The sequence below is a fragment of the Patiria miniata genome, unplaced genomic scaffold, assembly GCF_015706575.1.
Source record: "Patiria miniata isolate m_02_andy unplaced genomic scaffold, ASM1570657v1 HiC_scaffold_10, whole genome shotgun sequence".
NCBI classification, from domain to species: Eukaryota; Metazoa; Echinodermata; class Asteroidea; order Valvatida; family Asterinidae; genus Patiria; species Patiria miniata.
This window is the reverse complement of record NW_024037048.1, coordinates 20,763,610-20,835,698: the sequence shown is the minus strand read 5'-3', so window position 1 is coordinate 20,835,698 and position 72,089 is coordinate 20,763,610. Positions and strand designations below refer to the sequence as shown.

The following is a 72,089-nucleotide window of genomic DNA, read 5'->3' as shown; positions in this document are numbered from 1 at the left end:
CTAAAGCAAAAAAAACCTACAAAGTAAGCCTAAATGTGAAAATCCAAATTTGGCAAAGTCGACACGATTTTTGTACATGTGGACGTGTGGCCTATGTTTACGGAGGCAGTCCAGTAAATAGGCCACATTTATGGGGCTACACCGCTCATTGCCGCTGTTGTATTTCAACATGTTCAAGTTGCAGTGAATGTTTATTGATTCATTTTATTTCATTAACAGCTTTGAAAATGGAGTTGAGGCCAGACAGACAGGGGGCATAGGACTGCATATTTGCTCTCAGGTCATTTTATCTAATGCATTTAATGTTAGACACTATTCGTTTTTGAACTTTTCTCCAAAAACCTGAAAATAGTTATTGCCAATCACCCTCTATTATTCAGGACCAATTTTGTTTTGGAATCATTCTTGACCATTCTCTTTATTTGGTGAACAATTTTGACCATCGTCTGAGTAGAGGCGTTTGCATGTTGATATTAGTGCTCAGGCATCAAATTACGTCAGGAATCGACCACTAGTCTCGCCCCAACTTGCTCATAGTTGTTTCTGTGGCATGGTTTAGCTGTATTGGCCCTTTTTGGGGGGAAGAAAGTAGTGCAGGTGGGAAAATTATCAGAAAAACTAAGATGACATTTTTGTGTGTTTACGCTTCTAGAGTTACTTCTACAACGACGATAGGTTCAACTACAACTATGCGCAGGCCAAAGCCACAGCAGGCAACTACAAGGAAGCAGAGGAGGTAGGTTGGACTCCCGGACCCAATTTTTGTTGGTGCGCCCTCAATAGTTGGTCAGTCATGGCGCAGTGACTCGTCATGGTGCCTGAACTAGTCATGGTGCCTTTCATTTGCAAACATCAAAAACCCAAACTACCAAGTTATTATGAAATACCTGACTGTTAGGGAATAATAGTCTCAAGCATCCTGTGAAATCACGGCACCTGGTGTGCTGTCATTTTCAAGAGAAGTGGAATTTTGTATCAATTTCCACCGATGGTCGGCCCTGTTTGAGAGAGAAGCCGGACTTTCTGTCTGTTCTAATCCATATACTGTTGCCGTATACCTAGATGTAGAACAAAAAGATATTCCAATAGCTTATTATCCCACGTGCTGCATCTCTTTGGAATTCCTTGCCTGGTGCTTATTTCCCTCCAACCTATGATCTGTCCTGATTCAAGAGGAGTGTGGAGTGCTGTGGCCTCGTGGTTAAGGGCGTTGGATTCGTGGTCTGCAGGTAAAGCTGCAGGTTGTGGGTTCGAGTCCAGCCTGGGGTCATGGTGCGTGTGCCCTTGGGCAAGGCACTTTGTCACTAATTGCTTCTCCCCACCCAGGAGTAATAGGCTATCAGCTTTGGTCCAAAAAATGGGCCACCGGTACCAGACGATCGAAAATAGCAATGCTCATAGCGATTTTTTGAAAGGCACATCTAGAGTTGGAGAATGTGTGATAGCTTTGCAGTGTGAGTGCTGGCAGTGTTATCACTTTTGATTTGTGTTTTCAAAATGGCCGTCAATATGCTTGAACCGGATAAATAGTATGTTGTAACAAGCATGTTTTGGCTGCCATTTAAAAAAAAAGAAAAAAAGTGATAGCACCCAAAAAGCTGCCACCGCTGCAATGCTGTCACATATTTTCTGACTAGAGGGGTGCATACCTTGCCAAAAATCACAATGAGCATTATTCCCCTCATTTGATACTGACCAAACCCCCACACTGATGGCTTATAAGTGGGTGCCTATGAGGGCAGAGATGGTGTGGTTGATTTAGCTGCTTTGCTCCGACTTGTAGCCCTGTATATCTGGAGTGGCTTTTAGCCTTGTTCAGGGTGAATAGGCATGAAAAATCAAGTCTAAAACCCGGATGGGGATCTTTCTGAGCCTCCTAGACCACTGTTTCGGTGGGGAACACTTGGTTTTACCATGATTTAATTGGAGTGGGTTTCGTTTCTCTTGTTTTCCAGATTTTTGTGCTCATTCAGAGTGAGAAGATCAAGAATGACTACACGTGTCTCTGGTTGGCAAGATGCTGTGAGTATTACCGTCAATTGTGAATGACGTTTCCTCTTCCAACTTCAGAGTTGCTATGGGAACGAATCCACCTGTTAAGCCTCAACTCATAATGTATTGACCACTCCCAATTGTGACTGCACAACCAAATGTCCAACTAAAGTCACGACACGTCGCGTGCATGCATTTCATGTACTGCTGGAAAATCCAGAGTGGCATTAGGGAGATGCACATGTTGCCCATGTGTGAGGTAGACTGAAGGGTCTCTAACAATGACATAACCAGCATGCAATCATCGCCCTGATCGTATATTAAGGACGTGACTTTGCGTTTCATTGTGTAAACGTTAAGCAAATATTTTAAGAACCGTTTTAAACGTTTAGCCATTGACAGTGGCTTTTGCCTACCCATTATTTCTGATCTGCAGACCGGCGTGATTGACATGATAAATCAACAATGGTTGACATAGTAAATAGCAGGCAGTCGTTCATAAAGTAAAAATGTAACTACGTGTTCCCCAAATGTAATCAAGTACTACGGTGCTTCTAAGGTTTTGTAAATTAAGGAAGATTTGAAAACAACGTTAATTATTGGTGCTATGTGTGGTTATCTCCAAGGAAGATCGCGTGAACGGAGGTCCCTTTTGTATAATTCGGGTTTAGTTTAAATGTTTTGAAAAATTTGTAAGCGGATTTAAAGTTTTTTTGTTTAAACGTGTAAACATCACATGTTAATCATATACTTGCCATGTTGGATTTGTTCTATCACATTTTAAGCAGATTGTACGACAGAAATTTGCTACATTGAACATCCCTCTTGGCTCCCAAATATTGTACACAGTTACACTGAGCATTGCTGGCCGAAAATTGCTGAAACGAGCATCCACTGAACCGAACCATCTTTTGTGGACCCCAATGTGTTTTCTTACAGCAGTATCCTATGTATTTATAACCTTTCTTTGTGTTGTTTTCGTTGTTCAGACATCGTGAATCGTAAGGCCAGACTAGCCTGGGAGTTGTACCTTAAGATGGAGACGTCTGGCGAATCGTTCAGCCTTCTGTAGCTCATTGCCAACGACGGCTACAAGGTAAAACATCATCCCCTATTTTTGGCCGTTGTATGTTTGGTCAAGATTTTGGCATCAGCCCCAAATTAGTATCCAGTCACTCAATCTCAACCTGCAACCGATTTCACGAAACAGATTTGTCACTTCGTGAAAACCCAAATCGTAGAGGAGACATAAATTTAGATATAACGCAAGTGTAGAAAGAATGCAGTATCCAGACACTACTTCAGCAGTTGTGTACAAAGTCTATGGAGAGTCAAGAAAACTTTCCAAGTATTTCCGAACAAAATTGGAAATGTTTCTGCAGATTCATGTTAGTGAAACATTTTTGCAATGACTGATCTTTATTGAGATGATGTGTGAAGACAAAAGCGGTGTCAGGTTGCAACATTGTTCTCACGTGTAAAATCAACGAAAATACGAATCAACATCAAAAAGAGAAAAAAATGATTCGTTGCACATTTACTACTTTGTGTCATTAGCTTGAATAATGAAGGATGCACTTTTGTGTCGCAAACTTTAGTAAGCATGTAGAAGGCATCATAAAATATTAGAATAGCCAAAAATCCCAACTGCTTAAAAAAATTGATGTGGGACAAATTCATCACTTTGTCAACACGGTGGCGATATGATCGAAAACTTCAGGCTTTTTGTTTGAACTTCTGATTTTTTGGCCTCGACCTCAAACTATAATTATCACGGAGACTCTTCTCAATTCTCATGTTTTCAACTTTTCTGTCGGTAGATGGGCCAGTTCTTCTATACAGCCAAGGCTTTCGATGTCCTGGAAAGATTGGATCCCAATCCTGAATACTGGGAAGGCAAGCGAGGGGCGTGCGTGGGCGTATTCCAGCAGATCATAGCTGGTCATGAACCAAGGTGGGTGTCATCTCTGTCAATCAGCAGTGCACACTGACCAATCAGATCTCAACCTTTGGTCAGGTGACCACATACATCGATCAAACAGTGCGTACTGACCAATTACATCTCAATTAGTATATCACTCCGGTGCTCTACCAACTGAGCTATCCAGCCCAATGTTGGCGGTTCCCTAATTGTCAATGTCTCTGTCAAAGGGGCGCTAGTCAGAAGCCCTCAACCCGCATATGCCATGCAGCCAGGGATCACGCCCAAAGTCACGATGCAGACCTGGCAAATATCAAACGGGGATCACTCAGAGAGGATACGGCTTTTTATCACTAATTTTCATGAATACTTTTCAACTTCTTAGCCCTCTAGTTCAACTTCATTGATCTTTATGGATTTTTCCTTTGTCCCCATATTCTAAAAACAGCTTTCATTTTCACTATTAGGTTTTGCCCTTCACTGACGTATAAACACTGTATACTCAGTGCGTTACCTCCCGAGTGAAATTTGGAAAAAATCACTCGGTTGGGACTCGAACCCATGACCTCCTGCTTTCTAGTGCAGACATCTTACCACTGGACCACCAATCCCGTAAGCTCGGTGGTCGAGTTGTGGGTTCGAATCCCACCCAAGTGATTATTTTTCCAACTTTCACTCGGGAGGTAACACACTGAGTATACAGTGTTTATACATCGGTGAAGGGCAAAACCTAACATTGATTTACATCACCCCGACGCAAAGTCCATCTTGTTAATAGCTTTCATTTTCATGAGCACAAAACCCAGTGAAGTTCAAGCCACTAGATTTTTGTCATTTTTTTCCTCTACAGAGAAACACTGCGAGACATCCTCCAAATCTTGCGCAACACCGGTAACCCGCAGGTGGAATACATCATCTGTGTCATGAAGAAGTGGGCCAAGGACAACAGGGCACCAGTTTCCTGAGGTGGTCCCTATCCTATAGTCTTGAGATTGTTTAAATGTGTACATTCCAAAAACCCCTGCTTCGCAAAGGGATTTTCCAGAAATAAAATAATGGAACGATACTGTTGATTAGGGGTGATTTAATTATTCTTGACGCATGGGAAATTTGCCTTGAAATATTTCTTTATTTAGCTTTGGCAAGATGGTTATGCAGGAGAAAACAACAGTTCTGGAGAGAGGCTAGTCTCTCATGGCATAAACAAAGTAGGCTTGCCTAGTTAAGCTGGACTCTGTGACTCAGTCAGTGACTTGGTCAGTGACTCAGTCAACAACTCAGTGACTCGATCAGCGACTCCGTGATTCAGTCAGTGACTCAGTCAGTGACTCAGTCAACAACTCAGTGACTCGATCAGCGACTCCATGATTCAGTCAGATTCGGTCAGTGACTCAGTCAGTGACTCAGTGAGCGACTCAGTGACTCGATCAGCGACTCAGTGATTCAGTCAGTGACTCAGTCATTGATTCGGTCAGCGACTCGGTTAAGGAATCACTCAGTGACTCATTGAGCGACTCAGTGGCTGTCATCAACTCAGTGACTTGGTCAGTGACTCATCGCGCAGTCAGTGATTCGGTCAGTGACTCGGTCAGTCAGTGATAATAGTGACTGACTCGATCAGTTAATACTCATTGACTCGGTCAGACAGTCAGTCAGGCAGCATTGAAATGTTCATCATAATTATGAATGTTCACGTCACAAATGTTGCTTACATGTAGGACAACTCTGCAAGTTTGTTTTCTTGGAGTTTCTGGGGCATGTTTAGAGACAACCCAACGGCATGAGAATGGGCCAGGAATGGTTATTCAAGGAGGGGGGTAGTCATCTGTACGTAATGTAATTATACTTATTAATGGTTTATATTGATATGAATATACATGTGCAAGTTTTCAGAGCACGTTTGTCAGGTAATTAGGGTGTAAGGTCCAGAAGGCAGGAAACAAATTGAAAATAAGTGATTTGAACCGAGCCCAATTTCATAGCGCTGCTTAGCACACAATTTCTGCCAGCAGAGCCTCTCCGTCTATATTACTGAGACTGTAAGCAGTAAACAAAAGGCATGCTAATACCTCAGAGAAACAATTTGCTTAACTTACCGTAAGCAGTAAACACAGCAATAGGGACGCTAATACCTCAGAGGAACAATTTTCTTAACTTACCGTAAGCAGTAAACACAGCAATAGGGACGCTAATACCTTAGAGAAACAATTTGCTTAACTTATCATAAGCAGTAAACACAGCAAAAGGGACGCTAATACCTCAGAGGAACAATTTGCTTAGCTTTTGACGTAACAATGTACATGTAGATCTCAATGCGTGCTGAACCGTTAGCACATCCACGCCTTGAGTGCTTAAGGATGGTACAATGTTCTGCTGTAGTAATGAGCAGTGCTTTTCTGGTAACTGTTAAGCAGCGCCATGCAATTGGGCCCAGGTTGTATTCAAGTCCCGAGTCCGCACAAATCCTTGAAAGTCAATCTTGTCGTCCATGTCCCAAGTCAGTTTCAGAAATTTCAATCCAACAGAATCTTTCTCAAAGGCAATCTATCACATTGTCAATACTATATTTTTTTTCATGTACAATATTGGGAAAGAATGTTGCAACCTGATGTTGCTTTTTCTTCATATCATCTCAATGAAGTCATCCATTGCAAAAATGATGGTGGGTCATTCCATGTCAGACCAACACACTTTTTTACCTCATGTCTTCCGATTTTGATTAAAATTGCTGTGCTTGTAGGTCCTAATGAGCAATGAATACACACCAATTTTTAGCCCGATCCGACCTACCATGTGGTCAGGGCAGAAGCCACAAAAAATGGCATTTTTAGAGTAAAATACCACCCTTTTGGTATAAATATGTCAAAACTATGGCAATTTTCATCGAATATATGTGAATTTGGTATTAAAATAATGAGGATTGCATGCTCAAAGCACTTCTTTTGTCAAAATTATATTTTGTGAAAAGTAGGTCACATGACCTTTAATATGCTATCGTGACCTTTGACCCATTTTTTGTAATAATGTTTCATTCCAAAAATCAACGAAATCAAAATAACTTGCTAGAGCATGTCTTCCTCTATCAGAATCTACTAAACATCAGTTGGGGTCTTCAAAATTTACAACTTTATGACTATTTTTGTACAGTTGGTAGGTTACAAATGAGTCAATTTATAGACTTTACATAAGAAATACACCAACACAACTTACTATTCTGTTTCTAAAGTTACTAAAATATATCTTGGTTTGTGAATTTCTCATTCTGAGGGCTGATGAGGTCTAACCAGACTCATAGTGTAGATTATCAGCAGTGGCGCACCCAGGATTTGGCTTTTGGTGGGGGGGGGGTCATAAATCGTTTTTTTGTTCAAATTTCTGTTAAAGATTGGACCAACAAAAACTAGCCTAAAATCAAACAAACAAATTGACAATGTTGGGGGTATGTTCAAGCCCCCCCCCCCCCCCCCCTCCTGGGTGCCACTGATAATTAGTTATCCCACGAACGCGCTTGGAATATGAAATAATGCAATGCTGCTGTGACCCATATGCCACTCGATGCACTACATAATTCCGTGTTCCACGAGCGCAAGTGGGATTTATAACCAATTTATCTTCAAGCAAACTTGATATCAAATGCGTACACGCGGTGAAGATGATATGTACGTGCATACATGTACTGTTTTGGTCCGTTCTGCAGGAAATAACACAACATATGTACACGTACATTTCTAATATCTGGGGTGCAATATAGCTGTGCAATATTAAAATCACACAGTTGTTGCTATAGATGGACTAATCAGGGTCTAGGATTCAAGTTTGCTTGAAGATATACTTAATATTACAATCAAAGTTACCTTTACTCATTCATCACTGTGCTTCTTGAACTTTAATGACTCTCACAGACTTGGCATTTTGTTTCTTTGAGATGAATTTCACCTGGACGTGAGTCCGCTGTACTGGGTGAAGGCCTGGTAACTGTTAGTGGTTAGCACACTTCCGAGTCCAGATATTCTGATTAGACAGTTTCTTTGGAATCAGAAGGTAGAATTTTGTTTTTCCTGGCTTTGTACTTTATACATAAAAATCTAGATTAATTTTAGTAACTTAAGAAACAGAATAGTAAGTTGTGTTGGTGTATTTCTTATGTAAAGTCTATAAATTGACTCATTTGTAACCTACCAACTGTACAAAAGTAGTCATAAAGTTGTAAATTTTGAAGACCCCAACTGATTTTTAGTAGATTCTGATAGAGGAAGACATGCTCTAGCAAGTTATTTTGATTTCGTTGATTTTCGGAATGATACATTATTACAAAAATTTGGTCAAAGGTCACGATAGCATATTAAAGGTCACATGACCTACTTTTCACAAAATATAATTTTGACAAAAGAAGTGCTTTGAGCATGCAATCCTCATTATTTTAATACCAAATCCACATATATTCGATGAAAATTGCCATAGTTTTGACATATTTATACCAAAAGGGTGGTATTTTACTCTAAAAATGCCATTTTTTGTGGCTTCTGCCCTGACCACATGGTAGGTCGGATCGGGCTAAAAATTGGTGTGTATTCATTGCTCATTAGGACCTACAAGCACAGCGATTTTTATTAAAATCGGAAGACATGAGGTAAAAAAGTGCGTTGGTCTGACATGGAATGACCCTGGTAGGACATGAATCTGGGACTGAGAAATACTTTTTTTCTTGACGCTCCATAGACTTTGCACACAACCGCTGAACTGGCGTCTGGTTGCAACATTCTTTTCCAATATTGTGTGATATTCTGACTTCATTTCTTTATTTCATCTGTAAAAACATTAAATGTTTACTGCCTTTCTTTAATGGGAAGATACAACTTTTGCAAACATCACAAAACGAAATGATCAAATTATCGCGAAATACCTTACTGGATTGTTGGGGAATGACAGTCTAAAGCATACTGTAAAATTGTGGCTCCTGATGTGCTGACATTTTAAAGAAAAATGGTACTTTTCCAACGCTGGTCAGCCGACAAGCATTGGAGAAAACTGGCTATTTTTCAAAAATTTCTCCCAATTGTTTTATAATTATTTATTCCGCATTTTCTTTGCAATTGATTACACACCTGTGAAGAGGTACAAGTCTGCTAGACTGATTCTCTGACCTTACAATTCCCCAAGTCTATTAATTGCTCCGTTTTATCTTATAAATGGGGTCACCAGACTGCAAATACATGACTGGTTTTCTTGGCTTTTTCAGCATCTACAAGCCCAAACGTGAAAAAAGTCATTTTAACAATATTTGCTAAAACATACTAATCCTCCAAATCCATTTATTTCTGAAAATTGCAGCAAAAGCAAATGTTGTACATTCCCTTCAAGTCCGATAAATCTTATCTTGCAGTGTAAATATTGTGTAGGTGAATTTTAAAAGTAAATGTGTACTTAAAAATATTGTTGAAATGCTGTGCATAGTTCTTTGAATAAAGGGATGATTAAATCATCACAATAAATAAAAGTGAAAAAAAATACCTGTTTGTTATTGTTTTGTTTGTTTTCTTGGTAGTTTGTTTGGGATTCTGAAAACAAAACTTCAGTTTATTTAAAAGATATGTTCAGTAAATTTATGTTTGGGCATGGAGCTATAAAAAGTTGGGAAGGTAAGAAAAAAAAAGTAATATAATTATGGTGGGACTCGAACCTGAGTCGCCTGATTGAGAGTCCTACGCCGGTCCACAAGACCATTAACGCACTCAAATGTTTTACTAGTTCTGCTTAATTACAATTGTAAGATAGGCTTATCGTGGCTTTTCACGTTGACGCCCATGCACGCTTAGACGTAAAACACAGTCTGACGATGTAAAACATTCGTTAGATTTTGGGTGTAGCTGTTCTAATTGATCTAAATTTAATTGGAATAGGGTAAAGGGTGTCAACTGAGCTAAAATCGTGAACTTCAATGAAATAAAACTCGTACAATCCTTGGTTTCAGTTTGAAACACACGTGTTCAACGGATGCAGAGAAGCCTATTTCTTTTGTTAAATTCCTTTGTTGAATCTGGCGTTAACAATAAAATGTTTCCATTGAGGCGAAAGGATTAAACGCCGCGATCTTTTTTCACGCTTGAGTGCATCTGAATGGGGAATATTGAAGCGGAAAATCACGAATTACAGCACTTAGGCAGCATTTTATCCCACATAATGATACTTTTTGAAGAGGAAATTGCATACTGAATACATCTATAGTTTTAAAATGCCAAAATTCGCCGTATTTAAAAAGTCGAGGTAATTTTTTTGGAAAAATTTCACCCAAACTTTCCTCATCCTGACGTAGGCGGCGCTTTATATATTTCATTCTCAGTGCGCATTGTTATCGCGCTAGCCGCCGCCCCATCTGAGTATCACCCGCTATCCACTGTACCCAATCTTATCCTAGCATCACAATTTCAATTTATCTCACCAATAAAAGTTGAATAGGTCTACAACTAAAACAATAGATAATTAAGGTCTGTGAAACAAAATGCAATCAGAATAAAAGTCAACTTTAATGGAACAAAAGAGACGCGCCTAAAAGGGCCCCGGTATACCCATGAAGCAAGAGGGGGGCAGGGATTTGTTTTGTCGTGTGAGATGGGGGGAGGGGGGAACAAGCGAAATATTTTTACTAAAAGTCGTTAATGGAAAAATGTTTTTAAAAAAGGGTTATAAACCGTACATGTATACAAAACAGGCAGCCAGCCCCGCCCCCATCCCCTTGCAATGCCATACACACACGATAATGCGCAAGCCAACTCTGGATACGGTGCACGTGCGAGAATGAAATATATATAGCGCCGCCTACGTTCGGATGAGGAAAGTTTCAGTGAAATTTTTCCAAAAAAATTACCTCGACTTTTTAAATACGGCGAATTTTTGAATTTTGAAACTACAGTTGTATTCAGTATGCAATTTCCTCTCCAAAAAGTATCATTATGTGGGATAAAATGCTGCCTAAGTGCTGTAAATCGTGATTTTCCGCTTCAATATTCCCCATTCAGATGCACTCAAGCGTGAAAAAAGATCCCGGCGTTTAATCCTTTCGCCTCAATGGAAACATTTTATTGTTAACGTAAGATTTAACAAAGGAAATTAACAAAAGAAATAGGCTTCTCTGCATCCGTTGAACACGTGTGTTTCGTACTGAAACCAAGGATTGTCGAGTTTTATTCCATGGAATTTCTGGATTTCAGTTCAGTTGACACCCTTTATCCTTTTCCAAATAAATTTAGATCAACTTGAACAGCTACACCCAAAACCAAACGAGTGATTTACATCGTCAGACTGTGTTTTACGTCTAAGCGTGCATGGGCATGTACCTGTACGTGAAAAGCCGCGATAAGTCTATCTTACAGTTATAATTAAAAAGAACTAATAGTGCATTTGAGCGCGTTAATGGTCTGCTGGATCGGCGTAAGACTCCCAATCTGGCGACTCGGGTTCGAATCCCACCATGATTATATTATTACTTAATTTTCTTCTTTTTTTCTTTCCCCAAAAATAAATTTGGTGAACTTATCATTTAAAAAAAAATGAAGTTTTGTTTTCAGAATCAAATACTTCAAAAAAATAAACACTAAAATTGTATGTTATATTCTTCTCTCTTTTTAAAAAAAAAAAATATTTTTTAATCCTCCATCCATGATGGGATCAAGAAATTGAAAACTATAGAAGAGACAAGTTTGGAATTTTTTTTCTGAAAATGATTTTCATTTTAATTCTTTCAGCGTTTAAAACTTTACACGTATATGAAACTTAACACATAGTTGTCACTGACTGTGTTATTATTGAAATAGTTGAAGAGCATTTTATTGCAAAAATGAAACATATGTTAAGGGTAGATATAACATTTGCAAGCATAAAAAAACGACATGGTCAAATTTACACGAAGTACTTCACTTGATTGTTAGGGAATGACACAAAAGCTTAGCATCCTGTAAAATCATGGCTCCTGGTGTGCTGACATTTTCAAGAAAAATTGTATTTTTCCAACACTGGTTAGCCAACCAGCAGTGGAAAAAATGGCTATAAAAACAGTTCCTAATTTTTCATATTTAGTTATTTCGCGTTATCGTTGCAATTGATTACACACTGGTGAAAGGGTTCAAGCCTTCTAGACTGATTCTCTGACCTTACAATTCCCCAAAGTCTACAAATTGCTCTGCTTCATCTTAAGACTGGTTCAGGCAACCAGACTTCAAGTACATGATTGGTTTTCTCGGTTTGCCAGCATATACAAGCCCAAAACGTGAAGCCAGTCATTTGAACAATATTTGCCATAACATACTAGGGCCTAATCCTCCAAATCGATTTATTTTTGAAAAAAATGCAGCAAAGGCAAATGTTGTACATTCCCTTTAACCAAAACATTTCACGCATGTCAGTACTGCATGCATACAGTTTTAAAAACCAATAAGGACTAGTAACATCCTCGCTGAACATAATGTAACGCATCAGCACCTGGAACAATCTTGTCTGAGACTGAGTTGCCATGATGAAACATTCACAGCATGTCCTCCATGGATCCCAGCTGAATCAACTACTGTTCCTATACTTGCACTAAGCATCTTGTTACTCAACTGTAGATACTCATCATGTGTCATTGTCGTTGTTCTTTGTCTTAGCTTGTCTTCCTCTCTGCTGTATCGGACAGCTGAGACCCCTTGTAGCGCTGCTGCTGTTCTGTCAGTGATCTGCTGCTATGGCGGCTCAGTCATCAAATGAATCCTGATGATTAAATACATCATAAAAAAAAAATTCTGAAATTGTTTTTAATACTGACCTTTTAATCTTGCAATGTGAATCTTCGTTTTGAAAAAAAAACAACTCACTGACATCTTTGCATTATTCAGACTAAGTTTTCCACAGGGACAGTAACATATATTCCAGGTTTTTAGTAAAAATACCTCCATCGAGCTTCATAAACAGCCCCAACAACTTCAACAAGCATGATGCTCAAGTTGCTAATAAGAGTTGCAATAATAGGCGTCAGCTATTTGGTTCAAATCCCATTCAAGACAGCGTACCTATTTTTTTCCTCAAAAGCTTCCTGAAAGCCCGGAACGCACCCACTCATTTGATCAACTTTTTGGAACCGAAATATACAATCTGTGTCGCCAACATACCCTGCAGTCCTATAATAAACCCACACTACTGGGACCTGGCATGGAGTGCTCTGAAACATGCAAAACACAGTATTGATGAGAGTCCCAAATTTTCGGACAAGCATAAACCTGCGAAAACAATTTTGCGACCTGACACTGCCGTTTTCTTCATATATCATCTCAATGAAGGACAGTCATTGAAAAAATGATGATAAGACATGAATCTAGGACTAAGAAACATTCCCAATTTCAATGTTAGGAAATACTTCAATTTTCTTGACTCACCATAGACTTTGTACCGCTGAAGTGGCGTCAGGTTGCAACATTCTTTCCATGTCTGCTGCCCATTGGAGATCAACCTGCTATCTGTACTGCCATCAATTGCATCATATGCTGCATTCCTCTGACTCTGTGTCTTGCATCACTGGCTGCTCATGGCATGCACGTCATCAATTTCTATTAAAAACCACAGGATACAGACAGAAAGGCACTTGTATTACATAAATAAAGCCACAGTGAGTTGCTATTTGCTGGGCGTGTTTTCTTAGTTGAACCTAGCCCGAAAATTAGGGACTGTCCATGCAAACTGAAGTCAAAGTCTAGCCCGACTGCGTCTGGCCGTACAGTACTATCGCAAGCTCTGTAGTACGGCCAGACGCTCAATGCTTCCACACACACTGAATTTTTTTTCCGCTGATGTAGCGATTTTGCTACAGATTTTGATCAAGATTATCTTTTCGTCCAGGACACAAATTTCCATCCACAAAATGTAGATGTGTTTAACGCAAAAAATAACGGGCAATTTTGAGTCAACTTTCACACTCGGTTTCCACAAGATAACTGAAGAAATATCTGTTGCATTAACTTAGAATGTATTCCGGGATCCCTTTGCAAGTTTTCCAACAACTTTGAGGCAATTTAGATTTTTTGTTTTTTCCTCAATAAAAAAATACAAGAGGTTAGGCCAAAAAAAAAGTCTCCGGTTTCTGGTATGGAGCTTGCCCAAAAAGTGGTGCGGCGGCGCGGCTTTTTTTTTTTTTTTACCTGATTTTTTTGGTTCAAATGTCGGCTGATGACTGCAAATGGTGCCCGAGTAAACTTAGTGCAAATATATGGGAGTCCAGAGAGGCCACATAAAGCTTATTCTCGACCATAACCCAATCTAAAAACACGTTAAAATTGTGCAGCAGCAGGATTCAAGTCAAACCAGTGAGTTTGGCGGTTTTGAGACATCATGTTTCATAAAAAAAAAAACTTTTTTCATTTTGCCGACGCGCATGGCTACGGCGACGCGCGCATACCAGAAACCGGAGACTTTTTTTTTTGGCCTTAGCCTCATATTTTTAATTCAATTTGGCAAACAAACAAAAACTTTTCTCCAAAACAATTATGCAAACATTCCTTGGAAAGTAGGAGAAGCTTCGATCAACATTCATCGACCCATTTTGTTTTTTAAAGGGAAAATACAACATTTGCAAATATCAAAATATAAAACTACCAAATCATTTTGAAATACCTTGCTGGACTGTTAGTGAATGACAGTGTAAAGCATCCTGTAAAATCATGGCACCTGGTATACTGTCATTTTCAAGAAAAGTGGTATTTTTGTATCAATTTCCAACGCTAATCGGCCGATCAGCGTTGGAAAAAACTGGCTTTTTTTCAAATACTGGCCCCAGTTGACCATCGCACTTGTTTGCAATCGATTACACACCTATGAACGGGTACAAGCCAGCTAGACTGGTTCCCTGATCTTACAATTCCCCAATATATGTAAACTGCTCTGTTTCTTCATAAATGGAGTCAGGGAACCAGACTACAGGAAAATGATTGTTTTTCTTGGTTTTTATAGCATTTTCGAACCCAAAACCTCAAAAAAGTCAGTGTAACTATATTTGCTATATATTTCCGACCAGCCAATTCCATCCATTTCTGAAAATTACAGCAAAAGCAAATGATGTATATTCCCTTTAAATATCAACCACATATAACCTTATATGGTAAGGAATTATTTTGTTTCCCCTTCTTTTCTTGCGCAGTTTTATCAAACGAAAAGCAACGATTTCTGATTTCGCAATCTACCTGAAACGAAAGCTGGACATTGTTCGTTGTGCAATTTTCTGAACGACATAGACACATTGGTTACGCAATGCATTCCAAACGACGCAGATACGTCTTGAGACCATGATTATGTGCACCAAGTATAAAGCATGTTATCTTCTAGAAATAAAATCAAAAATATTTTGAGTGTTATTTTTAATAAGAATGTCTTTTATTTCAAGTCATTACCACTATCTACCACTATAGCTATAGTACGCGGGTATGTATACATGCATTTTGGAACAGTGCCCTCAATAGACAGGTAGCGTCTAAGCCCAACCCCCTCCACCCCAGCTTTTCAAACTTTCCAAGTTGGTGGCTCCGCAAATATGAACAAGAGATTGCCTCTGCTGGTCAAGAGGCCTAACTGTAGCCTTTCCACAAGGTCATCCTGACAAGCGCCGGCAGTTAACCGAGGGACGAAACAGCGAGGCGTTTTGAACGGCGACTTGACACACGTCGAGTGAGCTACAAGCGAGGTTTTCCAAATCCTAGCTTCATTCCAATACCGGATCCAGCTCTATTGCCAAGCCGCATGCCCGAAACCGGTTTACGGAACGAAGCCGGAGTTTGAGAAACGCCGGTATGTCTCATGACCTCGATGACTTTCGGTCGTTTTGTAAACATAGGCTTCGTGCCCGGCTTTGGAACAAGGCCATGTAAGGCCCCTAATCAGACAAGTGGCTTTGTCATTTACTTGTATGGTATGGTCCCACTGGTATGGGGGAGGGGAGGGGGAAGGGGGGGGCTGTGATCGTTCAACTATCCCACCCCACCCCCATCGTCGCTACGTCATTGCTTCAGAGATTATTATAAATCGAGGTGGTTCGCAATACAGAATGGCAAACGCTGGTATGATTTGTCCGGATATCACCAGGGCTAGTTCAGGGTGAATCGTGCGCTTTATGCGGAGGCCACAAACTAGCAAATGTAGGAAGTCTGGTCGTTCCATACAAGCCTTTCTCGTTTAAATCACTTAACATGCTTTATTGGAACTGTGTCATTACTTTAGGTAGTGAACGTTTGCTTTTTAGGTCCATCATCACCGGTCATACATTCTAACATTTCTGGAAATGATTATTCGAACTGGGAGATATTCAAGTGTAAAAACCTTTTCCACATTTAGAAGGCCACGATTATACACGGGCCGTATATGATGCGTAAAGTTCATGGAAGTTTATTCAACTGTATTTTATTTCCTCAAAGTCCCAATCAATGAGCAAAGCCTACCTCAGGGGCAAAACTACGGGGACACGGGGCATTTACCCCACCCCCTGTGGAAGCCGGCCCCAGCCCTCCCCCGCCCCATTTTGAAAACCTGAATTAAAACATTCACTGTAAGCTGTAATAATACGTTTATTTTGCATTTAGTGCAGCCTTTGAAAAAAAAACACGCACCTCAGGTGCCCTACCCCAAGTTAAACCCAAGTTTCTCCGCTGGCTTGAGTACGATTTAATTCCTCATAATCCCGAATATATCCACACAATTTAATAGACTGAAGCGCCAACTGTACATTGAATGAATCACGGCCGGTGTATACGTCACTTGTCTATCCACCAATCACAGTTTGTCGGTGACAAGTTGGTGACGACAAGTCGGTGACCACAAGTGAGTGGTCTGTGACTGACAGATTGTGTGTGTCAATCATAAATTCCATATTTGGATGTGTCACCGACATCCATACAATATCCACCAATAAGAAGCGGCCATTTCAATCTCGGTGACTAGTTTTTATGGTGACTATATAGCCTCAACGACATTAACATTGCTTTCATATCATTAATATGAAGCGAGTCGGTGATGTGTGATTGACAGCGCACAGGAGCCATGCAATCACAATCCAGGTCCGAGTTTTTAGTCACTGCTCAGGAAATCGATGGCACTATTTAAGACATGTGGGGCCGTCCACCCTTCACATCAACCACAGGTCACCTTCGGACGACAACCAGAGAGAGAACTGACTGCAAGAACAAGATTTTGCTCGGTGAGTGTTTGAAACAATCATTTTTCCTCTGAAGAAATTTGTTGTTTTTGCACAATGTGTTTGAATCAATGCGGGATTCAGATTTTGTTGAATGTTGCTGATTCAATGATTCTCCAAACAGCGAGCGCGGTGGTAGGCTTGATATTTTCCCGTCTTTGTGTGCTTGTGAAAATGTGGTAGCTTGAGGACTGAAAAAAAAACCCAAGATTTTTATGAACAAATTGTTCTTTTTCATTTCACTATGACTCTGATACACGTCTGCTAACAGCAAAACCAGCGCGCTAATTCCGATCCAGAAGTTGTGCCTTTTCCCAACGACCACTTTGGAGTTGATAAAGTATTGCGATAATTTACAAATGTGTTTGAAATTAACTTGTTCAGACGGACTTTGTTTGTGCATAACATTCACTAAGCCCGTCTGAAAGAGTTAATTTCAAACACTTTTGTAAATTATCGAGCTATTTTATTTCAGCTCTTATAATGTAAACAGTTGGTGCGGATGCAGACCACGGTTTTGCGAGTTCAAATTTCAAGGCAATAAAAATGAGGAATTCCTGTCTGGCAATATTTCCGCTACTACTTCCATTGTGCACTCTCAAAAACAAATTGTCCAAATACTTACTGGTTTCTTTACTTCTTGAACAAAAATCATTTGGATTCTTGTCGATATGGATAATACACTACGAAGTCACATTTATGGGCTTTTTTTATTTAGGTTCGACTGTTAGGTTGGACTGTTTTCTGACCGCAGTTTTTCGCAAGTATAAAACATCAAGTTCCCTGCTGTGATTCAGAACAGTAAAGATGTATTGATCATTCAAAATAATATTTCAGAGGAACTACAAATCGGTGTTTCACATTTTCGGTTTCCAAAAAAAGTCTCTCAAAACCTGGACTCTTTATAACCTGGCCAATATTTTTGGCATGATCAAGCACACTCTTATTTTTTGCCTCCTTTTTTTCCTATTGACTTTATCGTTTAAATTTCCAAACATGAAATCCTAGTGCAATGTACTCATATTATTTCCGGATATCACTCAAACTCAATCAGAATGAAAAGTTATGCGGAAGTTGGTCACGGAAGAACGTATACAGGTATCCGGACATCTCAAAATGCCGGTCTTATATGTGTTATTATTTGTGGATATTCTCAGTGCCTTTGAACTCTGTTGTTCAACTGGCATTTTGCTATAGTTCACAGTGCGCCATTCCGGTTTCATCAAGTTACTTTTAAGCATTGCAGGATAAAAGTGTCACTGGTCAGAATAGACTTGAGGGCGCAAATACAAACGCACTGGATCATGATGATGCACACAGTTTTATACAAGTTCAATAGCTGGATGCATTTTGTAGAATTCATGGATAGATTTGATTTTTGGAGAACGCATTTGAGATAAATAGTCAACCCAAATTACATTTTCACTGTACAGACATTTTTTTGGCCGTATTGTACTTGTGGAATTCAGCTATGCCTCCCCACCAGACTCCAAGTTATCTCCTAGAGGATTTTTAATGACTCATATTTTTGTTGGTATTTTTTTCAGCCAGCAATCCGCTCAAGTGTTGAAGAGTGCTTCTGCGAGAGAATTCAAGAACTGTGCTTAGGTGAGTGTCTGTTAAAATTGTCTTCATTCAAGCATCAGAATAGAGCAATGATTTGGTAGGAGACTGTTCCTTTTTTTCTATGCATTGAATCTTTTTGGTCAAAATTAGAAACCAGAAAACGTCATTCAATTACCTCTACGAATAAAATAATCCTGGCCATGATGGTTAGTCTTCTCAATTATCCCTTCTAAACAAATATCCTCCAAGCCATGATGGTTAGTCTCCTCAATGATCTCATCTAAAAAATATCTTCCAAGCCGTGATGCTTTGTCTGTTCAATAATCTCGTCTAAAAAGAATTCCTCCAAGCCATGATGATTACTATCCTAACTTATTATCAATTCTAAAAAAAAAAAATAGCTTCCAAGCCGTGATGGTTTGTGCGTTCAATAATTCTTCTAAAAAAAAAATCCTCCCATTCATAATAGTTAGTTTCCTCAATTATCCCTTCTTAACAAATATGCTCCAAGCCATGATGGTTAGTCTCCTCAATTATCCCTTCTAAAACAATATCCTCCAAGCCATAATGGTTTTTATTTCAATAATCCCTTCCAAAAGATCCTCCTAGCCATGATGTTTAGTCTCCTCAATTTTCTCTTCTAAAATATCCTCCTAGCCGTGGTGATTAGTCTTCTCAATTATCCCCTTAAAAAATATCCTCCAAGTCATGATGATTAGTGTTTTTATTCTCCTCAATTATCACATCTAAAAGATAACATCCAAGCCATGATGGTTTGTCTGTTCATATAATCAATATTCATAAATACCTAAGACATTTTACGCATTCCTATTGGTCGAGAGCCCGTCACGTGGCCGGTCTTAAACGGATGATAAAGACATGGCTAGCTGGTCTTAAACACTTTTCCAGTGTCACAATAAAATGTGGACTCCTAAAAATCCAGTGCCTCTTATCGTTTCATTGGTTGAACGTTCACTATCCTCACGTAGGCATGCGCAACACTACCAGGGAGTCAGAATTTAAAGTTCTAAATTCAAAACGCAACGCGCCAGGTGCGTTCTGCGCGACATCGCGCAGAACATGATACGCGCGCGTCAATCTCCATAAAAGGGTTGTTTACATCTTACTCGCCAGCTGAACACTCCATTATTTTGAAAGAGGGATGTTTCAAAAAGCATAAAGTGAATTTGTTGAACAAAATCGGGATGTTTTGAACGAATTCTATGATTTTTTCTTACCGAAAAGGTATTTATGAATGGGAATAAATATGTGCTCCGTCGGTATTTATCACTCTGTTTAAGACCACTTAGAGTCTGGGTGCTGATAATTACCCTCGCCTCCGGCTCGGGTAATTATCAGCACCCAGACTCTAAGTGGTATTAAACAGAGTGATAAAAACCTCCGAAGCACACATTTATTCCCTTAATAATAATGTTCAACAAGCCCTTCTAAAAAGATAACTCCTTGTCATGAGTGTGAGTCTCCGCAATTATCCCTTCTAGAAATTATCCTCCAAGCAATTATGGTTAGTCTCCTCAATTATCACATCTAAAAATTAATTTCCAAGCAGTGATGGTTTGTCTGTTCAATAATCTCGTCTGAAAAATATCCTCCTAGCCGTGATGGTTTTTATTTCAATTAGCCCTTCTAAATAAAAATATGCTCCTAGCCATGATGAGTAGTCTCCTCAATTATCCCTTCTCAAAAAAAAATCTTCCAAGCCGTGATGGATTGTGTGTTCAATAATCTCTTCTAAAAAATATCCTCCTAGCCATGATGGTTTGTCTCCTCAGTTATCCCTTCTAAAAATATCTTCCAAGCCTTGATGGTTTGTCTGTACAATAATCTCGTCTAAAAAAATATCCTCTAACCATGATGGTTTTTATTTCAATAATCCCTTCTAAAAAATATCCTCCTAGCCGTGATGATAAGTCTCCTAAATTATCTCTTCTCAAAACAATATTTTCTAAGCCGAGATCGATTGTGTGTTCAATAATCTCTTCTACAAAAATATCCTCCCAGCAATGATTGTTTTTATTTTAATAATCCCCTCTAAAAATCCTCCTGGCCATGATGGTTTGTCTCCTCAATTATCCCTTCTAAAACAATATCCTCCTCGCCATGATGGTTAGTCTTCTCAATTATCCCTACAAAAAAATATCCTCCTAACCATGATGGTTTTCATTCAATAATCCCTTCTAAAAAAATCTTATAGAACTGCGCCTGGAACACACCTTTTTGAACCGTAGCCTTTTTGTTTGTGGTCTTTGAATCAACATGCGATTCAGTTTCAAATTCTCCCTATTATAACTAACTTCGTTCGATGACGTCACAATGCTGAATCGTCGCAAAGACGTTTATGGTAATTCAAAGAATATCTATGGCTGCAGACCAGCAAATAAACTGCCATGGACCTCAGTGATAAATACCCCCACTTGTAAAGATCAGGACAAATACTCACAACTCTCTAAGGTGTTTGAGACACCCATCAAATTACAGCTTATTTCATCATCTTTCATTGTCTGTTCAATTTTTGCGGTATAATCCGATGACCTTTTGGAATAAAAATTCCATCCAAAGATGATGACCCTGTAGTCCTGTAGCCCATCGCCCAAGGCACAATCTGCTACTTCGCAAAACACTGAACACTCAGGTTTATTAGGACAAAAGATATTGCTCAAACAGGGGCGGATCCTGGAATTTTTGCAGGGGGAGGGCCAGGCTCCTAAAAAAATATGTCAAATTGTTGTCAGGCGAACGGGTAATATTTTGTGTGCATGTTTCACAGCGGGGGCTGGGGGGGTCGGCCCCCCTCCCCACCCTCTGGATCCGCGCCTGTCAAACTATTTTGTCAAATTTTGACCTGAAATGCTTGTAATTTGATGTATGATGACGTCATGACGACGTCTCTAAACTATCCACATCTTCACACTAAGGTTCATGTTCATATCAGGTTTCGTCTTTCTGCAACTTCTTTTTGCATTTAAAATTCACCTAAATTTGACCTACCAGTAACCCCAGAAGGAAAGGTTAGACGACTTTACCTTCGAATATCAAAAATGTTTATCAAGGTAAAGTCAATCAGGTTTCAAAGTGTGAACATGATTGTTCATTTTGTTTATGAGGTTTTGCAGTGAAATCGCTTGTAATAAGAAACCCGATGACGTCATTATGACGTCAGAGTATAAAAAAGGTACACCTCGGAGTCAGCGTTGATGTTTGTTAAAGGTTTGAAGTCTGTACTGTTCAGAAGAAAAGTTGCAGATAATTACTGTCAGGAAAAAAACCAGAAAGAAAGGAAGAAAGAAATTTCTTAACATTTCCAAACAATGATCGGGTAGTACCCGATCACCAAAATATATCAGGGTTTTGTTGTTCGGAATGAGGAATTCCGCCTCTACTTTCATTTCGCACGCTTCAAACTAAATTATTGTTCACATACTGACTGGTTTAGTTTTTGAAAAAGTTGAAATCTTGTCACTATAATGGATAGCACACTGTACATTCACGGAAAGTTGTTGTCAAAACAAAGGCTATCAGGTAGGACTATTTCTAGTCATATCTGATTGCAGTTTTTAGAAGAGTTTAAACATCAAGTTCTCTGCTGATTTCAGAATAGTTTCAACTGATTGTGATTAATGCTTAAACAAATTCACGCACTTTTTAATACTTTAAAAAAGTGTCTTTCTTTGGTTTAAAGAAGACATATTGCGAAAGCTTCAACCTTTATAAATAACCTCACCCATAAAATAAGTATGATCAACCACTCCTTATTTTTTCCTCATTTTGACATTTAAATTTTATCACTTTGATTTTAAAACATGAAATCCTGGTGCGATGCTCTCACATTGTTTCCCGGCAATCACTGAAACTAATTCAGGATCAACAGTTATGGGGAAGTTGGTCACGGAAGAACGTTTATCAGGAAAGCCGGACATCAAAAACATTCCTGTCTTATCGTGTGTTATTGCTCATGCAGTACCCTTTCAACTTTGCCATTTCGCTAGAGTTCACAGTGCGCTTTGATCATCAAGTTACATTCAGCAGGATGAATGAGTCATGAATATAGAGGGCGCAAATACAAACGGACCGGATCGTGATGATGCACACAGTTTTATACAAGTTCAAACTGCTTTTTTTAAGTGGGTGAATTTGTAGAAATCATGTGTAGAGTTGGTATTTGTACAAATTACTCAGGCTTTCTGTTCGCCTGAAGAGATTGAAGCAAAAGCTCTCGATGAATTCACTCATGTATTTGCATGTAGGATTCCACTCAGCATGCCGCTGAGATTCTGTTGGATATTTGGACAAACAGCCATATTGATTTTTGGCTTATTTTTCGAAAGTTTTTGGTGATTGGTAAAGATTTTCACAAATCTGAAATATTTTGTGAGACAAGTTTCAGTTGACAAACAGATGGTGGCTTACTAGAGCCAAACCGGTGCGCTGATTTCCTATCCGGAAAATAAATCTTTATTGAACGACTGTAACTTGACTGCGGTAGTCCAGCTGTAGTGTTTGCGCCTCTACTTCCTTGGTATGAAATCGATTTCCCCCACAAATGCAGAAACTGCAGGCTCATTGTGATTCCTACAACTACAAGTTCAAGCAACCTTGAACCAGTTAGAGGAACATAGGATCAATTGCTCACAATCTTAAGTATGATGCAGCACAACTAACTTTTGAACTTTTAGCTTAGTTGATGCTATACATTTGACCAAAACAGATAAATTAAAGGGATTATTTTTTGGTTCTTGTCACTGAATTTCGTTGCAATCACACGTTAATAGTCTGCCCACCGGCACACTATTTCGAAAACGTCTTCAGTTTTTTAAGACGATATAGTATATTGTCTGATATAACACTATACAAACACGAAATAATTCAGTGTCAAAATTCAGCTGTTCAGACTCGACTGGTTTTGAATCAAATTTTGGGAGCATTTTTTAAAAGAGCTCATTACATCAAGTTCCCTGCTGTGATTCAGAATAGTTGAAATTGATCGGGATTCGCACTTATTCAAATAATTCACGCACTTGTAACAGTTCAGGTAAAAAATTACTGAATTAACATTTTGGTTTAAAGAAAACAATCTTGCGAAAGTTCGATTCTTTAACCTAAACAGTATATAGGTATGATCAACCACCCCCTTATTTTCTGCCTCGTTTTTTCCCTGTTTAATTTATCATTTTAATTTTTAAACATGAATCGATGTACTCACATTGTATTCCGGCAATCACTCAAACTAATTCAGGATGAAGAGTTATGGAGAAGTTGGTCACGGACGAACGTTTATCAGGAAATCCGGACAACTCAAACATGCCTGTCTTATTTTGTGTGATCATTTATGTGGATACTCAGTACCCTTTGAACTTTGTTGTTAAACTGTGTCATTTCGCTAGAGTTCACAGTGCGCCAATCCGGTTTGATCATCAAACATTCAATCACTGCAGGATGAACGTGTTACTGAATATAGAGGGCGCAAACACAAACGGACCGGATCCTGACATGATGATGCTCACAGTTTTATTCAAGTTCAAATTGCTTTATCTAGTTGGATTCATTTGTAGCAATCATGTACAGCGTTGATGTCTGTGCACATTATTCGTCCCTTCTGTTCCCTGTCAAGGGCGGATCCAGAACACAATTTTTTAGGGGGTAGCCCCCCCCCAAAAAAATTGGTCCCCGGAAAGTGGTTCCAAAAAATTACGGCGTGGGGTTCAGGGCCCGCTTAATCATGGGCCCCGAATTTTTATGCTCTGTGGCGATTTTAAGAAATTTCTGACCACTTTAACCATTGTTTCGAAAAGATGGTAGTGTACCCAGTGCCTGCCTTTATTGCGACGTCACTTAAAAACAAAATTGTTGGGGTTTTTTTTGGGGGGGGGGCATGGCCCCCTCCCCCCCCCCCCGGATCCGCCTTGTCCGCTGTTCGTCTTAAAATATGAAGCACAAGCTCTGTTTGCATGCAGGGTTCCACTCAGCATGCCACTTAGATTCCGTTGAATATTTTCTTGAAATGGCGATAGTAGTATTTGCTGAATACTTTGAAAGTGTTTGGTCAGTTGGTACACAAATAATAATTAAAAAAATATGGGACATTATTCGGTTAACAAACAAATGGGGGATGATGCTAGTAGTCAAACCGGTGCGCTGATTTCCAATCTGGAACATAATTATTATTTGTAACGACCGTACCTTGACTGCGGTGCCCACCTGATTTCCGCCACTACTTCCTTGGTATGAGATCGATTGTCCTTGATAATGCAGAAAATGTATGTTCATTGTGATGCCTACAATTTCAAATGAAAGCAATTTAAAAAAGAAACATAGGATTATTTGCTTTTGAAATTTTTTTTCGTGAGAAGCAACAAAATGGCTTTAAAAACTTAAGAAGGTCGCAACTAAACTGTTGAAGTTCAGCTCAGTGGATACTATCATTGAGAAAAAGCAGAGAAAACGTATGCACTATTTTGTTGGATCTTGTAACTTGATTCCGTTGCCAACACCTTAATAACAATTCTTTTGTAATTTTAAAAACACCTGCAAAGTTTTCAACCGATATATCAGGCGAAATACTTTCACCGGGTATTTGATACCAGTCTTATCTTCACTCTCAGCATTGCAAGGTTTCTGCCATTAAATCGCTATGTACTTTTCCGGGCAATTGCAAATGATCCTACGTGGCCTTAAATTCTTTTTGCATACAGATTTCTCTCAGAAAATCTGGGCATTTGTTTTGGAAGTTACTGCGTTTGATTAAAAAATATTAAATCCTTAAAAGAAGACATGAATATTGTTGCTCGTGCGTGGGTCTGTTCGGGGCCGTTGCATGCAGGACGCATTCCGCTTAAAATATATATATAATCAATCCAGATCACATTTCACCCGACAGAGATTTCGATCTGGGGATGTTTTACTTGTGAAATTCAGCTATGCCTCCCCCAACAGCCCCCAAGATATCTCCCAGCGGATTTTCAATGACTCATTTTCGTTGGTATTATTTCCAGCTCGCAATCTGCTGAGTGTTGAGGATTCCCTTTGTGATAGAATTCAAGAACGTTACATCGAGGTGAGTGTCTGTTATTTGACATTTTCCTCACATATTTATACACCTTTTGGTCAAAATTTATAGCAGAAAACATTGCTCGAGTGATAGGGCCTATACAGGGTGAGTCAAAAAAGCGAACCCTAATGTCGGGACCATAATAGTGAAGTTCTGCATGTAGCCCTTTCAAAATCTAGGATATGAAAGCCCAATTCATAGGCTTTTGTTTGGTATAATAATCATTCAAATCACTCATGTACGTTTAGTACATGAGGTTAAGGAATTTTAAACACAACCACCGTTTTAAAGTTCTGTCCATGGATCACGAGAAAGTAAGTGTTCTTTCAGCAAAACGAAAACAAATCACATATGCGTGAATTGTTTTCGTTTTGCTGAAAGAACGCACACCTTTTTGTGATCCGGTTGTGTTTAAAATTGCGTAACTTGAAAAGTACAGGAGTGAGTTGAATGATTCTTGTGCTAAAAAGAAAGCTTATAAATTGGGCTTTTATATCCTTGATTTTTAAAGTACTACATGCAGAACTTCAATAAAACAATGGTCCCGACATTTGGGTTTCGCTTTTATTTTTACTCACCCTGTAGTAGTGAGGAATTCCCTCCCCTAACACGCACCGTAGAACTGTGCCTAACATTTTGGCCTGCAGTCTTTGCAAATTCCTCGTCAAATTCACCAGGGTGCCCCAAACTAATGGCAGACACACGCTCGAATTTCCTGTCACATTTTTATTGAAATATTAGTTTGTCAAAAAAAGAAAACTAAGATGGAAGCAAATGTTTAGTTATTGTGTAATCAGATTCTTTGGCATTTATCTTCTTTTTGTATCCTTGTTCATCGTGTTCGCATTTTTTTAAAATCAAAATTGTGTTCGCAACCATTGTCCTCATTCTTTCGTGATCGTTGATCACATTGTAATTCGTTTGTGATTGTTTACCACGTTAGGGAATCATCATAGCATAGGTTTTCCCGTCCAATTTTGCAAGTTGTTTATGCAATCAGACAGACTGTTCATTACATTGAAAAAAGGTCGCATTTAACGCATTCGATTTTTTTTTAATATTTACACCCACCAAAGCGTGTAGGCAACTTTTTCATGCAAAAGAAAATCCATTTCTTTTGTTGGTTTTCGATTTTGCACTGAGTATAGGCGAATCTGTAAGAGGAAGTTTTCATTTTCAACGAATGTGCAATGGAATAAATCGCCAATCGTACTGGCCAAAAAAAAAAAATATGATTTTTAATTTTTGCAACAATTAACAAACTGGTCACTTAATTGTCCTTACATAAAAATCTGTATTTTGACATAGTATTATATCGGCGAGTGTTCTAAATGTATTTCCTTCTATCACTTTGACACTTTACATTGATACAGTTCTGTTCTGCTTTTTTTTATATTCCCTTCCCAGGCATTCCTATCTTTGAAATAGCTGTAGATTCCTTAATCCAAACTTTTCAAAAGCCATGTCATTTTATACTCTGTTGTATCACTATAACACAATATCTTGCTCATGCAACTTCCAAATATCATTGAACTGTGTTGCTTTTGTAAACGTATGCATTAAAGTGAATTCCCGAGAGGGACTGAAATTTAAAGCACACGAAATTCAATGCACAAGTCACGTAATGTGTTGCTTACTTTTCAAGCGTGAATGAAGAATACCCTCAAATATTTTGAGCTGTCGCCAAGTTCAACCGGGTGTGAAAAGGTCTGCATGTTTTATGCGATTTTGAATAAAAATGTTTTATTATTATTATTATTAGCAAAGTGTGAAATTGGGTGGGAAATCCTATAATATTTTATAGTGAATGAAGAATTTCATTGCTGCTTTAAGACTCATAGCGAACTGGAGTTAAAAGTACATTTGCCTGGACAAGTGCAACAAAAACTTAGAATGTCAACAGACTTTTGGCCGAGTTACTAGTGTCTCAAAAAAAGATTCATGCCTTCACAAAAATTAATTTGAAAAAAAAAATCGTTTCAATAATAACGTGTAAACAAATTGAAAGCTTATTTCACGAATCAGTCAATTCGAGAGAAATTGAACAATGCGACATTAAAACAGGTTGTTTTTCTTGACGAATTCGGCCGAGAAAACCTACTATTTTAATTACTTGACCCTAATAACTTGGTGAGTATTCTGTTTTTGAGTGGCAATGTATCCCAATGAGAAAAAAATCTCACTCATTTATCTTAATTGATAATAAAATAGTATTAAAATGTAAACTTAACCAGTATTCGTTTGTATGGGTTTTTTCAGCCTACACTGAATTCCTTGTGATCTCTTCTTGGACCTGATCTTCAAGAACGAACCATCGAGGTGGGTGTGGTGAGGTTTAATTAATGATTCTATCAGGACCTGGGAAGGGGCAAGATGTGCTCCGCCCCCCCCCCCTCCAAAAAAAATACTACAGCTCCGGAACGCTTCGCCCTATCGGAATGCATTTTGGTGACCTTTCTTAAATTTTATTGGCAGGCGAAATAAAAACAAAATCGATTCGATGGGTTGCCATGACAACCGGTTTTATAAACTAGGCTTCTCATAAATGTTAGCCCTCATACGCCACTGTTATATAACAAAGAAAACATTCTTCGAACAATGATTCCTCCAATCTCATGTTTTTTGGGTTTCTTCCCTTCAAATCTGACGGCGGATTGTCATGAATTTTAGACTAGTTCTCCTGTTATCAAACCTCAATATTTTTCACTACACTTCCCTTTTTTTAAAACTGTTTTATTGAAAAAAAAATCTCACCTGATTTGGTTTAGTTTCATGCTTTGTTTACGTACAGAATGAATATCTGCGTGGCAACCGTTCTTTCAATCGCCCTCCTTCTGGGTAACTCCGTCAACCTCCGAGCTTCCGTTACTGGGCCGGTTGCCTCGGACGGTGATGGTCCTGCGTCTCAGGCGTGTCCGATGTGCTGCCAGGGGTCGGCTGCAATTCCCGGCATACCAGGTTTGCCTGGGTCCTTAGGTCAGCCAGGGTCAAAGGGCGAGCCAGGTCAAAAGGGTGATATTGGACAGAGTGGACCTATGGGTGAGCGTGGAGCAGCTGGGCCTCAAGGGGACGAAGGCATAGGCCAGCCCGGAAAAATCGGTCCAAGAGGAGTCCCAGGTGTTGTAGGGCCAATGGGGGAAACTGGTGTCAAAGGTCAAAAGGGTGAGCCAGGGGAGACACCAGACGACTCCAACCAGCGGGTAGCATTCACCGTGGTGAGGACGAGCGCCTCGGATACCTCTACGAGTCACGACACCCGTTTGCCCTTCCAGGCGACCAAGACGCTTCTGCCGGGAACCAGCTTCGATCTCGAGACCGGCGCGTTCACGTGTGGTGTGCCGGGCACCTACGTGTTCATGTTTTCTGTGAACAAATATTCTTCCAGCAGCAACCTGCGCGTTCATCTCAGGAAGAACGGCGACGCGGTTGTCTCTGGCCATAGCAGTGATTCAAGTCACAATGAGCAGGTGTCTGGGAGCGCGGTGGTGGTTCTGCAGCGTGGAGATACGATGTATCTCACAATGTACGGTAGGGCGTATAGTGAATCCGCCTGGCACTACACCTCATTCAGTGGCTTCCTCCTTTACCCCGAATAAACACAACAATCACAACATACAAAGATACACGAGCATTGTGTTGCTGATTTTTTTAATCGCTTTCCATTTTGCCGAAACAATAACCAATGAATTAAAACAAATAATGTTCAATGACAATGTCACAAAATATTATTATTAATGGTTTTGCATTGCGCATGCGCCGATCTGTATACAAAAATGGATTCACCATTTTTTTAAATTCTTGCAAAACAAAATATTTAGCTTTATGCACGAGTATTGAGATATGGTGAAAAGTATGCGTTAAGTTTTTTGACGAATTTTTTTTGGGGTACCCATTGTAGGCTTATCGGGAAGTATTTTGATGGAATATTTTTTCAAAGCAAGCTGGGTCATTATTTTTTTTTTTTGAAACAAAAGGTTTGCAATAAAGCAGTGCCACCATGTACATGTATCCAGAAATGTTAACAACTACAAAAAAAATGTGTTTATGGTGTTATCTCGACCAACCTGGATTTTTTTAGGCCATGTTTCTGACCGCCATTTTTTTTTATTGCCACATTTGGTCAACATATAAAATAACGTGTTTTCTTTCCCGAAAACAAATGCAACTTGTTTGTAGTATTGGGTATTTAAAACAGATTAATTAAACACAATAACTGTATCCTAATTGAAGCAAACAAAGTATAAAAGACATACAGACAAACAAAATATTTTGCTACCTACCTGGATAATTTTAGAGCGTTTACTATAACATGTTATTTTCTTCGCCATATGTTCCCTGTATGCCCAGCACAGATAATGTCAATTAAATCAATCCCATGCATGTATCAATTTTTATTTCATGTCACGAAAAAAGTCTCGAGTGATTGAATCTGATTTTCTTATAGACTTTAAGCTTGGCATTTGGATCAACAATTGTTTGAAATATTCTAATGCTATTCACAGCAATTAGAATACACTGGTTTTTATTAAATGATTGCATTATTTTAAACGTTATAATATGTGAGAATTATGTAGAAGTAACAATTGACTGGCTATGAAAACAGTATGCATAAAACCTCATTCTGAGGATTACCAAAAGCACCACCATTGTTGATAAATACTCTCTTTTTTCGCTTGGCTTCGTTATGAAAAAAACAATGATTTTAATTACTCTCAGTTGAAACAGAAACGTGCCCATAGTAATGAAAAAAGTGGAGTTGGCTGTTGTTTTTAAAGCCCGTAAAAGTACGACAAGTGTTTCTTGATTAAAAGACTCCAAATTATTTGAAGACTTTCATTGTTCTTAATCAGCATTACTTGATTGCATTCAAGAAACTCACTTTGAAAACATCAGTGAAAGTGTGAGCCCGTTAGATGGTAAAGAAACAATCTTAACGAAATCAATCAAAACAAAGTACGAATTCCATTCAAGTGAGAAGGGTCTTTCAACTGGTTGGAACTGTCCTTTGTCACTTTATCATTTCAAGTGAATTTCTTTGTATTGACTTTTATTTGGATGCCATATTTGGCATCCCTGCTGACAGCATATCCTTGGATAATGTCTCCAGTCAGCACATGTACATGTAAGCTGAACAAGTACGCTTCCTGGGAATAGGTAGACTCCTGCAAGAAATCAAAGAAAAGGTTATAATGGACCCTTCCTGCATGTCAATCAACAGTGCACATTGACCAATCAGATCACCACTTTTGATCAGGTGACCACAGTAGCTCAGTCAGACTGGGTCACAAGCACTGTTAGATCTATTGCTCACCCCGCCCCCATTTTTGCACCAGCAGTTAACACACCCCCCCCCCCCCCCCAGTATTCTGTAAAGAGTGCCCTTTTTACACAAGTAACTTTTAGTTTTTACACAAGTGTCCTTAGTTTTGTTTAAAAAGTTTCTTGTTTCGCCAGCGGCTTTTAAAGAATTTTTGGTATTTTGTGTAAACGTCAGCAATTGTGCCGCCATGAAAAGCGCCACCCATTGACCTACCGCCGTTTGCGAGTTAACCACGCCCCTTAGACAACTCTATAAGCCTTTTCGCTGATACCACCATCTTTGAATTATTTTTTTCGGGGGGGGGGGGGGGGGGGAATTACAATGAAAATACGTCTCATCATGCAACTGTAACTGAGAATGATGGGATGTCTTTTCATTGTAATGCCCCCCCCCCCCATTTCAAAGATGGCGGTATCCGCAAAACGGCTCATGGAATTTTGTACGTTAACTTTTGTTTGTCTCAGATTTTGGCGTTCTGCGTCCATTTGTATATCATGTTTAGACAATATTTTACAAGCTGCGTTGACGCAATTCCACCGTGATAGGTTAATTGTCCGATAGTGGCCATTATCGCCGGTTTGTACTTACATGACAATGAGCTGAACCTCCTGGGAATGTTGCCGAAGCAATTCACGGATCCGCATCTGTCTGTTGGTCTGAAAGAAAAAAAAAGATTTCAGGCGAAAAATGTCGTGATTGATGGATGTTTACTAAAGTCGAGTTCCATGCACTTGGCAAATCAAATGAACTGAGAGTTGTACGAAAAATGGATTGAAAGTGATCAATCTCATTATTGAAAATCAGCCTCCAGAATGTCAAAGGTTGGACACAATTAACAGATGTTGCAAGACTGGACTTAAAATCACACAAACCAGGGACTAAGCGTAAAGTGGATACTGGGAAAGCTTTAAGTGTATTGCCTCCATGCATGGCCAAAAGAGGGCGCTTTATAGTCAAACAAGCAGAAGCCGGAATGAGGGACACTTCACTGGTTCACTCATGCTGGTTATCGTGTATTTGGTACCAGCATTTATAAGCCACGATGGCGCCCAAAAGGCCCTCGTTTATAGTTTTCTCTGTGGGGGGGGGGGGTGCTTGAGCGCAAGAAGGAGATTCTACCTTCTCTTTGAGCGTGGTGACTTCTTCCTTGCTGATCTTCCAAGGAAACTTCTCCGTGGTCTCCAGGCTGCTTCCTAATCCAGCATCCAGGGTTTGGAGAGCTCCTTGATGATTGTGTTGGTCTTGATCTTACCCAACCCACCAATCTAGATGGAAACCAATTAGGAAGGAAAATTTGAATGCATTTGCTCTAAATAAACTGTGTCCAGGTCTTGGAAAAGACCAACGTTAGTGCTGAAAAAAAGCCAAAAATCTGGACAAATCTGGTTTAATGATCTTGTTATACATTTTGCAACTTTGACTTAATTCTTTAAAGACCTGCTAGCATTTTACTTAAACTGTTCATCAAAATTCATTCCGCAAAGTCTGTGAGTACACATTTCGGTACTCAAAATACTCATCGAAATATTCTGCTCACCCTGTATGTTGAAATCACAAAAACTAGGTACTACGCGTTAAGTTACGGAAGACAGATAGTGCCACTCAATGAGTGTGAATATATTTTTTGGGTGCGTGTGGGAATATTTTTTTTGTACAGCGGCCGCCACTTATTATGTGGCGGCAGCTACATAAGTCGTCATAATAAGTGGCAGCCGCTGTGCAAAAAAAATATTTACACACGTACAAATAAAATATATTCACACTTTTTTATGTGGCGTCCGCCAGATAATAAGTGGCAGCCGCCACATAAAAAGTGTGAATATATTTTTTTTTGTACAGCGGCCGCCACTTATTATCTGGCGGCCGTCAGATAATATGTGGCGGCCGCTGTACAAAAAAAAATATTTTCACACGCACCCAAAAAAATATATTCACACTCATTGAGTGGCACTATCCATCTTCCGTATAAGGTGGGTACTGGGAAGAGCTCTAAGTGTATTGTCTCCATGCATGGACAAAAGAGGGCGCTTTATAGTCAAACAAGCAGAAGCCGGAATGAGGGACACTTCACTGGTTCACCCATGCTGGTTATCGTTCATTTGGTACCAGCATTTATAAGCCACGATTGCGCCAAAAAGGCCCTCGTTTATAGTTTTCTCTGTGGAGGGGGGGGGGGGGGGTGCTTGAGCGCAAGAAGGAGATTCTACCTTCTCGTTGAGCGTAGTGACTTCTTCCTTGCTGATCTTCCAAGGAAATTTCTCCGTGGTCTCCCCTGCTTCTTCATCCAGCATCCAGGGTTTGGACAGCTCCTTGAACTGTCTCAGGCTCTACTCCTTGGGCTTCTTGTTCAGGTCCGGGATGACCTCCATGTCCGAGCAGTTGATGCGGAACTTGCTGAGCATGTTGGCCATGTTCATCTTCTCCCTGTCCATTTGCTCCTTCTTGCTCGTGGTGGCAAAGACGCGCAGCTTGCATTTCTCCCAGTTGGATTTCATGGAGATGAGGTGAGGGATGAGTAGGGTCAAGCCTGGGGGTGGTGGGAGGTGGGGGCGGGGGTTGGGGGGGGGGGGGGTTCACAAACAAAAATTATACAGAGCATTATATAAAGCATGTGTTTCCTTAGACATGCAGCCATCCAGAATAACCTGAGAGATCTCTGAAAGGCTCCATGAAATGAATTGGGCACTGAAACATATAATACAATAATCAGGCCAACCAAGAACCAAAAGTGTGGTGTTTTCTACTACATACAAAAAAACAACTGTGTGGTAAGGTAGGTAGAAATCTGTTTTGAAGGGTTTGACATTTCAATAGCCTAAAAATATAGGGTGGGATGATAGTCATTAAAATTTCCTTTTTTTCTCTACTTTAATTTGCATGCATTAATTAACATGTGAATCATTCTGCCGACTACTGACCAACTTACACAAAAATAAATATAAAGTTTATAGTTTTCACTGGGGGGGGGGGTGCTTGATCCCAAGGAGGAGATTCTACCTTTTCTTTGAGCATGGTGACTTCTTCCTTGCTGATCTTCCAAGGAAACTTCTCCGTGGTCTCCAGGCTGCTTCCTCATCCAGCATCCAGGGTTTGGAGAGCTCCTTGATGATTGTGTTGGTCTTGATCTTACCCAACCAACAGCACAGAACTCCATCTTGGGCAAAATCTTGTCCTTGTACCAGCCTTCAGAAAAAGAAAAAAAACAGTCAATTGTTATTTAATGAACGTTAACTTGGCCTCGTTGATAGTTTTCTCTGTGGAAGGGGGGGGGGGGGTGTTTAAGCGCAAGGAGATTGACCTTCTCGTTGAGCGTATAGTGACTTCTTCCTTGCTGATCTTCCAAGGAAACTTCTCCGTGGTCTCCCCTGCTTCTTCATCCAGCATCCAGGGTTTGGACAGCTCCTTGAACCGTCTCAGGCTCTACTCCTTGGGCTTCTTGTTCAGGTCCGGGATGACCTCCACGTCTGAGTAGTTGATGCGGAACTTGCTGAGCATGTTGGCCATGTTCATCTTCTCCCTGTCCATTTGCTCCTTCTTGCCCGTGGTGGCAAAGACGCGCAGCTTGCATTTCTCCCAGTTGGATTTCATGGAGATGAGGTGAGGGATGAGTAGGGTCACGCCTGGGGGGGGGGGGGGGGGAGGTGGGGGCGGAGTTGGGGGGATCACAAATAAAAATTATGCAGGGCATTATTTCCCTCTGACATAAAGCATGTGTTTCCTTAGACTTGCAGCCCTCCAGAATAACCTGAGAGATCTCTGAAAGGCTCCATGAAATGAATTGGACACTGAAACATACATTAAAATAATAAGGCCAACCAAGAACAAAAAGTGTGGTGTTTTCTATTAGATATAAAAAACAACTGTGTGGTAGGGTAGGTAAAAATCTGTTTTGGGGGTTTGACATTTCTATAGCCTAAAAATATAGGGTAGGATGATAGTCGTTAAACTTTCACTTTTTTTCTCTATTTTGCATGCATTAGTTAACATATTGTGAATCATTCTGCACTACTGACCAACTACCTGATTCTACCTTCTCTTTGAGCGTGGTGACTTCTTCCTTGCTGATCTTCCCAGGAAACTTTTGGTCTCCAGGCTGCTTCCTCATCCAGCATCCAGGCTTTGGAGAGCTCCTTGATGATTGTGTTGGTCTTGATCTTACCCAACCCACCAATCTAGACGGAAACCAATCAGGAAGGAAAATTTGAATGCATTTGCTCTAAGTAAATTGTGTCCAGGTCTTGGAAAAGACCAACGTGAACGCTGCAAAAAGCCAAAAACCTGGACAAATCTTGTTTGATGATCATAATGTTTCATAAGGATAAGCTTCCATCATTCACACAAAACCTGCGACTGTAGCAATAACTTACGATCAGCACTGCTCCGCATATGAGAAGGCTTGTGCTCTTGGTGATATGGGAGACGAAGTGAACCAGGGCAGGCCTGCATCCAGGGCGACCAGTCAATGCAATAATCTGTGGCCTGCACAGGGAAATACAACCATCCACAAATTGAAAGGAAGAGGAATTAGAACCTGGGACCTCCGGATTGCAGTTCCAGTGCTCTACCAACTGAGCTACCAAGCTCCATCATGTTTAGTCTCCCACTTTGTCAATGTCTATGTTAAGAATAGGCATTGGTCAGAGTTGTAATGACTCGAGTCGACTCGAGTCACAATTTTATGCAGAATTTATGTTCATGTTACTTATTTGCGAATACAGTTCGGTACAGCCGCCGCTTGTAGTGTACAAACATACAACGTGTCACAGACTCCCGCCTTGTGGTTCTGAAACGCACATATTCCGGAACCGGACTTAATAAACGCATTTTCCAATCCGTGGTTTCATCATTGGCTTTGAGCGATTTCTTATTAAGCTATATGATTCCAACGCCGTCTAAATGTATACCCTCCTTTTAAAAATTAAACAGATACTTGCCCACTTTTAAAAATTCAGAAACAGTTCTGTATAATGCAATTTGGTTTTGATGTTGTCAGCAATCAGCAACACCTCATGTGCGAGCTTGTGCGGTTCAGTTTCTAAAGAATGAGTGTCATATTTGGTAGAATTCTGTATTCCATTGTACAACACTGTATTTATTCCTGGATGAATCCATACAACCATAGAGTGCTGGGGCGGTTTGGGGCGGTATAAGGAGTAACAGGCAGGGCACTTTGAGGGGCAGGGACTAATGACTTCATTGCATTATGCTTAGTGCTTTTTTTAATCATTTGGATAATGGCTAAGTGAACATGCTTCTATAGACGAGCTACATTCATTTATCATTGATTATCTGCTGATCCTAAATTGAAGGTTATGCGACTCTGCAAATATCACGAGAAGGAAGATTGTGTTGACTTACCAATGGCTATGCAGGCAGCTGTGATAAAGAACGCCAGGATGTGGGCTCTACGTGGCTCATCCCCCGGCCTAGAACCAACAGCACAGAACTCCATCTTGGGCACAATCTTGTCCTTGTACCAGCCTTCAGAAAAAGAAAAAAACAGTCAATTGTTATTTAATGATCGTTAACTTGGTTATCGTTCAGATCGGAGTAAACTTGAAGTTAACACAACCTAGATATACCTCACGGTATACCAAACGTTAAATCTGACACCGTGGCAGCAAGGAGATTTCGACCTTTCTATGAATATGCCTTTGAATGAGCATGACAACTGTTTATAAAAGATATAGACATGTCATACTTGGCAATAGGGATAGTCAGTGGAAAGAACTTGGGACAGGTGTGTACAAAGTTACGCGCAAGACCCACACTTTGTTTTTAAGGGAATTACTGAGAAGACGACCATATTGGTAATGAGGATATTTTATTATGGAGTAGATAAACCATCTTGGTTAGGAGGGTACTTTTTAGAAGGGTATTATTTAGAAGGGTATTAAGGAGGAAACTAACCATATTGGCTTGGAGGATATTTTTTCTAGGAGGGAATTATGGAGAAGACAAACCATCGTGGCTGGGAGGAATTTTTTAGAAGGGAATTATGGAGGAAATTGACCATCTTGGCTAGGAGGATATGTTTTAGAAGGGAACTATAGAGGAGACTAACCAGCTTGGCTCTGAGGTTTTTTTATGAAGGGAATTATGGAGAGGACTAACCATTGTGGCTAGGAGGATATTTTTTTAGAAGGGAATTACAGAGGAGACTAACCATCTTGGATAGGCAGATAGGAGGATTTTTTTAAGAAGGGAATTATGGAGGAGACTTACTATCTTGGCTAGGAGGATTTTTTTCAAAGGAAATTATGGAGAAGACCAACCATCCTGGCTCGGAGAATATTTTATAGAAGGGAATCATGGAGGAGATTAACCATCTTGGCTAGGAGGATATTTTTTTAAGAAGGGAATTATGGAGGAGACGAACCATCATGGTTAGGAAGATATTTGTTTTAGAAGGGTTTTATGGAGAAGACTACCCATCTTTGCTAGGGGGATATTTTTGAAAGGAATTAATGAGGATTTTAACCATCTTGGCTAGGAGGATATATTGTTGTTTTTTCCATTTTTTTTTAAATTGTTTTATTTTTATAGAAGGATATTTCATTAAGTATTAAATATCATGACAAAGGACGAATTAGTTATAATGCAGGCTAGGGGGCTTACTTTGTTAATGAGGAAAAAGGATTTAGTTGAAGGATAAAATGGAAGGAAGGGTTTTACGTTTATGCGTGGAAGCTAAGGAAAATGACAAACGTTTATTAATAATAGAACAAGTGAGAATTGTGTAAAGATAAGAAAGTACGGTCTCTCCATTCTCGACAACAAATCACCCACTCTTTATGGCGTTTATGTCAAATCACAGACAATTTGCAATTGTAGCAGATAACTTAGGATCAGCACCGCTAAATTCTGATCGTAATGCCCCTGAAGGACAAGCTCGTGGCGAATCACAGACAACTTGCAACTGTAGCAAGTTACTTATGATCTGCACCGCTAGGTTCTGACCAAATGCTTCACAAGGACAAGCTTTTGTCAAATCACAGACAACTTGCGACCGTAGCAGATTACTTACGATCAACACTGCTCCGCATATGAGAAGGGCTGTGCTCTTGGTGATATGGGAGACGAAGTAATCATAATGCTTCACAAGGACAACCTAATGTCCAATCACAGACAAATTACAACTGTAGCAAATTACTTATGATCTGCACCTCTAGGTTCTGATCATAATGCTTCACAGGGACAAGCTTTTGTCAAATCACAGACAAATTGCGACTATAGCAGATTACTTACGATCAGCACTGCTCCGCATATGAGAAGGCTTGTGCTCTTGGTGATATGGGAGACGAAGTGAACCAGGGCAGGCCTGCATCCAGGGCGACCAGTCAATGCAATAATCTGTGGCCAGTACAGGGAAATACAACCATCCACAAATTGAAAGGAAGAGGGAATAGAACCTGGGACCTCCGGATTGCCGTTACTTTGCGAATGCAGTACGGTACAGTACAGCTGCCGCAACTCTAGAATGCAGGGCCACTACACTCTACGTCTTGTTTATCTATTTTTCATGACTAGTTATCTGATTTATAGAATTCAATTTAATGCGTCACTTAATTTGTGAGATATAGTGTGTCCAGCTGGACTGTCGTTTCTGTGCAAAAGTGAGGCAAATTTTCTTTTTGGACTGCAAGCAGCCTATCGCCAAGTTTTTGTATATTCTTTTAATATTTTCTAACTCCGAGTCATTTTATTTTTTTCAAGTCATTCATGATTAAAGAAACACAAGTTAAATTCAATAGGGTAACGCGTTATTTCGCTTTGTTTTGGGGATTGTTAAAATACATATCTAATTGACATTATTGGATCTATATAGGGATAATAGTTTTCAGCCATTTCCAATTGGTTAATTATCAACCTTACCTTTTTAATAAAATTTGGTCAAAAACTTCACTTTCCTCTAGCATTTGTCTAGACAATGCATCCTAGCTTTTCATTCACCATGTTCACACGACTCTCAAAATATTTATAAAAGAAATACCAAAAAATGCGCTGCTCAAACCACAAAAATAGCTGCCTAAAATTTGAATGAATGTCCGAAAAGCAGGTTTTTGGTGATCACAATATTTGTTTGTCTTTAAAGTGCGAATACAAAGTCTAGATAGACTGTCTTAGGGCGGTACTCTTACGTATCTGCTGCGCCAGTCGGACAATAATGGGATATCATCAAACAACAGGCGGCGCCCTTCACAATTAACGGTGTCAAGTGACAATCTCATACCCCATTAATTCCCCGCATTAACTAAACAAAAATAAAAACGGATAACGAAACCATTTCCCAATTCCTAAGCAAAAAGAAAAACAGATAACGAGAACCACTCCCCCCAATTCCTAAGCAAAAAGAACAACGGATAACGAAACCAATTCCCACTTCCTAAGCAAAAAGAGAAACGGATAACGGACTTCGAATCCAAAATCCATTCTCGACAGCAAAACGGATAACGAATAACGATTCCCCACTTCCTAGTATCGAGAAAGTAATTGGGATTTCTCAATGCATGATGGGAAAATTCGGACAGCGAAACTTTTTCGCAACTTCGTCCCCAGGGTTAACTTTATTTTGTAACTTTCTTTCCTGTATTAAGTACTTGTCAGTGCGTACAGCTCAACACTACGTAAACGAGATTGTATATGACGCCGTTAATTGTGAAGAGCGCCACCTGTTGTTTGGTTATCCGATATCAACATTATGGATAATGTAGCGGTAGGCTAGGCCTGTACATCAGGTAAGTCTGGACTATTTAGGGCCTACTTGTCAAAATTCAGCTTCCTTTCGGCGTACTGGAAAGATTCCCATATCTGGACATTACTCAATTTTCCCTTCAGTGATTTATGCCACCATTCCTGTTTAAAACGTCCAAAAATATTGGATTTAGCAGGGAAATTTGTTACCAAAAAACTATAGTCGGAGTCCCTTTACTTTAGTTACCAGCGAGGTTTCGATTACGCACGGTTAGCGGAACGACGACTTTTAGGTCGAGTTCGGGCGGTCTGTTCTTGACACGCGAACTTTGTTCTCGCGCTCGAACCACACGAACACGTCCCAAGAACATTGTACTCGGAACAAAATCGCACACCACCTATCCGCCGGGGGTTTGCACGAACACACGTAAAAAAGCGCGGGATTTCAAAACAGCGGCAGAAACTTCTCTAGCAAAATGGCCGACGGACATGACGGATTCAGCGTTGCTGAGAAGGGGTAGGATATTTTAATTGCTTTTAATTCTTTTTTCCCTCGGGTAGGTAGTCAGTTCTGAAGACAAATTTGTTTGCAAGGCAGAAGTTTGAAGCAAATTTCACCGCGGAAACATTTTGGTGGTTGATATTAGCTGTAAAGCGACTGTAAGTATGGTATTGTGTAAGGAAAGGGGTGAACCGTAAACTAGTAAAATATTCTTTCCGACTCTGTGAAATGTCATGAATGTGTAATGTTACGTTAATATAGCTCCATGGTTTAATAATGCAGATAAAACTAGGCCTAAGTCAGTAAGAAAAACTAAGTCAGTAAGCACTAACTTAACTGTGTCTGTGATCATGGTCAGATGGTGTGATTATTTTGCATACAAAATTAATGTCCCTACCTAGCAGCTGCCTGGTATTTACTATAGGCTACTAAAAAAGCCTTAGTACTCCTTAGTCTAAGGAGTAATGTTACACGTATTTATATAATTTACCTAGCTGCCTAGTTGCGATAATCGTAACCCACCATCCTCCCGACGCGACGGTCGAAGACCGGAGGGTTAAGAGAGTCGAGACAACTAGGGCTTAGTTAGTGTACAAAATTTACATAGGCCTAGTTGCAATTTTGACCATTTTTGCCAGACTAGTCACCAGATTTGCCCAATTTTTACCTCTTTCCTCAAAATATTTTCTCAATGATGTTTTGAGTGTTATGAACGGAGTCATTACACATTGAAGATCGATTCTGTGTTCTTAAAATGTGTGTCATGATCTTTGAAAGTGGTAAAAATTGGGCACATCTGGTGACTAGTCTGGCAAAAATGGTCGAAATTGCTATTATGTAAATTGTGTACACTAGTTGTAACCCTCCGGTCTTCGACTGTCGGGAGGATGGTAGGTTACGATTATCGCAACTACTAGCTGCCTAGCACTTTTAGCAGCCTAGGGTGAGCTCAATATGCTCAATAACTGTTGAAACTTTTGTTTACCCTTATTGGAAATAGGTACACAACAAAGCAAGTTCCTGTCATAATCCGCTATGTTCCTGCTGGTATTGCAGAGCGTTTGAAATCTGGTAAGCATTTTGTTTGGGCTCGTAAATCCCCTTATATATGTGGGGCCTATTTTAAGTTGGGGGCTATCCCAAAAACTATGTCCGAGACTATTGTTCCATACCTGTTGGTAGGTAGGGCTTTATACATTATAGGCCTAACATTTTTTAACAACAAATGTTTAAATTTTAATTCCATCTTGTGAATTATTATGAGTTCACAATGACAATGAACGTATGAATCAGACAAAGATTTCTCATGGAAACATTTCTAAGTCCCCCAAAGCACTCACTGCACATAATTGGTTACCGTGCCAGTACAAATGCAAAAGTAAAACATTACCAGTTAACGGTCAAATCTACACTGCCTAGTTTTTATTTTGTTTTTTATTTTTAACTTGGTGACTTTAAATGGGAAAGGGCTGCAAGGTTTCATTATCAGTACAGACAAGTTTCCCTTTTCCAATTATTTCCATCTCAATTTCATACAAAGAAATTATCTTAATTTGCTACACAGGTCCTGTGCATTACATGTATTTAGACCATTATTTTTATATTGAATCTTCTCATAGATGAAAGTTTTGCACAAACATTTTGTGCAACGGTACAGCGGCCTGGCAGGACTAGCCAACCGAAAACACGAGAGACACCTCCCCTAACCAACAGAACTGGACAGCCACGGTTACATGAAGCAGGGATGCCCCATCCAACCCAGTCCAGCCTTACACCAGGACAAGAGACAGAGGCAGGGCCCTCTTCAGTTGGACATGGTAAAATTTGAACTAATATGTTATGAGCATGTAGTGTAGTATTATGTAACTTCCCAGACGGGGGTCTTGAGCACAGAAAAACATGGAAATTAAACAAATTCAGGTCAAATTTACTTGCTCTTCAGCTGACAGAGTTATGCAAAATTGTAATGAGACAGGGTCCTCATTATTTCATCAGCTGAGTTTTTGGTCTTAGTATGTGTACTTTTCTTTAGTGTTGTTGTACCTGAGATCAAACCCAAGTCACAAACTATGAAGAGTAGGGCTGTTCAATTTCGAAAATTTAGTATTTGATTATTTGAAACTAGTATATTTAAATGGGTTAGACCATTATTGTTATATTATATTCTTCTCATAGATGAAAGTTTTGCACAAACATTTTGTGCAACGGTACAGCGGCCTGGCAGGACTAGCCAACCGAAAACACGAGAGACACCTCCCCTAACCAACAGAACTGGACAGCCACGGTTACATGAAGCAGGGATGCCCCATCCAACCCAGTCCAGCCTTACACCAGGACAAGAGACAGAGGCAGGGCCCTCTTCAGTTGGACATGGTAAAATTTGAACTAATAACATGTTATTAGCATGTAGTGTAGTATTATGTAACTTCCCAGACGGGGGTCTCGAGCACAGAAAAACATGGAAATTAAACAAATTCAGGTCAAATTTACTTGCTCTTCAGCTGACAGAATTATGCAAAATTGTAATGAGACAGGGTCCTCATTATTTCATCAGCTGAGTCGGCTGAGTTTTGGTCTTAGTATGTAGTATGTGTACTTTTCTTTAGTGTTGTTGTACCTGAGATCAAAGCCAAGTCACAAACTATAAAGAGTAGGGCTGTTCAATTTCGAATAGTTTAGTATTTGATTATTCAAAACTGCGTTAGACTGAATATTCGAATATTCAAAATTCGCCAATCATATTTACACGAGCCAGTTAAAACTCCATACTGCGTCAGTTAAAATTTGAAGGCATAGCGTGTAGGTGGTTTGCGTGTGGTAATCGCTATTATGGAGCACTGGTTGCGACATTATTTTGCGTGCGCCTTTTGTTGCATAAAGATTATCACTAATACTTCACTGTTAACATTACATCACCGCGCAGTGTGTGTGTATGGCGTATATGTTCTACATGAATATGTCAACAGGCAAATCCTGAATCACAGTTGTAAAATACATGTACTACATGTATACTCATGCCTGATTTTTTCCTTTGTTCCAGATGAAAGAAAAACCTGGAGTGACAGAGATAGTACCCTGCTTGTGAGCTTGAGAGTCAAGATGGAAGATTCATTCCACGGAACCAAAGCTCATAAAGTGTTATGGAATAAAATTGCCAAAGAAATGCAAAGTAAGGGTTGTTTGGTCACAACAGACCACTGCCAAAACAAATGGAAATCAATTAAACGAGAGTATAAACAAACAGTGGATCATAATTCCCAAACAGGGGCCAATAGGAAGATCTGTAAATTTTACACTGAATTAGATGAATTATATGGCAACAACGAGAGTACCAGACCATCCATGACACTTAGCAGTTGTAGTGTGCCATCTACTACAGGTAACCTCCTTGATGAAACGGAGGAACCTGCTGAAAAAGTGGCAAAGCTGCCCATAGGGCGAAAAAGTCGTAAGCCAACAAAATTGCCCAATGTAGTAGACTGGCTTAATGAGTTTCATAAGGAACAAAGAGAGAGAGACAAACGGCGAGAAGAAATGGTGAGAGAACACAATCGACAGAAACTTGACAGATTTGACAGACTTCTCGATATTCTTGCTAAATCGAAAAAAGAGGATTGAACATTCTCGATTGATCAGTTGATCAGGCTAAAAGTTCTGTGTTGTTGGTGTTCCTTTTTTGCTAAATCGTCGCAGAGCTGACAAACCGGCGAATCGACCATTTTTGCGATTTCGATATTTTGTTATTTTTAGGCTTTATGAAGGTTGCTCTTTCAGGTATTTATGCCAAAATTCTTAATATTTGTCTGGATTTTGAGATTCAGAGCCCCCCTTGTGGCGAATCACTCACAAAAACAAATCCATAATTTGACATAGTGTCGAATACGAAATTTCGCTGGTAAGCAGCTTATGTAAGGTGTGCGTTCCAAGTACCAACGAATGTTATTCGTCAGTTTGTCGGATTGCGCGTGCGTGCACGCGCGATCCGACAAACTGACGAATAGCATACAAACATTTCGCTGGTAACCAGCTTATGTAAGGTGTGCGTTCAAAGTACCAACGAATGTTATTCGTCAGTTTGTCGGATTGCGCGTGCGTGCACGCGCGATCCGACAAACTGACGAATAGCATACAAACAGTGTGAAGAACAACCGGATATTGCAGTTTAATGTAATTTGACAAACTGACGAATGCGTTTACGATCAAATAAAATCATATCGCACAACTTCTCTGATTAAATAAGTGACCTGGTGGATTCTTAGTTTCATATTTTATTCAGAATATATACTAACAGTTTTTTTATCGAAACATTGAGGGTAAAATACGGCGCCCGGAGAAGTGTCCAACTTCAATCGCGAATTACTCCAAACAAGGTTTTCGCTTATTCGTCGGTTTGTCAGCTCTGCGACGAAATACTCTGCAAATATAAATATAAAAATAACTAGAAATGTGTTTGTGGACAAACACTGAGCTGTTTCGACCGTTTTATTAATGACTGCCGTAAAGGAGTTTCATCCAGGTCGAATGAACATGTACAAGCGTATTCTATACAAAAAGTGTCCATCCTATGTAAAATTATAATATTTTTCATGACGTCAGGATGACGGCACACATTTTAAAAACTTTTCTGTAACTATCTACGACCTAACAAACTTTTTTGCAAACATTTTTTTTCGAATTAACCACGTTTTATTTGTGAGATATGAGTAAAAGGTCCAAAAATTGAATAATTCATATGAAATCACATGATGACGTCATCGTGACGTCACTGCAATTTTTGTCTATAACACTTCCTGGAATATCTGCATACCGAGATTGAACCCAATCGGACCTCAGGTTCTCTAGATATAGTGACTTAAACTATGCAGATTTAGGATGATGTCAAGTGACACGTGATGACGTCATGATGCCATCATGATTCGACCTGAATCTTCAGATGGTGGTCCAAGTGTGTGCCAGGTTTGAAGTCGATCGGACCGTATTTTATACATTTTTTGCAAAATTTGATTAAGGGAATAAATGTGTGCTCCGGAGGTTTTTATCACTCTGTTTAATACCACTTAGAGTCTGGGTGCTGATAATTACCCGAGCCGGAGGCGAGGGTAATTATCAGCACCCAGACTCTAAGTGGTATTAAACAGAGTAATAAATACCGACGGAGTACATATTTATTCCCATTCATAAATACCTTTTCGGTAAAAAAAAATCATATAATTCGTTCAAAACATCCCGATTTTGTTCAACAAATTCACTTTATGCTTTTGAATCATCCCTCCTGCAAAATAATGGAGTGTTCAGCTGGCGAGTAAGATGAAAACAACCCTTTTATGGAGATTGACGCGCGCGTATCATGTTCTATGCGATGTCGCGCAGAACGCACCTGGCGCGTTGCGTTTTGAATTTAGAACTATAACATTCTAACTCCCTGGTAGTGTTGCGCATGTCTACGTGAGGATTGTGAACGTTCAACCAATGAAACGATAAGAGGCACTGGATTTTTAGGAGTCCACATTTTATTGTAACTGGAAAAGTGTTTAAGACCAGCTAGCCATGTCTTTATCATCCGCTTAATACCGGCCACGTGACGGGCTCTCGACCAATAGGAATGGCTAAACTGTCTGAGGTATTTATGAATAAATATTAAAATTTGAAAAATTCATAAAAAATCAGATGATGACGTCATGATGATGTCACTTCAGATTTTGAATGCTGTTATCTATACCTACCTACCCACCAAGTTTCATAACGATCGGACATACCCTTATATGTGAATCAAAAAATCACGTTTTTGATGACGTCATGATGACGTCACACATTTTACGAAATTTTGTGCATCTATCTATGACCTAACAAACCTGTTACAAAAAGAATTTCGAATTTACCACATTCCGTTCATGAGATATGAGTAAAAGGTCCAAAAATTGAATAATTTATATAAAATCACACGATGACGTCATCATGACGTCACTGCAATTTTCGTCTATAACACATCCCGGAACACTTGCATACCAAGTTTGAACCAAATCGGACTTCCGGTTCTGTAGATATAGGGCCTTAAAGTATGCTCCTTAAGGATGACGTCACGTGACACGTGATGACGTCATGATGACGAAAAGTTTCGGCATACATCTTCAGATGTTGGTCTAAGTGTGTGCCAGGTTTGAAGTCGATCGGATTTGAAAAAAGTCCAAAAGTGCCTTGTAGAACGAAAACACGTGTTATCCTATGGGAAAAATAGTGGAAGAAAAAAAGAAAGAGAAAAAAAAACTAGAGGTCTATGTCTGTTTGCAACAGAACATAGGGCTTTTCCGCATTATGTTTTTTTTTGAGGTCATGTTTTTTCTGTTTTGTGCAAAACTGTGTGCATTTACGTTTTGTCTATTAAACAAACCTCATTCAAATGGAAATTTGATTTTGGCATATTGCATTTGTCATATATAAAATATATATATAATCACAAGATGACGTCATTATGACGTCAGCTCAATATTTATTTGTAACACATCCCGGCCTGCCCCCATACCAAGTTTCAACCCAATCTAAATCACTGTTGATGAGATATAGGGGCTTAAAATATACATGTACAAACGATGACGTCACATGTCTAATGAATACGTCATTGTAACAATATTCGGCACTGCTCATTATTTTATTGCGGTTTTAGTCTGTACAAAGTTTGAAAACAATCGGATTAATGAAAGTGTTAAATTTTGTAAGCAGAATAAATTGGCAATATTAAAAAATCGTAAACAAATCTACTGATGACGTCATCTTGACGTCATTTAAGATATTGTGTACTAGTGTTATTATCTACCCACCCACCAAGTTTCGTGACGATCGGACATTATCTTATATGTGTTTCAAAAAAGCGCATGTTTGATGACGTCATCATGACGTCACACATTTTTCAAAATTTTGCACATATACCTATTGCCTAACAAACCTAATACAAAAAGAATTTTAAATGTAACATATTGGGTTCGTGATATATGGCTTAAAGGTTCAAAACTTCAGAAATCTATATAAAATCACACGATGACGTCATGATGACGTCACCTCAATATTTATTTGTAACACATCCCGGCCTACCCCCATACCAAGTTTCAACCCAATCGGATGTACTGTTCATGAGATATAGGGGCTTAAAATATACAAGTTAACAATGACGTCACGTGTCTAATGATGACGTCATCGTAACAATACTTGGCAGTGCTCATTTTTTTATTGTCGTTTTAGTCTGTACCAAGTTTGGAAAAAAACAGATTAATAAAAGTGTTGAATTTTGTAAGCAGAATAAAATTGGCAATATTAAAAAAATCTTTAAAAATCGACCGATGACGTCATCGTGACGTCATTTAAGATTTTGTGTACTAGTGTTATTATCTACCCACCCACCAAGTTTCAAGACGATCGGACATTCCCTTATATGTTTTTTTTGAAAAATCGCATTTTTGCTGACGTCATTATGACGTCACACATTTTTCCAAATTTTGTGCATTTATCTAATGCCCAGCGAACCTAATACAAAAAGAATTTTGAATTTATCATATTGCGTTAGTGAGATATGGCTTAAAAGTCCAAAACTTCAAAAATCTATATAAAATCACACGATGACGTCATGATGACGTCACCTCAATTTTCGTCTATAACACATCCCGATCCACCTACATACCAAGTTTCAACTCAATCGGACTGACAGTTCTGTAGATATAGGACTTTGTAATATGCATATTAATGATGACGTCACGTGACCCATGATGACGTCATCATGACGTCGCTCGTCCGCACACATCTATGCTGTATGGACTATGTCTATGCAAACTTTGAACGATATGCAACAAAGTTTAAGGGCAAAAGTGGCGTGTAGAATAAACGTGTACAAAGTCTATGGGGTTTTGGGAAAAAAAGAAGAAGAGGAAGAAGAAGAAGAAGAAGAAGAAGAAAGAAAAAAAATCAGAACAAAAAGAAAGGCTTTTCCGCATTTTTGCGGAAAAGCCAAAAAATAACAAAAACAAGAGCTGTTTCGGTGTGTACACCGAAACAGCTAATTAAACTTCATATAATAAATATGGCAGAGCTTGTATAGTTTCATCTGATTATATGTTCCCTTTCCATCTTTGAAAATTATAACATTATTCACAATATACAATTCTATCAGTACATTTGTACCTTTGCTCTTGGTCAAATGAAGTGTGTATTGTTATAAAGTAGGTTTATTGCTGTAGTCTCACAAGAAGTTGTGTTTCCTGTAAAATGTAGGTGGTAAAGTTTTTCTCCTAGTTTTTCCTCAGCTAAAGAAAACCTATAACTGCATTTTTTGATAGGTTCTGAGTTATTACTTTGGGGCAAGTAATACTGTGAATCAATCATTTGGACACAGACAAATGTTATCTGTTCATTTTTTTTGTTCTGGTTCTTTAATATGCTTGTATACTTACAAATAGGTCATTTGGCTTTGAGCCTTAAACAAGTTCATAAAATTTGGGTAACAATAAATAACAATAAACAGGCCTAATAATAAAATATATTATTTAAAAAAATGCATTCCATGTCACACAGACATCACAAAGCGCTGTACAATTAAAATTCCATAAGTTATTAAGAAATACAGATAAAAGCAGTCAAAACAAAAGACAAGTAATTAAACAATCAATAAAAAATAACAAATACTTTTAGCTGCCCTACCAAGATCACATAATAAATTAATTTGTATTAATTGTATCAGCCAAAAGTTTCCATACATTGATTTCCTACAGTAATAGTGAAAAAAATGCCCACTAATTTTTATGCTGTTGAAAAAAATTGTTTATTACAAACTGAAGTTGTACTAACCGTTTTTGGCCTTGTTGGAGTTGGTATTAATTTTCAAAAAAAAAATTAATGTACGTTTATTACAAACTGAAGTTGTATTAACTGTTTTTGGCCTTGTTAGAGTTGGTATTAACCTTCAAAATAAAACAAGAATTTGGTAAGAAATTTGCAAAATTTTCTCACATACCAGGTCTCTGTTATTTTAAGTTAGTCAACACGAGTATAATATCCAGATACAATTGACATTTTTAAGGTCACTATTTTGGATATAAAATATGACAAACGGCAACTTCCTGAAAATCAGAACAATGAAAACGTACATGTTACATATGAGTTTGCACGTAACTTCTGATTTGATGACGTTCTAGCATTTGCACACCAATGACTGGAAAGTCTAGTGTAGTGCAATTATTTGTGTAAAATAATACTTCTGCATGTTTACTGAATGACGGCGTAAAAACAAGGGAAACGCATCATTTTCCAAATTTACACTTTTTCTCAAGCGTTCAAGCTCCACTTTGGTAAATGTGTGGGAAATTCACCTCCATTTTAAATGTTTTTTCATATATCGTTGCACTTCAGTAATCATGGACATAAAGGTTATCTGATGTGTCTGTGAATCAACTATGTTGCCTAAAATTAGGCTTAACAGATCGGAAAATATGAAGTGATGTCTCATTCAGTTTGATAGTTATAGCTAAAATTGTTTCTTTTAATTTTGACAATGTAATTTGACATTTGATAATGTCACAGTGATGTCACAAAAATATGCACACCAAACCTTGGGTTTCTACCAGATTTAAAGTTTACACCATGACCGGTTTAAAGACATTTGCTTATTTGAATACAAACTTTTCAGTAGTTTAAATTCATTTAACTTTGAGTTTAACCATGGAAGTATATGTAAGGGTCAGACAACAATATTTAGCCCCCACTCAAGATCTGTCAGATCCGATATAAGGAGTATCATACCATGTTCCCTCAAATACAGTTATAAGAAATCGGTCATTGTTTGAGTTAAACTTTTTTGTAACTTGATGACTGATGGTGTCATCATGACATCACACTTGCATGCACAAGTTACTGGGTATAAAGGTTGATGATAATGCCAGTTTTCAAGTTGATATATTTTACCCTCTTGAAAAGACTTACAGATTTGTGTGTGGAAAAAAAACACTAAAAAGAAGAAACCAATACAGTTGAAGACTGATAAGAAGAGCACTGTTAATACAACGTCATGCTTATAACAAGGAAAATTTTAGGTCCCAAGTCTGTGGTTTTTCTTTGTTTTCAATACTGTTAATACAAGATATCTGTTATAACAAGGAATTTTGTAAAGTCTGAAGGACCCTGTTATATCAGTGTTTCACTGTATATTGGAAAATTTGGGGAGTTTTATTATCCATTTCCAAACTTTACACTGCTGATGAATCTGAGTCTGTCCCGTAGAGCTATATTAGATTACTAGAGCGCTAACTCGATGTACAAAGTGATGCCTGCTGATCGCATCCATGTTTGTGCACAAACCTATGGGAAAACTCGAAATTTTGTACAGCTTTTGTATGGCTATGTGCATATCTGCGTTTTTATTCTATACTGGTGCGTTATCAAAGCCCAAAACAGAAACACAAAATCACTAAGTGAGCGTTTCATTTTGTTCTGCGCAAACAACGCAAACACATGCACGGATCAGCTCCAGATAATTATGCTGTGACGCTTTTTAACTATCATGACGCGCCGCGCGTATGTTGTACTTGCGCGTTGCATTTAGAGTACACTTCCAAAATTCACTCCATTTAATTTCATTGTTCTACAAACACGCACATTAATTCAAAATGTCTGTGCCCAGACAACTTCAAAATATCTCCGCACGTAAGAATGAGGAGGTCGCGCTCTAGTAATTTAATATAGCTCTATGGTCTGTCCACACTAAATGATACAACTGCACAACATAAAAAATAGCTCTCATTTAAACTTTGTTAACAGTCAAGAAATAAGCTTCAATGATTCTAGTAGTAGTCGTACAATAGTAGAAATATAGTGTACATAATAAAGGATTTGGTTGTTAGTTGTTGAAATAATGAGAAATTTGATACAAATGTCCAGTTTATTTTTCGGGGGTCCTTTTTCAAGTTATGTAAAATAGGCATTATCATGCGGAAAAAAAACAATTCATGGGTACTGAAAATGTTACAGATGAGAAATAAGTTGAAATATAAAGCTCCTCATTTTAGTCTGGAAAAAATGAATGTGGGTGTACATGTACAGTGTCCTAACTATTCTCTTTGTTAAAAATGTCTCCATCAATTAGCAAAACAATTAATTTGAAATTTTCTTGTCTGTCCTGGTAACAAACGTTATTTTCAAGGCATCCGTTTTCCAAATACTTCCTTAAGAAAGAGGATTGTTTCTTTGAAAGTTCTCTAAATGGGCAATTCCACGGTAACGGAATTACAATTCAGAGAAATTTTGGCTCTAATTTAATGGATTTTGTTATCTATAGTGTCAACTAGGCCCTATGCTTTGAGATAATTGATTCAGACTGTACTTCTTACATAATTCGTACTTCACAAATTTTCCGAAAAATGTCGTTTCTCATACGGAATTGCCCAACTACATGTACTAACAGTGTGGGCACTTAATTATACTGGAACAAATATTATCGGACTTGGTTCATACTGCTTTGAATAATGGTGAGTCGAAAAAAAGTGTTTGTCCATGTGACAAACATTATGCCTTCACAATTAACCTTCCATAGCTCCTTAAATATTGCTTAAATTTTCTTAACCTTTCTGGTGTAAGAAGCATAAAAATAAGAAGGGCAAAATATTGCAGTTGGAAATTCAAACTCAGTGTCACAAAAATGTATCATTTAGTGTGGACAAAGACAGATCATAGAGCTTTATTAAATTACTAGAGCGCGAACTCCTCATTCTTATGCACATAGCCATACAAAAGCTGTACAAAATTTCGAGTTTTCCCATAGGTTTGTGTACAAACATGGATGCGCTCAGCAGGTATCACTTTGTACGTCGAGTTAGCGCTCTAGTAATCTAATATAGCTCTACGGGACAGACCCATCTAAGGAGAAAACTCCAAACTCACTAACACTGGGCAACCAAAGCATTCCTCCTGACATGTCCACCTGTTGCATCTGCAAAGATATTCTCAAGTTCCATGTCATCTTGGTCGTCGAAGTTGATGAAACTGCTCACATCGTCATCAGACAGCACGCACAAGTTGTGCATTACACATGTAGCCATTATAAATTGGCATATCTGACTTATGTCATGGAACATGAGCTCTCGCAATCTTCGGAACCTGCCTTTTAGGTGGCCTATGGCTCTTTCCACAACTTGGCGTTTGCCAGACAACATCCTGTTAAATCTGCGTTGCTGCTGCGACAGGTGTCCGTTGTCTTTGAAGGGTGTTACCAGCCAGCTTCTGAGCGGGTAGGCAGTATCACCTATGAGATACTGATGCTCTGCCAATTTATGTCCATCTTCAACGTCATGGTACAGTGGAGAGTTGCGGAAAACCCGTGCATCGTGCACTGATCCCGGCCATCCTACATATGCATCCGTTATTAGCATCATGTCATCAACTACAAGCTGCAGACAAATAGAGAAAATATCATAACACAAAGGGTTAAATAATATAGCATATCATTTTCAATTTTACGGGGGAATTTTCTGAATACAGCTTTCTGAACCCATGACTGAGCACAATAAGCACAGTCAGCACAGATATCAAGCAACAAGCACAGATGCGTTGGGTAATTATTGATTCAAAATGACAGAGCTACCAGTTGGATCTCCTTTAAGACACCAGAAATGCACAATCTTCATTTGAAATCTTTTCTTTTCATTTGTTGCCTTTTTAATGTAGTTTGTGTCAGTATTTGCCTCAGTTGTTGATCGCATCGCGCAATTTAAGTTTGCGCGCGCAAACTTGAACAAAATTAATCACCGCGCACAATTTTTGAAATTTGTGCGCGCAAATTTATAAACTACGTGTCTTTCAAAATTGCGCTCAACACCACGACTGTTTGTGGGCCCACTTATGATAATTTATGCTGGGTTAGGTCTAGTGTCATCGGAACTTATGAATTACGCACATAACCGCGTACAGTTGCAAGTCAGGTTCACAGACTTTACCTTCCCTTGAAAAAAAAATCCTCCAAGCCGCTAAAACCCCAATGGGGATCGAACTCGCACCATTGGAATTGTAATCCCATGTAGTATCCTACAGCGGTGATTCGACAACAGTGGTAATTTTAAACTATGCATGTATAACGCCTTTCAGCAAAAATCATATGCGTGCGGGTATGCATAATTCATCATAAGCTCCAATGACGCTATATAACCCAGCATAAATTATCATAAGTGGGCCCACAAATGGTCGTGATCCTGGCACTACGTCATTTATCTTTTGGAAAAACAGTTGTATTTATTTTCTGCCAAAAGAGATAAGTATCAACATGTGCATTGTATTTCAAAATTGTCTTGTGTCGCAACACGGGGAAAAACTTGGCGATGGGTTGCAGACGCAGTCCAAACAGAACAATTGCCTCACTTTTGCACAAAAATGATAGTCAAGCTGGACGTACACTCTATCTCAGAAATTAAGTGATGCATCGAATTGAATTTTAGCTAGATGACTGGTCATGACAAATAGACAAACAAGATAGAAGATTGAGACAAAATATTGTTTTTCTCACCATCAGCAGTGTCCTCCGTCAACACGGAAAAAAACTTGGCTATAGGCTGCAGTCACAGTACAAACAGAACATTTGCCTCACTTTTGCACAGAAACGATAGTCCAGGTAGACACGCTATCTCAAAACTAAATGACGCATGGAATTGAATTGTGGCCAGATGACTGGTTTTGAAAAATAGACAAACAAGACAGAAGATTGAGACAAAATATTGTTTTTCTCCCCATCAGCAGTGTCTTGCGTCAACACGGAGTAAAACTTGGCTATAGGCTGCAGTCACAGTCCAAACAGAACATTTGCCTCACTCTTGCACAGAAACGATAGTTCATGTAGACACGCTATCTCAAAAAAAATAAGAGACGCATTGAATTGAATTCTGGCTAGATGATTGGTCATGAGAAAAAGACAAACAAGGTAGAAAATTGAGAATAAAAAATGTCGTTTTCTCTGCCTCAACAGTGTAAACACAGTTATTGTATCAACTCAAGATAAACACATTGCATTGAAATGAAAATTCCTCTAATATTTTGGCATGATATTTGGCAAGAGCATCTTGAACAATGACAGGAACTGCCAACGAATGAATGTAAAACAATTGAAGAAATTAACATTGTGAGGACACTCCGTGTTATTTTTATCGTCATGCATTAATTTCTTCCATATTAGGAGGGCGCGCTAAACAAACTCCGCTCACTGCGCACAGACTTCAGTCCACTATCTTGTTTCAATCTCGTTTTCGTTCTCTTTAAACGAATTCCCATGAAAATATACTCCTGAATGCGTTATATTATGACGAATTATTGGTCGGAATTTCACTAAAATACAATTTGTAAATTGTGACTTATCCACCGAACCATATATTATTTTCTGTCATTTACAATGTCATTCATTCGGAATGTATTTTTCAGGTTTAACACACTAAGTTGTTTCGCTCACATTATTTTTGTTCTTTGACGAATTCACTTGAAATTGTACTGGCGATCGTAACACATTATTAACAATTACTCAACGAAATACTGGTTTAATACGTTTAGTATTCCATGAGATATTACCTGAACCATGAGTGTCATCTTTTTATTCAATACCAGTTCGTGTTGACTCTGCGTGTTAGCAGTAGCGACCACTGTGCATGTGGTGCGCCCTCTATTGAAAGATTAAACCGCTGGGTACAGCTGTCTCTGTGCGAGACAATCAGAAAGCAAAGAGTAGTTGGAAAGAGTTTGGGTAAAATGCCCTTGAAAAAAAGGAAACAACGAAACCTCTTGGAAATTTCTTTTCTTCTTGAAATGGAGTTGTGACTTTTTTTGCCATGAACGTTGCTTCATTTGGATAATATTTTTCACGTTTAAAACATTTAATTGTTTCGATCTCATTTTCTTTCTTGTTCTATGAAATTTGTACAAATCACTTTTTACTCAATACTATATAGTTGTACGTTAAGCATGACTGGCACCGCAAGCCTGTTAAATACTGACATACAAAATAGAGATTATCGGCGCCAATATAGTTTTTTGTAACACCAACAAAACTGCATTCCCAATTGAAGTCACGGTGTCCAGAAAATCGTCCTTACTATTAAACAAAAACACAATCACACATAATGTCACACGATAACTCAAAAATATTTGTTACATTACATTGGAATTTTTCCTATAGAGGTTGAGCATGACAGTCAACACAAGCATGATAAATATCGAGAGAGAAAACACACAGATTATCGGCGGCAATATAATTTCAGTAACACGGACAAAGCCCATCCAAAGTGAAGTCACGGCCTCCAGAAAATCGTGTGACACCTACGCCACACGATTGCTCAAAAACTAGTTATTTTATGGGATTGAAATTTTGACTAGATGTAAAGTATGACTTGCAACACTTGCCTGTTAAATATTTAGAGAAAATAATTTTCTTGTATTGGAGTGAAATTATATCTCCTGATTGGTCGTCATAGATAACACAACACTTTTGAATTTGGAGAGGAATTGTTAGAAAATAAAATTAATATATCCCGAAAATGTAGTGTGTTCAGCGCAAAAAATAATTGGCGGTTTTGAGTGAACTTATTTGATGACAAAAATACAACACGCTCGATTTCCGGAAGTTAACTCAAGAAATACATGTTGCATGGAATTGACATTTCGTAAATTGATTAAATGTTGTAGATTACAAAAATCTGTGAAAAATGAAGAGGAATTGTCTAGTAATAAAAAGAATATAGCAAAAAAAATGCGTTGTATTAAAACGGAGAAAAACCTGCCTCATTATTAAAGTCAGCTTTAATTTTCTTTCAAAAGAGGGCGCGCTTCACAAATAGAGGTCACCACCGTAAATATTTTGTTGTCAACACGAGACACCTAACTGAAGTCAACGTTCGTGACACAAAAACAAAACACTCGGTTTCCAAACGATAACTCAAGAAATACCAAAAGACGTTGAATATGGAGAGCAATTATTAATCCATGAAAAAAATGTAAACAAAAGAATAAGTGAGTTAAGCACGAAAAATAGAAGACGCATTTAAGTCAACGTTTATGGAACAAAAACAAAACCTACTCGTTGTGGAGACGATAACTCAAGAAATGTTTGATGCCTTGCATTGAAGTATTCCATAGTGATTTAACGTGATATGTCAATCAAATCTCTCGAATTTGGGTATGAATCGTTCCCCAATAATAGAAATATAGCAAAGACAGTGTGGCGTGTAAACGTGAAAAATACAAGGCGAATTTGAGTCAACCTTCATGGAATAAAAACCATCCCCTGTTTGTGGAGACAATAACTAAAAAAAACATTGATTTATTGGAGTGAAGTTATACCTCCTGATTGGACGTTCATATGTAACACAACCGGTTCGAATTTGGAGAGAAAGCATTAAAAACTTGAATTAATATACCCCAAAAATGAAGTGTGTTAAGCACGAAAACTAAATGGCGATTTCGACTGAGTCAACTTTCATGACACAAAAACAACACACTGGGCTTCAAAAAATAACTCAGGAAATATCTGTTGCATGGAATCGACATTTCGTAAGTTGATTAAATGTGACAAATCACAAAAATCTGTTGAATTTGGAGAGGAACCGTCAAATAATAAAAGTAATGTAACGAAATCTTTTATTTCAAGTATTCATACGTACGCGGGTATGTATACACGCATTTTGAAACAGTGCCCTCAATAGTCAGGTAGCGTCTAGCCCAACCCCCTCCACCCCTGCTTTTCCAACTTTCAAAGTTGATGGTTCCGCAAATATTAACAAGAGATTGCCGCTGCTGGTCAAGAGGAGTAACTGTAGCCTTTCCACAATGTCACCCTGATTAGCGCCGGTAGTTAACCTAGTGGCGAAACAGCGAGGCGTTCGGAACGGAGACTAGACATAAGTCGAGTGAGCTGCAAGCGAGGTTTTGAAAATCCCGGCTTCATTCCAATATCGGATCCAGCTCTATTGCCAAGCCGCATGCCCGAAGGCGGTATACAGAACAAAGCCGGAGTTTAGGAAACCCCGGTTTGTCTCATGACCTCGGTGACTTTCGGTCGTTTTGTAAACATAGGCTTCGTGCCCGGTTCGGAACAAAGCCATGTAAAGCCCCTAATCAGACAAGTGGCTTTGTCATTTACTTGTATGGTATGGTCCCACTGGTATGGGGGAGGGGAGGGGGAAGGGGGGCATGTGGTCGTTCAACTGTCCCACCCCACCCCCATCGTCGCTATACGTCATTGCTTCAGAGATTATTATAAATCGAGGTGGTTCGCAATACAGAATGGCAAATTCTGGTGTGATTTGTCCGGATATCACCCGGGCTAGTTCAGGGTGAATCGTACGCGTTATGCGGAGGCCACGAACTAGCAAATGTAGGAAGTCTGGTCGTTCCATACAAGCCTTTCTCGTTGATATAGGGGAATCTTAAATCACTTTACATGCTATTTTGGAACTGTGTCATTACTTTAGGTAGTGAACGTTTGCTTTTTAGGTCCATCATCACCGGTCATACATTCTAACATTTCTGGAAATGATTATTCGAACTGGGAGATATTGAAGTGTAAAAACCTTTTCCACATTTAGAAGGCCACGATTATACACGGGCCGTATATGATGCGTAAAGTTCATGGAAGTTTATTTAACTGTATTTTATTTCCTCAAAGTCCCAATCAAGGAGCAAAGCCTACCTCAGGGGCATAACTACGGGGACACGGGGCATATACCCCCACCACCTGTGGAAGCCGGCCCCAGCCCTCCCCCCCCCCCGACCCCATTTTGAAAACCTGAATTAAAACATTAACTGTTGTAATAATACGTTTATTTTGCAGTTAGTGCATCCTTTGAAAAAAATAACGCACCCCAGGTGCCTTACCCTAAGTAAGACCCAAGTTTCTCCGCTGGCTTGAGTACGATTTAATTCCTCATATAATCCAAAAGTTATCAACACAATTTAATAGACTGAAGCGCCAACTGTGCATTGAATGAATCACGGCCAGTGTATACGTCACTTGTCTATCCACCAATCACAGTTTGTCGGTGACAAGTCGGTGACGACAAGTCGGTGACCACAAGTGAGTGGTCTGTGACTGACAGGTTGTGTGTGTCAATCATAAATTCCATATTTGGATGTGTCACCGACATCCATACAATATCCACCAATAAGAAGCGGCCATTTCAATCTCGGTGACTAGTTTTTTATGGTGACTATATAGCCTCAACGACATTAACATTGCTTTCATATCATTAATATGAAGCGAGTCGGTGATGTGTGATTGACAGCGCACAGGAGCCATGCAATCACAATCCAGGTCCGAGTTTTTAGTCACTGCTCAGGAAATCGATGGCACTATTTAAGACATGTGGGGCCGTCCACCCTTCACATCGACCACCGGTCATCAACACCTTCGGACGACAACCAGAGAGAGAACTGACTGCAAGAACAAGATTTTGTTTGGTGAGTGTTTGAAACAATCATTTTTCCTCTGAAGAAATTTGTTGTCTTTTTCACAATGAGTTTGAATCATTGCGGGATTCAGATTTTGTTGAATGTTGCTGATTCAATGATTCTCCAAACAACGAGCTCGGTAGTAGGCTTGATATTTCCTCGTCTTTGTGTGTTTGTGAAATGTGGTAGCTTGAGGACTGAATTTTTTTTATGAACAAATGTTCAATTTCGTTTTACTATGACTCTGATACACGTTTGCTAGCAGCGCGCTAATTCCGATCCAGAAGTTGTGCCTTTTCCCAACGACCACTTTATAGTTGATAAAGTATCGCGATGATTTAGAAATGTGTTTGAAATTAACTTGTTCAGACGGGCTTTGTTTGTGCATAACATGCACTAATCAAAGCGCGTCTGAAAGAGTTAATTTCAAATACTTTTGTAAATTATCGAGCTATTTTATTTCAGCTCTTAATGTAAACAGTTGGTGCGGATGCAGACCACGGTTTTGTGAGGTCAAATTTCAAGGCAATAAAAATGAGGAATTCCTGTCTGGCAATATTTCCGCTACTACTTCCATTGTGTACTCTCAAAAACAAATTGTCCAAATACTTACTGGTTTCTTTTCTTCTTGAACAAAAATCATTTGGATCTTGTCGATATGGACAATACACTACAAAGTCACATTTATGGACTTTTTTAAATTAAGGTTCGACTGTTAGATTGGACTGTTTTCTGACCGCAGTTTTTCGCAAGTATAAAACATCAAGTTCCTTGCTGTGATTCAGAACAGTAAAGATGTATTGATCATTCAAAATAATATTTCAGAGGAACTACAAATCGGTGTTTCACATATTCGGTTTCAAAAAACAAGGCTCGCAAAACCTGGACTCTTTATAACCTGGCCAATATTTTTGGCACGATCAAGCACACTCTTACTTTTTGCCTCCCTTTTTCCTATTGACTTTATCGTTGAAATTTTCAAACATGAAATCCTAGTGCAATGTTCTCACATTATTTCCGGATATCACTCAAACTCAATCAGAATGAAAGGTTATGCGGAAGTTGGTCACGGAAGAACGTATACAGGTATCCGGACATCTCAAAATGCCGGTCTTATTTGTGTTATTATTTGTGGATATTCTCAGTGCCTTTGAACTTTGTTGTTCAACTGGCATTTTGCTATAGTTCACAGTGCGCCATTCCGGTTTCATCAAGTTACTTTTAAGCATTGCAGGATAAAAGTGTCACTGGTCAGAATAGACTAGAGGGCGCAAATACAAACGCACTGGATCATGATGACGCACACAGTTTTATACAAGTTCAATAGCTGGATGCATTTTGTAGAATTCATGGATAGATTTGATTTTTGGAGAACGCATTTGAGATAAATAGTCAACCCAAATTACATTTTCACTGTACAGACATTTTTTTGGCCGTATTGTACTTGTGGAATTCAGCTATGCCTCCCCACCAGACTACAAGTTATCTTCTAGAGGATTTTTAATGACTCATATTTGTGTTGGTATTTGTTTTCAGCCAGCAATCCGCTCAAGTGTTGAAGAGTGCTTCTGCGAGAGAATTCAAGAACTGTGCTTAGGTGAGTGTATGCTAAAATTTTCTTCATTTAAGCATCAGAATAGAGCGGTGATTTGGTAGGAGACTGTTCCTTTTTTTCTATGCATTTAATCTTTTTGGTCCAAATTAGAAACCAGAAAACGTCATTCAATTACCTCTACGAAAAAAATTATTCCTGGCCATGATGGTTAGTCTTCTCAATTATCCCTTCTAAAAAATATCCTCCAAGCCATAGTCTCCTCAATTATCCCTTCTACAAATATCCTCCTAGCCATGATGGTTAGTCTCCTCAATGATCTCATCTAAAAAATATCTTCCAAGCCGTGATGCTTTGTCTGTTCAATAATCTCGTCTAAAAAAATCCTCCTAGCCATGATGTTTAGTCTCCTCAATTTTCCCTTCTAAAATATATCATCCAAGCCATGATGGTTTTCATTTCAATAATCTCTTCAAAAAAAATCCTCCTTGCAGTGATGATTAGTCTCCACAATAATTGTCCCTTTAGAAAAGATCCTCCTATCCATGATGGTTAGTCTCCTTAATAATTATCACATCTAAAACATATTCTCCTTGCCAGGATGATAGTCTCCTCAATTATCCCTTCTAAAAAATGTCCTTCTAGCCATGATGGTTTTCATTTCAATAATCCCTTCTAAAAAATATCCTCTTAACCGTGATAAGTCTCCTCAATTATCCCTTCTAAAAATATCCTCCTAGCCATGATGGTTAGTCTTCTCAATTATCCCCTTAAAAATATCCTCCAAGTCATGATGATTAGTGTCTTCAATTATCCCTTTAAAAAACCTCCTTGCCGTGTTGATTAGTCTCCTCAATTATTCCTTTTTAATATATCCTCCTGGCCATGATGGTAAGTCTCCTTAATTATCCCTTTAAAAAATATACTCCAAGCCATGTTGGTTTTTATTCAATAATCCCTTCTAAAAAAATTCCTCCTAGCCGTGATGATAAGTCTCCTCATTTAACCCTTCTAAAAATATCCTCCTAGCCATGATGGTTAGTCTTCTCAATTATCCCCTTAAAAAAATATCCTCCAAGTCATGATGATTAGTGTCTTCAATTATCCCTTTAAAAAACCTCCTTGCCGTGTTGATTAGTCTCCTCAATTATCCCTTCTCAATATATCCTCCAAACCATGATGATTAGTCTCCTCAATTATCACATCTAAAAGATAACATCCAAGCCATGATGGTTTGTCTGTTCATATAATCAATAATAATAATGTTCAATAATCCCTTCTAAAAAGATACCTCCTTGTCATGAGTGTGAGTCTCCGCAATTATCCCTTCTAGAAATTATCCTCCAAGCAATTATGGTTAGTCTCCTCAATTATCACATCTAAAAATTAACTTCCAAGCCGTGATGGTTTGTCTGTTCAATAATCTCGTCTGAAAAATATCCTCCAAGCCGTGATGGTTTTTATTTCAATAAGCCCTTCCAAATATAAATATGCTCCTAGCCATGATGAGTAGTCTCCTCAATTATCCCTTCTTAAAAAACAATCTTCCAAGCCGTGATGGATTGTGTGTTCAATAATCTCTTCTAAAAAATATCCTCCTAGCCATGATGGTTAGTCTCCTCAATTATCCCTTCTAAAAATATTGTACAAGCCATGATGATAAGTCTCCTCAATTATCCCTTCAAAATATCCTCCGAGCCATGATGGTTTTCATTCAATAATCCCTCTGAAAATATCCTTCTTACCGTGATGAATAGTCTCCTTAATTATCCCTTCTGAAAAAATATCCTCCAAGCAATGATAGTTAGTCTCCTCCATTATCCCTTCAAAAATATCTTCCTAGCCGTGATGATTAGTCTTCTCAATTATCCCTTCCTTCTAAAACATATCATCCAATCCATGATGGTTTCCATTTCAATAATCCCTTCTACAAATATCCTCCCAGCCGTGATTATTAGCCTCCTCAATTATCCCTTTAAAAAAATATCCTCGTAGCCATGATGGTTAGTCTCCTCATTTAGCCCTTCTAAAAAATATCCTCCTAGCCATGAGGGTTAGTCTCCTCAATGATCACATCTAAAAAAATATCTTCCAAGCCTTGATGGTTTGTGCGTTCAATAATCCCTTCTAAAAAAAATCCTCCCATTCATGATGGTTAGTTTCCTCAATTATCCCTTCTAAACAAATATCCTCCTATCCATGATGGTTAGTCTCCTCAATTATCCCTTCTAAAAATATCCTCTAAGCCATGATGATTAGTCTTCTCAATTATCCCTTCAAAAAAATATCCTCCTAACCATGATGGTTTTCATTCAATAATCCCTTCTAAAAAAATCTTATAGAACTGCGCCTGGAACACGCCTTTTTGAACCGTAGCCTTTTTGTTTGTGGTCTTTGAATCAACATGCGATTCAGTTTCAAATTCTCCCTATTATAACTAACTTCGTTCGATGACGTCACAATGCTGAATTGTCGCAAAGACGTTTATGGTAATTCAAAGAATATCTACGGCAGACCAGCAAATAAACTGCCATGGACCTCAGTGATAAATACCCCCACTTGTAAAGATCAGGACAAATACTCACAACTCTCCAAGGTGTTTGAGACACCCATCAAATTACAGCTTATTTCATCATCTTTCATTGTCTGTTCAATTTTTTGCAGTATAATCCGATGACCTTTTGGGATAAAAATTCCATCCAAAGATGATGACCCTGTAGTCCTGTAGCCCATCGCCCAAGGCACAATCTGCCACTTCACAAAATACTGAACACTCAGGTTTATTAGGACAAAGGATATTGCTCAAACAGGGGCGGATCCTGGAATTTTTGCAGGGGGAGGGTCAGGCTCCTAAAAAAAATATGTCAGATTGTTGTGACAGGCGAATTGGTTATATAATTGTGATATATTTGTGTGTGTGTTTCACAGCGGGGGCTGGGGGACCCCCCCCCCCTGGATCCGCGCCTGTCAAACTATTTTGTCAAATTTTGACCTGATATATGATTGTAATTTGATGTATGAAGACGTCATAATGACGTCACTAAACTATCCACATCTTCACACTAAGGTTCGTGTTCATATCAGGTTTCGTCTTTCTGCAACTTCTTTTTGCATTTTAAGTTCACCTAAATTTGACCTACCAGTAACCCCGGAAGGAAAGGTCAAACGACTTTACCTTCGAATATCAAAAATGTTTATCAAGGTAAAGTCAATCAGGTTTCAAAGTGTGAACATGATTGTTCATTTTGTTTATGAGGTTTTGCAGTGAAATCGCTTGTAATTAAATGCCTGATGACGTCATTACGACGTCAGAGTATAAAAAGGTATACCTCTGAGTCAGTGTTGATGTTTGTTAATGGTTTGAAGTCTGTACTGTTCAGAAGAAAAGTCGCAGATAATTATTGTCAGAAAAAAAAACAAGAAAGAAAGAAAGAAAGAAATTTCTTAATATTTCCAAACAATGATCGGGTAGTACCCGATCACCCAAATATATCAGGGTTTTGTTGTTCGGAATGAGGAATTGCTGTCTGACATTATTTCCGCCTCTACTTTCATTTCGCACGCTTCAAACTAAATTATTGTTCACAAACTGACTGGTTTAGTTTTTGAAAAAGTTGAAATATTGTCACTATATGGATAGCACACTGTACATTCACGGAAAGTTGTATTGTCAAAACAAAGGCTATCAGGTAGGACTTTTTCTAGTCATATCTGATTGCAGTTTTTTGAAGAGTTTAAAACATCAAGTTCCCTGCTGATTTCAGAATAGTTTCAACTAATTGTGATTAATGCTTAAACAAATTCACGCACTTTCTAATACTTTAAAAAAGTGTCTTTCTTTGGTTTAAAGAAGACATATTGCGAAGGCTTCAACCTTTATAAATAACCTCACCCATAAAATCAGTATGATCAAAAACTCCTTATTTTTTCCTCATTTTGACATTTAAATTGTATCACTTTGATTTTAAAACATGAAATCCTGGTGCGATGCTCTCACATTGTTTCCCGGCAATCACTGAAACTAATTCAGGATCAACAGTTATGGGGGAGTTGGTCACGGAAGAACGTTTATCAGGAAATCCGGACATCAAAAACATTCCTGTCTTATTGTGTGTTATTGCTCAAGCAGTACCCTTTCAACTTTGCCATTTCGCTAGAGTTCACAGTGCGCTTTGATCATCAAGTTACATTCAGCAGGATGAACGAGTCATGAATATAGAGGGCGCAAATACAAACGGACCGGATCGTGATGATGCACACAGTTTTATACAAGTTCAAACTGCTTTATTTAAGTGGGTGAATTTGTAGAAATCATGTGTAGAGTTGGTGTTTGTACAAATTACTCAGGCTTTCTGTTCGCCTGAAGAGATTGAAGCAAAAGCTCTCGATGAATTCACTCATGTATTTGCATGTAGGATTCCACTCAGCATGCCGCTGAGATTCTGTTGGATATTTGGACAAACAGCCATATTGATTTTTGGCTTATTTTTCGAAAGTTTTTGGTGATTAGTACAGATTTTAACAAATCTGAAATATTTTGTGAGACAAGTTTCAGTTGACAAACAGATAATGGCTTACTGGAGCCAAACCGATGCGCTGATTTCCCATCCGGAAAATAAATCTTTATTGAACGACTGTAACTTGACTGCGGTAGTCCAGCTGTAGTGTTTGCGCCCCTACTTCCTTGGTATGAGATCGATTTCCCCCACAAATGCAGAAACTGTATGCTCATTGTGATTCCTATTGCCATAAGTTCAAGCATCCTTGAACCAGTTAGAGGAACATAGGATCAATTGCTCACAATCTTAAGTATGATGCAGCACAACTAACTTTTGAACTTTTAGCTGAGTTGATGCTATACATTTGACCAAAACAGATAAATTAAAGCGATTATTTTTTTGGTTCTTGTCACTGAATTTCGTTGCTATCACACGTTAATAGTCTGCCCACCGGCACACTATTTCGAAAACGTCTGCAGTTTTTTAAGACGATATATCTTGTCTGATATAACACTATACAAACACGAAATAATTCAGTGTCAAAAACAAAGCTGTTCATACTCGACTGGTTTTGAATCAAATTTTGGGAGCATTTTTTTAAAGAGCTCATTACATCAAGTTCCCTGCTGTGATTCAGAATAGTTGAAATTGATCGGGATTCGCACTTATTCAAAATAATTCACGCACTTGTAATAGTTCAGGTAAAAAAATACTGCGTTAACATTTTGGTTTAAAGAAAACAATCTTGCGAATGTTCGACTCTTTAACCTAAGCAGTATATAGGTATGATCAACCACCCCCTTATTTTCTGCCTCGTTTTTTCCCCTGTTTAATTTATCATTTTAATATTTAAACATGAAAGCCTGATGCGATGTACTCGCATTGTATTCCGGCAATCACTCAAACTAATTCAGGATGAAGAGTTATGGGAAGTTGGTCACAGAAGAACGTTCCTCAGGAAATCCGGACAACTCAAACATGCCTGTCTTATGATAACTTGTGTTATCAGTAAGGTGGATACATGTATTCTCAGTACCTTTTAAACTTTTTTGTTAAACTGTATCATTTCGCTAGAGTTCACAGTGCGCCATTCCGGTTTGATCATCAAACATTCAAGCATTTCAGGATGAACGTGTCACTGAATATAGAGGGCGCAAATACAAATCGACCGGATCGTGATGATGCTCACAGTTTTATTCAAGTTCAAATTGCTTTATCTAGTTGGATTCATTTGTAGCAATCATGTACAGTGTTGATGTCTGTGCACATTATTCGTCCCTTCTGTTCCCCGTCAAGGGCGGATCCAGAACACAATTTTTTTGGGGGGGGGGGTAACCCCCCCCCCCAAAAAAAAAAAAAAATTGGTCCCCGGAAAGTGGGTCCAAAAAATTACGGCGTGGGGTTCAGGGCCCGCTTAATCATGGGCCCCGAATTTTTTGTAATTCTAAATGCTCTGTGGCGATCTGAGGAAATTTCTGACCACTTTTAACCATTTTTTGTTTCGAAATGATGGTAGTGTACCCAGTGCCTACCTTTATTGCGACGTCACTTAAAAACAAAATTGGTTTTTTTTTGGCGGGGCGGGGCGGGGGGGGGGGGCATGGTTCCCTCCCCCGGATCCGCCTTGTCCGCTGTTCGTCTTAAAATATGAAGCACAAGCTCTGTTTGCATGCAGGGTTCCACTCAGCATGCCACTTAGATTCCGTTGAATATTTTCTTGAAATGGCGATAGTTGTATTTGCTGAATACTTTGAAAGTGTTTGGTCAGTTGGTACACAAATAATAATTAAAAAAAATATGGGACATTATTCGGTTAACAAACAAAATGGGGATGATGCTAGTAGTCAAACCGGTGCGCTGATTTCCAATCCGGAACATAATTATTTTTGTAACGACCGTACCTTGACTGCGGTGCCCACCTGAATTCCGCCGCTACTTACTTGGTATGAGATCGATTGTCCTTGATAATGCAGAAAATGTATGTTCATTGTGATGCCTACAATTTCAAATGCAAGCAATTTAAAAAAGAAACATAGAATTATTTGCTTTTGAAATTTTTTTTTCGTGAGAAGCAACAAAATGGCTTTAAAAACTTAAGAAGGTCGCAACTAAACTGTTGAAGTTTCAGCTCAGTGGATACTATCATTGAGAAAAAGCAGAGAAAACGTATGCACTATTTTGTTGGATCTCGTAACTTGATTCCGTTGCCAACACCTTAACAATTCTTTTGTAATTTTAAAAACACCTTCAAAGTTTTCAAACGATTATAACAGGCAAAATACTTTCACCGGGTATTTGATACCAGTCTTATCTTCACTCTCAGCATTGCAAGGTTTCTGTCATTAAATGTACTTTTCCGGGCAATTGCAAATGATCCTACGTGGCCTTAAATTCTTTTTGCACACAGATTTCTCTCAGAAAATCTGGGCATTTCTTTTAGTAGTTACTGTCAAAAAAAAGAGAACTAAGATGAAAACAAATATTGATCACACCAATATTTAGTTGCTGTGTAATCAGATTCTTTGGAATTTGTCTTCTTTTATTTATTTTTTAAATCGGAATTGTATTCGCAACCGTTGTCCTATTTTTTTCTTGATTTGTTCATCACTTTGTAATTCGTTTGTGATTGTTTATCAACTTCGGGAATCATAACATATAGGTTTTCCCGTCCAATTTCGCAACTTGTTCGTCCAATCTGAGAGACTGTTCATTACATTGAAAAAAGGTCGCATTTAGCGCATTCGATTTTTTAAAAATATTTTACACCCCCAAAGCGTGAAGGCAACTTTTTCGTGCAAAAGAAAATCCATTTCTTTTGTTGGTTTTCGATTTTGCACTGAGTGTCGGCGAATTTTTAAGAGGTAGTATTCATTTTCAACGAAAGTGCAATGGAATAAGGAGTCCATTTAATTTGCAATTCGCAATTCGCCAATCGTATTGGCCATAAAAAAAATCAAATTTATATGATTTTTTCTTTTTTTTTTTACTTCCAAAGAGTGATTACAACAATTAACAAAGTAATAACTTAATTGTTCTTACATAAAAATCTGTATTTTGACATAGTATTATATCGGCGAGTGTTCTAAATGTATTTCCTTCTATCACTTTGACACTTTACATTGATACAGTTCTGTTCTGCTTTTTTCATATTCCCTTCCCAGGCATTCCAATCTTTGAAATAGCTGTACATTCCTTAATCCAAACTTTTCAAAAGCCATGTCATTTTATACTCCGTTTTATCACTCTAACACAATATCTTGCTCATGCAACTTCCAAATATCATTGAACCGTGCTACTTTTGTAAACGTATGCATCAAAGTGAATTCCCGAGCGGGACTGAAATTTAAAGCACAAGAAATTCAATGCACAAGTCACGTAATGTGTTGCTTACTTTTCAAGCGTGAATGAAGAATACCCTCAATTATTTTGAGCTGTCGCTATTAAAGTTCAACCGGGTGTGAAAAGGTCTGCATGTTTTATGCGATTTTGAATAAAAATGTTTTATTATTATTATTAGCAAAGTATGAAATTGGGCGGGAAACCCTATACTATTTCATAGTGAATGAAAAAGTTCATTTCTGCTTTAAAACTCATAGTGAACTGGAGTTAAAAGTAAATTTGCCTGGACAAGTGCAACAAAAGCTTAGAATGCCAACGAACTTTTGACCGAGTTACTAGTGTCTCAAAAAAAAAGATTCATGACTTCACAAAAATTAATTTGAAAAAAAAATCGTTTCAATAATAACGTTTAAACAAATTGATAGCTTATTTCACGAATCAGTCAATTCGAAAGAAATTGAACAATGCGACATTAAAACAGGTTGTTTTTCTTGACGAATTCGGCCGAGAAAACCTACTATTTTAATTACTTGACCCTAATAACTTGGTGAGTATCTGTTTTTGAGTGGCAATGTATCCCAATGAGAAAAAAATCTCACTCATTTATCTTAATTGATAATAAAATAGTATTAAAATGTAAAGGTAACCAGTATTCGTTTGTATGTTTTTTTTTTCAGCCTACACTGAATTCCTTGTGATCTCTTCTTGGACCTGATCTTCAAGAACGAACCATCGAGGTGGGTGTGGTGAGGTTTAATTAATGATTCTATCAGGACCGGGGAAGGGGCAAGATGTAATCCGCCCCCCCCCCAAAAAAAAATACTACAGCTCCGGAACGCTTCGCCCTATCGGAATGCATTTTGGTGACCTTTCTTAACTCTTATTGGCGGGCGAAATAAAAAAAAATCGATTTGATGGGTTGCCACGACAACCGGTTTTATAAACTAGGCTTTTCATAAATGTTAGCCCCTTGATCCCTCATACGCCACTGTTATATAACAAAGAAAACATTCTTCGAACAATGATTCCTCCAATCTCATTTTTTGGGGTTTTTTTTTCTTCAAATCTGACGGCGGATTGTCATGAATTTTAGACTAGTTCTCCTGTTTATCAAACCTCAATATTTTTCTCTACTCTTCCCGTTTTTAAAAACTATTTTATAAAAAAAATCTCACCTGATTTGTTTCAGTTTAATCGTTGTTATTCTGTACAGAATGAAAATCTTCGTGGCAACCGTTCTTTCAATCGCCCTCCTTCTGGGTAACTCCGTCAACCTCCGAGCTTCCGTTACTGGGCCGGTTCCCTCGGACGGTGATGGTCCTGCGTCTCAGGCGTGTCCGATGTGCTGCCAGGGTTCGGCTGCAATTCCCGGCATACCAGGTCTGCCTGGGTCCTTAGGTCAGCCAGGGTCAAAGGGCGAGCCAGGTCAAAAGGGTGATATTGGACAGATTGGACCTATAGGTGAGCGTGGAGCAGCTGGGCCTCAAGGGGACGAAGGCATAGGCCAGCCCGGAAAAATTGGTCCAAGAGGAGTCCCAGGTGTTGTAGGGCCAACGGGGGAAACTGGTGTCAAAGGTCAAAAGGGTGAGCCAGGGGAGACACCAGACGACTCCAACCAGCGGGTAGCATTCACCGTGGTGAGGACGAGCAACTCGTTTACCTCTACGAGTCACGACACCCGTTTGCCCTTCCAGGCGACCGAGACGCTTCTGCCGGGTACCAGCTTCGATCTCGAGACCGCCACGTTCACGTGTGGTGTGCCGGGCACCTACGTGTTCATGTTTTCTGTGTGCAAATATCCTTCCAGCAGCCAACTGTACGTTCATCTCCGGAAGAACGGCGACGTGGTTGTCGCTGGCGGTAGCACTGATTCAAGTCACTATGAGCAGGTGTCTGGGAGCGCGGTGGTGGTTCTGCAGCGTGGAGATACGATGTATCTCACAATGTACGGTAGGGTGTATAGTGATTCCTTGCGCAGGCCCTCATTCAGTGGCTTCCTCCTTTACCCCGAATAAACAAAACAATCCACACATAAAGATACACGAGCATCGTGTTGCTGATTTTTTTAATCGCTTTCCATTTTGCCGAAACAATAACCAATGAATTAAAAGAAATTAATGTTCAATGACAATGTCACAAAATATTATTATTAATGTTTTTGCATTGCGCATGCGCCGATCTGTATACTACAATGGATTTGCCAATTTTTTTTGACTTTCTGCAAAACAAAATATTTAGCTTTATGCATGAGTACTGAGATATAGTGAAAAGTATGCGTTAAGTTTTTTGACGATATTTTTTGGTACCCATTGTAGGCCTATCGAGAAGTATTTTGATGGAATATTTTTTCAAAGTAAGCTGGGTCATTATTTTTTGTAGAAACAAAAGATTTGCAATATAAAAGCAGTGCCACCATATGTATCCAGAAATGTTAACAACTAAAAAAAATGTGTTTATGGTGTTATCTCGACCAACCTGGATTTTTTAGGCCATGTTTCTGACCGCCATTTTTTTTATTTCCACATTTGGTCAACATATAAAATAACGTGTTTTCTTTCCCGAAAACAAACGCAACTTGTTTGTAGTATTGGGTATTTAAAACAGATTAATTAAACACAATAACTGTATCCTAAAGCAAACAAAGTATAAAAGACACAGACAAACACACAAAATATTTTGCTACCTACCTGGATAATTTTAGGGCGTTTACTGTAACATGTTATTTTCTTTGCCTTATGTTCCTGTATGCCCAGCACAGATAATGTCAATTAAATCAATCCCCTGCATGTATCAATTTTTATTTCATGTCACGAAAAAAGTCTCGAGTGATTGAATCTGATTTTCTTATAGACTTTAAGCTTGGCATTTGGATTAACAATTGTTTAAAATATTCTAATGCCCTTCAAAGCAATTAGAACACACTGGATTTTATGAAATGATTGCATTATTTTAAACGTTATTATAATATGTGAGCATTATGTAAAAGTAACAATTGACTGGCTATGAAAACAGTATGCATAAAACCTCATTCTGAGGATTACCAAAAGCACCACCATTGTTGATAAATACTCTCTTTTTTTCGATTGGCTTCGTTATGAAAAAAACAACATGATTTTAATTAATTTCAGTTGAAACAGAAACGTGCCCACAGTAATGAAAAATGTGGAGTTGGCTGTTGGTTTTAAAGCCCGTAGAAGTGCGAGACGTGTTTCTTGATTAACAGACTCCAAATTATTTGGGAAGACTTTCATTGTTCTTAATCAGCATTACTTGATTGCATTCAAGAAACTCACTTAGAAAACATCAGTGAAAGTGTGAGCCCGTTAGATGGTAAAGAAACAATCTCAACGAAATCAATCAAAACAAAGCACAAATTCCATTCAAGTGAGGAGGGTCTTTCAACTGGTTGGAATTGTCCTTTGTCACTTTATCATTTCAAGTGAATTTCTTTGTAGGCTGAACAAGTACGCTTCCTGGGAATAGGTAGACTCCTGCAAGAAATCAAAGAAAAGGTTATAATGGACCCTTCCTGCACGTCAATCAACAGTGCACATTGGCCAATCAGATCACCACTTTTGCTCAGGTGACCACAGTAGCTCAGTCAGACTGGGTCACAAGCACTGTTAGATCTATTGCTCACCCCGCCCCCTTTTTTTTGCACCAACAGTTAACACCTCCCCCCCCCCCCCAGTATTCTGTAAAGAGTGCCCTTTTTGCACAAGTAACTTTAAGTTTTTACACAAGTGTCCTTAGTTTTGTTTAAAAAGTTTCTTGTTTCGACGGCGGCTTGTAAAGAATTTTTGGTATTTCGTGTGAATGTCAGCAATTGTGCCGCCATGAAAAGCGCCACCCATTGACCTACCGCTGTTTGCGAGTTAACCACGCCCCTTTGACAACTCTATAAGCCTTTTCGCTGATACCGCCATCTTTGAATTATTTTTTTTCGGGGGGGGGGGGGGGGCATTACAATGAAAATACGTCTCATCATGC

At 38.8% G+C, this 72,089-nt stretch overlaps 4 protein-coding genes across 6 annotated transcripts; 3 read left to right on the top strand and 1 right to left on the bottom strand.

Annotated features, from left to right (window-relative positions):
• The first annotated feature begins 3,064 nt into the window (after positions 1-3,064).
• LOC119734172 (intraflagellar transport protein 56-like) lies at positions 3,065-5,011 on the top strand. Its single transcript, XM_038207525.1, has 3 exons — positions 3,065-3,088; positions 3,813-3,946; positions 4,764-5,011. The coding sequence occupies exons 2-3, from the start codon at positions 3,813-3,815 to the stop codon at positions 4,876-4,878; spliced, it is 249 nt and encodes an 82-aa protein (XP_038063453.1). The 5' UTR covers positions 3,065-3,088; the 3' UTR covers positions 4,879-5,011.
• Positions 5,012-28,538: 23,527 nt separating this feature from the next.
• On the top strand, positions 28,539-29,342 carry LOC119739764 (complement C1q subcomponent subunit B-like). The gene has a single exon (XM_038214820.1). It carries the CDS (start codon positions 28,539-28,541, stop codon positions 29,340-29,342), a length of 804 nt encoding a protein of 267 aa, XP_038070748.1.
• Positions 29,343-40,047: 10,705 nt separating this feature from the next.
• Positions 40,048-44,020, top strand: LOC119739746. 3 transcript variants are annotated; one of them, XM_038214793.1, is made up of 5 exons: positions 40,048-40,277; positions 41,263-41,333; positions 41,882-42,079; positions 42,438-42,635; positions 43,303-44,020. In XM_038214793.1, the coding sequence occupies exons 1-5, from the start codon at positions 40,237-40,239 to the stop codon at positions 43,878-43,880; spliced, it is 1,086 nt and encodes a 361-aa protein (XP_038070721.1). In that variant the 5' UTR covers positions 40,048-40,236; the 3' UTR covers positions 43,881-44,020. The 3 variants fall into 3 exon arrangements, with proteins under 3 accessions (XP_038070721.1, XP_038070730.1, XP_038070738.1); XM_038214802.1 differs by lacking the exon at positions 41,263-41,333; XM_038214810.1 differs by lacking the exon at positions 42,438-42,635.
• An 8,154-nt stretch (positions 44,021-52,174) lies between these two features.
• Positions 52,175-54,857, bottom strand: LOC119734601 (protein ALP1-like). The gene is made up of 2 exons (XM_038208139.1): positions 54,840-54,857; positions 52,175-52,681 (listed from the first exon to the last, which is right to left on the bottom strand). The coding sequence occupies exons 1-2, from the start codon at positions 54,855-54,857 to the stop codon at positions 52,175-52,177; spliced, it is 525 nt and encodes a 174-aa protein (XP_038064067.1).
• Positions 54,858-72,089: the final 17,232 nt, after the last annotated feature.

Bases quoted from the DNA above. Each gene is read 5' to 3' on its own strand.
- LOC119734172 (XM_038207525.1), top strand. From the start codon at position 3,813: ATGGGCCAGTTCTTCTATACAGCCAAGGCTTTCGATGTCCTGGAAAGA. The intron at 3,947-4,763 runs GTGGGTGTCATC...TTTCCTCTACAG, and splicing joins ATAGCTGGTCATGAACCAAG to AGAAACACTGCGAGACATCC.
- LOC119739764 (XM_038214820.1), top strand. From the start codon at position 28,539: ATGAATATCTGCGTGGCAACCGTTCTTTCAATCGCCCTCCTTCTGGGT.
- LOC119739746 (XM_038214793.1), top strand. From the start codon at position 40,237: ATGGCCGACGGACATGACGGATTCAGCGTTGCTGAGAAGGG. The intron at 41,334-41,881 runs GTAAGCATTTTG...ATCTTCTCATAG, and splicing joins TGCAGAGCGTTTGAAATCTG to ATGAAAGTTTTGCACAAACA. The intron at 42,080-42,437 runs GTAAAATTTGAA...TTCTTCTCATAG, and splicing joins GCCCTCTTCAGTTGGACATG to ATGAAAGTTTTGCACAAACA.